Raw genomic sequence first — 72089 nt, 5'->3', positions numbered from 1 at the left:
TCTATACATATTTTACTTGGCATGTGTTACTAGCTCAGAATGAACTTAGAAAACATCTTAAGTGCGTTAACACAAAATATTCAAAACCTAGTCTTAGATTCAACATTATATATGCATAATTAGCTACCCCTAATGATAGGGAATGGAATCCTTTGATGTATATGGGGAATATCCAATTGAGAGCTTTTATGTCTTGTGCTTAGAATGAAATTATAATAGAAAATTAGGCTAAACCATATAGAGAAGAAGAAGTATCAGAACCATTGTACTTTAGGCCTGAGGCAAAAGATCCATAGACATATTATTATGACTTCCTAAAAGTTGCAAATTCTAAGAAAGGGGAGAAAAACATAAAACCTCTAAGGGAAACTACTTATTCATAATTTAGTGAAATGCAAGCTAATGAGTTACATGAAGTAGAAATATCAATCATTCAATGATGGATAAGACTTCCTTGTGACTTACAGGTTAAGGAGATACACTCTCCCCAAAATTTTGTTATGGAAAGCAGGCGTGCACCATGGTATGTTATGTTGGGACAAACTAGAGGTAGTTTATGGATTGCACTTAAGTTTCATCCTCATCTATTAATGTATTGCTTGTTAAGAATCAATGAGGATGTCAATGCACATAACATGGTTGTTGAGGTACAAGCCTGGAAAGGGATTCAAGATTCTAAAGGTTATAACTAGAGTTGGTAGAACGTACGGGGGAACTAGATCCAATATTGCAAAAGATTTTAGGCTAAAGGTCAGGGTTAGGAACTACATTTTTTCTGGAGGACCAACCAACTTCTAAGTTGGGAAGAATAATGGGCTAAAGAAATTTCATGAGTCCATGAGTTTTTGTCATTTAAATATGATATTTTACATTTAAGTTAAAAGACTTTTAACTACAATGTTCTATATAAACCTATAATTGCCTTGCTTTTCCATACGTTTCATGACAGTAAATGATTTCCTAAATATATTGCTATGGTTAGAACTTATATAGAAGAATGAGCTTATATATGTATGATCTATGGATGTGCATACCCTTTTTCCTTTCTTACTTATAGTAGGTAGGTTCCTACAGCTATGCATTGTGAGCAAGGATTGATATGCATATTGAATGTGTATCATGGATTAATGAAGTGAATTTGTATTGCAAATTATTGTATGTGTACTAATCTTTTGCAGGAATAAGTCAAAGAAGGGAGTGCATGCAGAAGCATTAATAGTACATTTATACGATTACCTAATATTTATGAGTTACTGAAGATCAGGTCAGCCTAACTTCCAACTATTGCACAAATCCAAAAGTAATTATTTCATGTTTTTAAGACTCATTCCATTGAAGATGTGTGTACAGTGTTGTAATAATTGCATTGCTAAGTCCTCGGTGCTGAAGCTAGATCTTAGGAAGTTAGCTTTCTATAGTTTCTTTAAATAAGTTATTGAATAAGGCTTTGAAGTTAGTTCAATAAAGTTCATAATTGCAATAGTATTTCAGATATAAACTATCATTTCCAATTGTACTATTCCATGAGTTGATATCAATACAAGTTGTTCCTATTGTGTGTTAATATTTGAATTTTATTACTATAGGTTTTCTCTTATCAAAGGGGACCCACTTGGTAAGTGAACCTAGTTGGTAGAATTAGTTTCTCTTGTGGTATGATTAAGTAAGATCCCTTTTGTTCATGTAGCCATTAGTAACAAAACTAATAGTTGTTCCTATAGAAGAGGAAAATAATGTAGAGTTTTGTTTGTATTTCATTTCTTTTATTTAGCTAAAGTTTCTTACATTCAAATATAGACTAAGTTTTCCTAATCTTAATTCCATAGGATAGAAAATGATAGTTAAAGAGGTTTAACGAATATACTTTTCAGACATCATTTCAAGTTTGCATCCCTAGTCAATTAAGTAAATGGGTCTAATGTCCATAGTTTTGGATGCTATGATGGATATGAAATCCATATGCACAAATCTTAGTTTCCAATGCAATCATTTTACTAAGCAATTGTTTTCTTAACCATATTAAGAGGGGGCACCTCAACACCAATAGGCTCATACTCAACAGTCCACTTGACAATGCATGAATTTACATAAGCTCCTAATAGGACCTCAAGAGTTAGTAGGACCTTGAGAGGTGAAAATCATAGAATTGGGATTGTGACCATGCCACCTCTTTGGTTGAATTTGGAATCATTTGGGTCATCCCTCGACTAAATCTTCTTTTTGTATAGATTGCTTGGGTTCTTGGTCGAACTCTCATTATTTGGAATTTAGTATTGGAAAGAAATATAAGGATCTTTCAAGAATTAGAAATGACAAGTCCTCTTGTGTGGAGGAATATTGTTTGTAGGCATTAGTAAATAATTATGGAAAAATGTGATACCTTGGGACCGACAAGCCCTATTGATCTAGATGTGATAAGAAATATGGATCTACTGAGAAATGGTGTTGAGATAGTCTAAAAAATATATTAACAGACATGGGAGGTGGATCCCTCCTCCAAAAGGGAGTCTTAAAAATTAACATGTTTCATTCTTGTAGGAGGGAATCCTAGACATGCAAAAATTGGAGGAATTGTAATGATGAGTTTCTTTTTTATTCTTTACATATAAAGAGCATTTCTCTAATAACCTTATGGAGGCTTTAGCTACTATTAGTGTTATTGAAAAATGGAACAATCTTGTTGGAGGAGGATTGTATGCCAGTAGGATTTATAAATTGCTGTTGATATGCTTAATGTACCACACGTGGATGATATTAAGCTACAATTGGGAGTTGTACTGAAACATATCTTTAATGTGTTTTCTTTACTAGATTATTTATATTTTGTCATATTCCTCAAGGGTGGAATAAAGTGGTTGATTGCTTAGCTAAATATGCTACAAAAAGCCAATTTGGATGGGATGTGGATGATTTCTAGGGCCTTTTAAGGACAAAGTACATGGAGATTATGGATTGATTAACCATGGAGGATAAAGTTATGTAGTTTCTTCCCCATGGGGAGGTCTTTCTTCTCTTGGTGACTTTTTTCTCACTCTAGCCTTGAGCCTTCTACTCTATATTCTTTGAGCATATTTAAACAAGTTTTTACCCCTATTTTTCAAAAAAATTATTGACTGTTGTGGCGAATCTTTGAGCTCAAATTTTTAATAACATAAATTATTTGATAATTTAAATATTACTAAATAAAAAATTTCTTAACAATTTAGGCTGTGTTAAATGTTCAAATTATTAGTCAAGTTTGGATTCTCAAATTTCAATTATTAGCCAATTGGCAAATATTAACCACAAAAAAATTCATTGTATAAGAGTTCCTTTTAGAATCTTTGAAAAGTAAAAGCAACTAGAATTAAATGCAAATTCATAGTTTTATAAAAGAAAACATATATTCCAAATTTTTTAGTTTCTTTTACTTTCATAGTTTAGATAATAATTGTATTTATTTTTCAAAATGGTTTTATTAGTAAAGCAAAATGAATACTAGATTAAATTAAGTATCTTATCAATTGTTTAGATGTTTTATTTTTTCTTAATATGTATTGCAAATTTAGTCATATTAGTGTTTTTTAGAGGGTGAAGAAGAAAAATAATCAACTCATGTTCTCAAGATGATTCTTTCAATTTTGTGTTTTTGTCATCTTTTTTATTGAGATCTATTTCTCATAGTATCATATTTTCTAAAACATTTCTTTGAGATCTAACATTTGTTTCCTCACTTGCATAAAATCAACTTCAATAAAACTAGTACAAATATTCTAATTAAGAAATGCATCTCTACTTGGAAAACTACATTCATATAAAAGTTACAAGCATTTCACAAAAATGTACCACTAGTTTAAGTACCATTTTATATAGAATATACATATTTGTTAAGTACACTAAAATTACTTTTGAGTTAAGATTTTCTCTTGATCAAATGGAAGTATACTCTCATTAACTTAACATGGAGTTAGAGCACTTTATTGAGAAATGACTATATTTATATAGAAAAAAGATGGCTTTTAGGTACACTAAAATCACTTTCGATTTTCAATTTTTGATTTTTTCTTGGTTAATTGCAAGCATGCTCTCATCAACTTGACATAGAGTTATTGAGAAATTGATGAATCTACATGTGAACACCTCACAATAATAAAACAAGAGATGCAATGCATCATAGTTCCTGCTTAATGCATAATGGTTGTAGAGATGTAGGTGAGTGAGAATAAGGTTAAATAGTTCTAAATTAGTATTGTGAATGCATTAATTTTTCCCTAGAAATGCACTTGTGATCTAATAGGATGGCTCATATTTTTTCATAAAATAAAGTAATTTTTAATTATGAAATAATATCTATATAATTTAATATGTACATTTGTAAATAATAAATACATGTAATACATATAAATTTGATGTTATAATGTGATAAATAAGAAATAGAATATAACTATTTAATTTTAATACATAGTTTATAAAAACTTAATAATAATTTATATATCTTTTAGAATTGAACTTCTTTTTTTGTGGTTATTTCCTTTAGTATGTTTTTTTGATATAAAATATAATTATTAATTTAATATTGAAATGTACATTTAAGCTTTAAATATATTTAAAGTAAATGATAAATTGTTTAAATAAATAATAATAAATGATATAATTTTTATCAATTATACATATTGCAAACATTATTATAAAATATAATTAAAAAATAATATTGTTTAATTTATTTTCATAATTTTTTTTAACAAATTAGAAATTCAAATGCAAAATATAACATTTAACTCTATATTTGATTAAAATATATATATGGTAAGAAAAATAGGTAGCGATAATTAATATTGATTAGACATTCATTTGTGAGGTGGAAGATAAAAATGATTTAAAAAAAAAAGTTAATCCACTTGTCACAAATGTGGAAAAGATAAAGTTGTACTTAATGCATTGATAGAGTTCTTATAAATCAATCAATTTGCAAAGTGTTTGAAAATTCTATATTTATATGTAATGAAAATTAATTTTAATCCTTACTATTTTTACTCTCAACCAATCGCAATAAAGATAATTAGCTATTTTCATATTTTAAAATCATAGATAAATGTGTCAACATTACAAATTTGTTTATAAGCAAAAAAATCTTTGCCTGCTATTGGTCGGATGAAAAAGTTATTTGCATCTGATCAATGCATAAGTATCCTACCATTGGTAGGAACTAATAAAATCAAAGGAGTTTTTAATTTAGGTGTACAATAAATTATGCATTCATGAAAGATTTCATTTTCTTCAAATAAAATCATACTTGTTTGTATGATCTTATTCCTTTTGAAGATCAAAGACATTTACTTCTATTTATTAGAGACAGATGATGTACTACAAATTTCTCATTGTCATAAGTCACTGATATATCTCTTTTGTTTCAATGTTCATCTTTAAATTCCACCTTCAACATCAATTTTAAAGATACAAATTTTTTATTGTGATTTATGTTCTTCGCCTTTGTTATCTTACATGTAATTATATACCAATAGTATTTATCATATAGCTACATGCATATGATTTGGTAAATAATGAACAATAAATTGCAAGCTTAATTTTTATCTACATGGTTATTTATAAGCATCACACCCATTTCATTTCTCAAAAATAATTTTATATTTTTGTTTCTCCTAATGATTCTCCACAATATCTTCCATTTTTTTTATGAATGGTGTACTATTGGATTATTAATGAAAAAACTCTATTCATCAAGAAGTGACTATAATTTGATCATTAAAATGTCTCCTATTTAAACAAGGATTCAAAGCATCTAGTTACTATCGATGTTACATGGGGTGGTAGATCTTATTTTAGTAGAAGCATGGGGTCGTAGAAATTATTTTAGTAGAAATACATATTGGAATGGTTTTATGTTGATAATTTGTCATTTTATTTTACAATGCATTTCATGTAATACATTGTTTAGATAAGTTGCATATTTTCCAATGTATTGTTATGTATAACTATCATACACTTGATTGTTTATACGAAAAATTATGAAGATAAGATCAACAATGCTATAGTAGCTAATGTTGTGGTCTAATAACATTGGCATTATTTTTGTTTCATAGAATAACTACAATTTGATTATAATGTACTGATGTTTGGTTTTATATTTAATTTACATCCTTGGAGTTGAAGCATTTCTACATATTTGGACTAATATATTAGAATGCATATATATTCTAATTGTTTTGCATTATATTATTATAGTGTACATATCATTATACAGTAGAGATTATTGGAGCAAGGAAAGGTGGAGCATAATTATTCTTCTTTTGTCTGCAATAGTAGGGGAAGAATTGTGTTAGATATGTATGTGCATCATATATTAAATAGTATTGAATTATTTTTTCTTTAACTCTATTAAATTATGTGGTGTACCTTTTGTTCTTGTTGATTGATGGGGAAGTGATTACCATTGATTATTGCATTTGCAATTCATTTCTAAATAAAACTTTAATCTATGACAAAATTATTTTACTTAGTTCAAATATTTGATTTTCTTAGTACATAGGCAAAAAAAAAAAAATCCAATGTTATTTATTATTCTACTTGAACATGTATGCATTTTTCACTTTATTTTCATTTCTAAATAAAATATTTTAGTAATTAAAAATTATTTTCCTCATCTCACATTTACATAATCTCGTATTGCACTTCCTTTATTGCAAAATAAATAATAATAACAAACACCCATGAGATAAAACATTTCAATAAACATTTAATTTCTCGAGATAAGATGTGTGAGAATATACAAAAGATATTTACATCTTGTCAAATATATTGTCCCACTTGTCAAATATATTGTCCCACTTATTTATTTTATTTCATAAAATGTCTTATCAACTATAAAGTTTGGAAACAAAAATATAAAAGCTCCCTCATGACTATAGTAGGCTGCAACCAATAGCATGAGACATTAATTTTTTATAATAAAATCTGAAAATACATGAGAACTATATAGAATGGAACATTTTTGAAAAATAAATGGTCATGAATGGACTATTTAATTGAAAATAGCAATGCTATAGTTCCCTCCCTTTTGTAGGAACTAATAAAATAGAACTACCTCCAACTAAAGAATAAAAATTTAAATTTTTACAAAATTAATTGTTCGTGTCTATTGTAAAACTAAATATACCAAAAATAAATTGATTAAAATATATTTAAAATTTAAACAAAATGATTGATTATATTATAAAAAGTATATAAGTTATAATTTTATTCAAATATGACATCATTAATAATCAAGTATGAGAATGTGACCTATCATCCACATAACATAAATCTTTGTAGATCAACAATTCATCATTCCTTCCCTGCCGCCCCACCCTCACCCCCACCCCCACACACCCACCACCAACCACCCCCCCCCAAAAAGAAAAACCAACCAATACAGAGAACCTGAAAAATTAAGATTAAGATAGAATTATTGACTACATTAGAACTTTCCAAAATCAGAATGATAAAATCAGCTGAATCTGTTAGTGTGATACCTGTTTATTTTAATAATAAAAATGAAAAAAAAAACAAAAAACAAGCGGATTTTAAAACATTCAAAATGTAGATACATAATTCCAACACCAATATTCATAGATAATCTTAGATCTCTCCAAAGTAGAGGTTACTCATCTCTCTAATAAACTGATTCCTGAAAGACCAACCTTAAATAAGTTCAACAATTAGCACACCCACAATGCTCTAAATAAGTTCAACAATTAGCATACCCACAATGCTCTAAATAAGTTCAACACTCAGCACACCCACAATGCTCTATCTGAACCTTTATTTAGTACATATCAACAAGCAAGATGCTTCCTCCAAGTGACTCAAGCACTAGTCATAAGGTAGCCTTCAAGGGCCTTGAAAGTCTTGACAGCACTTTCCTTGACCACATCAGGAGGGGGCACCTCAGCAGCAGCAGGCTCCTAGTCAACAGCACACTTGACAAGGCATGAATTGGCATCACCTCCTGGCAGCACCTTGAGGGTTGGCTTGAACACCTTGTAGAACCCAAGGAGCTCACCCTCTATGAGAGACACAGTGACACACATGTTCCCCTCATCCACTGCCACAATCTTCTCCTTTCCAAATGTCACTCCTGTCATGCCATCCCGATACTTGATGCACGGTTACTGCTCTGCAGGCATCAAATAAGAATCTGTTTCCAACATATCTGGGGAGACCGTGGAGACAATAATACTCTCGCACAGTTTATATCAAGTCATATTTAGATGATGTCATTTCCCCACCTGGTTGGGCTGAATGGTCGGGAGATTTTGCTTTGAGTATGCTTTACTTTGGAGAATATCTCAACAGAGGACCCGGCGCAGGAACCTCACAACGAATTAAATGGACCGGTTATCACATTGTGAGTTATGATGATGCAGTGGCTTTTACCGTTTCTAATTTGATCACGGGGGATACCTGGCTTAATAACGTACCTTTCATTCGCGGCATCATTTAGAACTCTTGGGAGTCCCCACACCTATTATTATTGATTTTATCTGCATTGTGTGGTAATGTCTAAAAAATTCTTCTTAAGAATTTAGAAGTGAACATATATTTGATGGAGTCCGTGGGCATGGCCCAGCTGCAAAGACAATCAGGGAATAGACTCTTCCTCTTTCAAATATCATCTTGTAGTTTAGTCTACATGAATATTCAATCCCCATACTTTCATAACAGTTCTAAAATAATCTACAAATAATTAGACCAGTAATATTGCTTGTACAAGTGGCAAATATTCATCCCAAAGTCACAATATTTGAATAAGGATCAATTTAGAGACATTTCCACAAAAGATTGACGCAATCGCTTGCGTAAATATCTTTAAGTTGATCATTATTTCAATATTGTAGCTTTAGGTTGGATATATGTCACTTGTACAATTAACACTCCTCATCTAATCATTTATGTGTTATTTTAGAATATTTCTACAATTTTCTAGTCAAACCTTTAAAAAATTGGTTTATAGCAGAAGAATGCTATACCAACATGAAGATTCTTAATTCCTGAATCATTTACCTGACAAAATTATACTATGCACAAGTTGTCAAAATTGTGACACCAATGCAATAATCTACTACCTTTATTTTGACAACGAGGCCCTACACTCGATGGCATAGTCGTCGTAATTTTAACTATATTCTGTCAAATTACTGACAAACTAAATATATCTTTCAATGAGAATGCCATACCCTCAATGGCAGAGTTGTCGGTCAAGTTAATCTCATGGCCCTTGACTTCCCCGTAGTCTTCTGATGAAGAAAGGTGTCAGGCATCCACCAATGACTAACAATTTCGAACAATTTGACCCCCATACAGTGAGAACTGATTTCATCTAGCATCCGACAAAATGTTGTTGGCTAGAACGACGAACTATCAGTGTAGTGATAATATTTGTAAATCAACAATAAATATAAAATGTCAACAAATTTAATTCTTATTTATTGCTTAAGCTTCCACCACAACTAATAGGTACACATGTTACAAACAATTAGCCATGTATTTATTTAGTAAATACCAAAGATGTAAGGGTGGGGTCTCATAGAGGGGGGCTTCCTAAAAAATAGAGCATCATCGTTGAGATGTTTTAGAAATGTTTAAAGTTGAGTGGTCTCGTGAATCATAAAGTGTATTACAACTTTAGAAATTTGAATTCCTAAACTTAATGGATGATTTTAAATTTTAAATTGAAAAATTGAAAAAAATTCTTTTCTTTCAAAATTTTATTTTATTTGTTGACATTTGTCATGAAAATTTTCTAAGCTAGTGGAGCTATTTCCAGCCCCATCCCATTTTCACCCATTCAAATTAAGAAGGCTAAAAATAAGAGCTCCTATTTTGGAGAAAACAATTCTAAATAATCTTCCACCCTCCCACAAAAACTCTCATTGACCTCTCTTTGCTAAAAATTAGAGTCCAAGTCATTTTCATGGGACCTCTACCTAAGTTTGATACTAGAGAAAATTTATGATTAGGCAAAGCTTAAATCAAATAAGTAAGATATCTCTTTCTTTGAAATATTTTGGAGAGAATTTTTCCTAGAGATATTTTGAAGAGATGTTTTTTCCAACCATACATGTAAGAAAACAAGAAAGTATAAACATAACTTAATTTACAAACTTCTTCTTTTCACACTACTCAAACATTCAAGACAGACTTGAGATAAAAACAAGTTTTTGTTTTTATTTAATAATTAAATTTAAAAACTTGACTACAATTATATTGTATTTTTTACTTTATTATTAAAAATGGAAAACTATATTGTCACAGGTTATTAAAATTAACTTGTGAAAATTAAACCATGTGCTTGACAACCATACCATACTTTCAAACACTAACGAAAAAAATCAGATTGCTTGACGGTCAAAACACGGTGTTCAAAGTCTTCAAAAACATTTGAGAGTCGCTGTATTTTATCTTCAAACTACAACCATGACCACACGCTGACTGATGATATTAAGATGTTTTCTGTTCTAGTATTCTTGTCGAATTAGGTCTCTTCTGCCACACCTTTAGCTGACTTTGATTTATATATTTTCCCTTGGATCTGTAAGAAAAAAAGCTTTCAATTTTCTTTCGAAGGTACCCAAAAAAATGGGTGATCCTGGCTTCATCTCTGGAATGATTGGTTGCGCCATTCAGCTGGCTACAAATCAGCTCATTCAAAGCATCAATATTGCCATCAGATGCCGGCAAGAGTTGGATGCCCTCAAACTTTTGCTTCTTAAAATTCAATCGCTGAACATGGAAATGCAGGAATATCGAAAAGCTTTGAACTCTGGCAGAACGGGTGCATTCCCTCACTGTCCTTTACCCTCCACGGTCAACAGCTGGTTGAACGAATTGAATGCTCATCTGGAGGAAGCATCTCTTTTGGTCCGGCACTGCACTATACACTCATACTGCCATCTTTTTTCCCGTTACAAAATGAGTAGAAAGATCAGGAAACTCATAGCAAATGTGGAGAAGCATGTGGCCTCCACGCCTTCAGTTGCTTTTTTGCACCAACTGCAACAGCATGTGTCCAATCGGCAACTACTTGGGCAGATTGAAGAGATGAAGGATTGTCTTGATCTGCATAATTCAGCACTTGCCGGAACATCTGGAGATCTTCCTGCGACTTCTTCACCTGTTCCAGCCAGAATAAAGTATATCAAGGAGGCACTCGTTGTTGGACAAGATTCTGTATCCATCAGACTTGAGGAGCTAATCGTTTCAGAGCATCACAAAAATGTGTCTCGTTTCGGCATAGTTGGGAAGGGCGGAGCAGGTAAGACTTTACTGCTCAAACAAGCCTTCAACAGTAGCCAGGTACAGAATCTCTTTTGTAATGACTTGATGCTTTGGCTTACTGTTTCACAAAGTCCATCTTTTGATGATCTTAGGAATGAGCTTGTGAAACAAATAGGTCTTAAAGTAAATGAAAGATTGAACAGTAGAGAGGAAGACTGTGTGAAAACATGGTTGAATCAAAGCATGAGAAAACGCAAGTTTGTCCTTTTTTTAGATGATGTTTGGGAAACAAGTGCAACCACCTTATTAGAGGAGCTGTGTGTGCCTCGCTTTGCACACCTTGACAGCAATATCATCATTGCCACTTCGAGAAGTAAGAGTGTGCTCTCACAGATGGGTGTTCCACCTCAATCAATCATTCAAATGCAAGACCTGAACGAGGATGATAGCTGGAGACTGTTTTGTTTCCATGCTTTTCCACACAACGATGGAATTTTGCCAGTGGGCGTCGACCATGAAATAGCCAAGCGTGTCTGCATGAAGTGCGGAGGGCTTCCATTAGCCCTCAAGGTAATCGGGCTGGCAATGGCAGGCATCGGTCAGTCAAATGAATGGGAATTTACACTCCACAAGTTGCGGAATGATTTTACACAATCATTTTCAGGTACCTTGAGATTAAGCTATGATGCGTTGGCCGACATCCCAGGCTATGGCACTTCCTTACAGCTGTGCTTCCTCTGCTTCGCCGCTTTCTCAGAAGACGAAGTCATCTGTACTGCAATTGCTACTAAATACTGGATAGGAGAAGAATTGGTGACCGGGCCTAATCCTGCCCAAATTGGAGAAATATATCTCAATTTGTTAGCGGATCGATGCCTTATCGAACCAATTCAGAAGGATCACAATGGAAAGGTACTCTATTTTAGGGTGCACGATTCATTGTATGATTTAGCACGCTACATTGCCGAGAAGGAAGAAAAATGCTTCTTTCAGTCTCGCAGACGCTTAAAAGAGTTTCCAGTTGAGGAAAGTCGGGGACACGTTAGAATTTCATTAATGGACAATTGTTTCACAAGGGTTCCAAAAACATTCGGTGCTCCCTGTATCCGTTCCTTGCTACTCGCTTCTAATCCTTATTTGTTAGAAATTCCTAAAGAAGTTATTGGGAAAATGACTTCTCTCAGGATCCTGGATTTGTCACGAACTGCCCTCCGATCATTACCAAATAACATGGGATGTTTGAAGAATTTAGTGTGCTTAAGGTTACGCTCTGTTCGAATCAAGAGACTGCCCAATTCTCTCGCCACTCTCATAAAACTTCAAATATTAGATCTTTATGGATCTCATATTACACAACTCCCATCCAACATTTCTAAGCTGACTTCTCTGAAACTGTTGGATATTAGTTATTGTGAAAATCTGCACTGCTTGCCATTTGGGATTTCAAATCTTACATCTCTGGAGTACCTGGATGCAAACAATTCTCCAAATATAGAGTGGAATAAGTGCAGAAGGGATCGGCTTTCAATTAATGATTTGTGCACCTTAAACCGACTCAAAAGGTTGGGGCTTAAAAATAATGGTGAAATATTCGGAGAAGGAATACTGGGAGCCATGAATCAGATGGAGACTCTACATTTATCTCTCACAGAAATGGAAAGCCTACCTCATGACATGACTGCCATGTCAAAATTGAGAAAACTCTGCCTTTCGTGTCCTCAGTTGTTTCAAATAAGAAATTCAGTTTGTGGATTTCAGCATCTGGGCTACATTAGACTGGTCAACTGTGGCATGTCAAAGCTACCTCCGCTGCACATGCTTCCGAGTTTAAAGCACCTAAATATAGTATCTTGCCCCAACATAGAGAAGTTTCCAAAAGAATTTGGCAAGGAGGGAGCATTTCCTAATTTGGAGGTGTTTTCAATAGTGGAGATGAAGAAGTTAGAGCAGCTGCCAAAATTGGAAGGAGCACTACCTTCGCTTAAAACATTGACAATAATGAAGTGTGAGGTATTGCAGACATTGCCACAGTGCTACTGGAATTTGAAGTGTGTACAAAAGATAAAAGTATATGGATGTCCAAAGGTTCTACTTATTATGGCAGAGGAAGAAAACTTTATCAAGACAAAGACTAAGGTGCAAACATTAAGATTATCTACGGCAGAAACTCGGGCATTGGAAGAGCGTTGTTCTGATATCCGTCGTGGGGGCGAACATTTTTATTACGGAGAGTTTTGGTGTAGTGACATGTTTCAGCTTTTGGAAGACATCAATCATGTTCATTTAATTTGAGTTATATCAGTCGAAACAAAAGATGTACTGTGCTATATTTGATTTTTGTTTGTTGATTAGGTTGTGCTTATTGGATAAAAAAATGTTGAAATAGTAAATATTTTCTCGATGATGATTTGGTTGTGTATTTAGTGGAAATATAAGTTGTGAAATAGTAATTTGTCTTTTTAAAGGATAAGAGAGTTGTTAGATTGTGTGAAGTTGTGATCTTAAATAGTTCTAAATTTAAGTCATAATATACGTAAAATGTTTATCTGGGTGGAATTATATTGCAATATTTTTATTATTAAGTTTTTCGGTCATACTCAATGATCCATCATCAAGATGAAAAAATTGCAGATTGTAAATCCTGATGATGGCAGACTAACTGCTCTTAGTACAAAGGTTAAAACCCTTCCAGTAGGAAGGTTACTTCACACTACGTACAGGAGAGTGACAATTTGAGGACAATTGTCCAGGTGATGCTATTCTGAGGATCCATAATGAAAGAAACTTAGAACAACTGTCAGCACATCGGCCAGCCGCCAGAGTGCTAAGAGAATTATTTGATGTTAGCAAAGGCTCAGAGCTGAGTAAGAGCAGAAGCAGAAGGTGAGGAATGGTCCACGTGATCTGAGGGGCTGTCCCAGTAGTAGCATGGGCATCAACAAGAGTTGAAGCAGGAGTATGACCCAGATTAGCAGCGGAAGCATTACCTAAATCAGCAGCAGGGGCATCTCCCAGGTTTACAGGTGGAGTTTCTTCCTCAACATCAGCCTATGAGGAGCCCTCATTTCATATCAATTATTAAGATAGTGTTTTCTCATTATAAAATGAATGAATGGATGAATTTTAATATCTAGGTGGTCTAAGGGATCAAGGGATCCAAAGTTAATCAATTTTCAGGTTTATCTTGATAAAGAAAATTGCAATATTGCGAAGCCTCGTTTTCTTAAAGATCTCATTCAGACTGCCCACTAGCAAAATGTTTTCAAATGGAGGATGAATTTCCTTATATAGCTCCAAACTAGGTGAAATATTGTTGAGTTTGAACTACTCTTTTATAGCAGAAATTTTTAATCTTCCTTAGGAACTGTTTACATGACTATCTCCTATCTAAGATAATGAGACCTTGTCTTCAAACTGAAACTTACATTCTTTTAATTATGACCCTTAAATAAACTTTTTCATCATCTTTCCACAAAATAACAAATTACTCTGCCTCTTTTGGCAGAGCTTTAGTTGCCTTCCATTTATATTTTTCCTTGCTTCTTTAAGGAAAAGGCTTTCTTTGGTATTTCAGTTTTCTTTTTAAGGTACACCAAGATATTGGGTGATCTTGGCTTCATCTCTGGAAAGATTGGTTGTGCCATTCAGTGGCTACAAATCAAATCGTTCAATGCATGAGTGTCGCTATCAGATGCAGGAAAGAGTATATTGATGGGGCACTCTACGCTAGACAAGATTTGTTACTCACCAGACTTGAGAAGCTAATTGATTCAGAGCAGCACAGAAATGTTATATTGTTTCCGAATACTAGCATAGGGTGGAACCTGTAAGATATTGCGACTCAAACTAGTCTTCGAGCAGCAGGAAGAGTCATTGGGGACCATGTGAAAAAATCAAACTATTGCAGTCACTGATTATTAATCTCCTATCACAAATGATTATTAAACTGCTGAAAATAAATTCCCAGCTAATATCGAAGAATAACACAACTGCAACTTCACTTATAAAATACAGAAAGAAATGCGCAACACAATGAACACAATATTTTCGGACAAATTGTCCTTGGAAAAACCCCTAAGGGAAAACCAATTCTACAGATGAGGAATTATATTAAACTTTAGCAAATCAAGAGATACAAAATTCCTTGCCTCTCACTAGCAGAACTCCGACAACCTCCTAATTTCTCCCGCTGATATTCCCCACTGCTATCCCCACACTAACACTGCGCCCTTGCTAACACTGCAAGACTGTTTGCTAACACTGCAAACTGCTTCACAAAAGCTTCTTCGCATCCAAATGACCCAATGACCCCTTTCTATACTACTCCTGTTGGTAAACCAACGACCGAGATTAAATCTTACCAACGGCTGAGATTAAGACAACTCGACAGCCAATAATAGAATTGGTTGTAAAGTGTCCAAAAGGAATCACTAAAATTAGTAAATAATAACCATTTACTAATTTTTGGCAAGTGGACAAACAGCTGTCCAAACCACCCATAAATACAACCGCTATTCATAGATAAAGACGAACAGCTGTCCAAGCTACCCATAAATAGTGTTGCTATTTCTGGGTCAGAAATAAAAGCTGTCCAACTAACAATAATTAACACTCCCTCTTAGCGAGGAAGCTATTCTGCATGACACCCATCTTATCTCTGAAGAAGATAAATTTGGCCTTTCCCAAAGCCTTCGTCAGAATGTCTGCTACCTGCTCATCTATAGGTATGTATTGTAGTCGAACAACTCCCCTTTGTACACAATCTCTGATGAAGTGATATCTGATATCTATATGTTTAGACCTATCATGAAACACTGGATTTTCAGACAACTTGATGCAACTCTGATTGTCACAATGTATCACAGTAGTCTCAACCTTCTGACCAAACAAGGCTACTAACAACTTCCAAAGCCATATAGCTTCACATGTCGCCATGCTAGCTGCTATGTATTCTGCTTCTGCTGAACTTAGAGCCACAGACTTTTGCTTCCTACTGAACCAAGATACAACTCCTGATCCCAAGCTAAAACAACACCCTGAAGTGCTCCTTTTGTCTGTTGTACTTCCTACCCAATCTACGTCAGTATAGCCTATCAACCTGATACCTTCACCTCGAACATATCTGATCCCATACTCGACTGTACCACACAAGTAACGTAGCACATGCTTAGCCGCTATCCAATGCATTCTCTTTGGTTCAACCATGAACTGACTAAGAGAGTTTACTGCAAATGCTATATCTGGTCTAGTGTTGACCAAATACATAAGCGAACCAATCAACTATCTATATAAAGTGGGATCTACATCTTTCTCCTTAGATGTATCTACCTTCCTCCAATTCGTGATCATGGGTGTAGACATGGTTTTGCAATCCTCCATCCCGAATTTCTTCAAGATTTCAATGCAATATTTCCCTTGACCAAGGAAAATCTCCCCATCTGTCTGCCACACTTCCATGCCTAGAAAGTAGTGCATAAGTCCTAAATCCTTCATCTCGAACTCTTCTACAAAGTTCCTCTTGCAATCCACTATGAGCCCTAGTGAACCTGTAAGAAATAGGTCGTCCACATAAAGAACGAGAATGAGAATCTCACCCCTAACCACCAAGTAGTAGAGGTTAGCATCTGCTTCACTCTTCACAAAGCCCATTTTCTGCAAGTATGTATCAATGCGCTCATACCACGCTCTAGGAGCTTGCTTGAGTCCGTACAATGCTTTCTTCAATCTGCACACGTGGGTCTCTTTGTTGTGTGCTACAAAGCCTTCTGGTTGTTCTATGTATACCTCCTCCTTCAACTCACCATTGAGGAATGTTGTCTTGACATCCATTTGATGGATCTGCCATCCCATCTGTGCTGCAAGTGAGATTACAGCTCGTATAGAAGTATACCTGGCAACTGGAGCAAATGTCTCCTCATAGTCTATTCCCTCCTTTTGAGAGAACCCCTTTGCCAAAAACCAAGCCTTGTATTTCTTGATGCTACCATCTGCACCGTGCTTTATCTTATAGATCCAGTGTGATCCAACTACAGCTCTATCTGTTGGTCTAGGTACTACCTCCCACACATCATTATGCATTATTGAAGAATATTCCTCAATCATAGCATCTCGCCATACCTGATGTTCTGCAGCTTCCTGATAGCTAGAAGACTCACTATCTACCAACTGACTAACTAATGCCACATAGTCATTGAACTTGGCTGGTTGTCTTCGCTGTCTAGTACTCTTCCTAGGAGCTCCCACGAACTCCTAAGTATCCCTTTGCGTATCTGGAACCACATGGTTCCTGCTGCCAACTGTAAAGGATGAAATGTCAACCTCTAAGTCTTCCAGATGCATTTCCTGTTGCACCTATTGCTCCATACTCTTTGAATCTTCACTAACTGAGTCTACCCTCGTACTGGTAACTGTACTTGAGCTTTGATGCCCTTGACTTGGTCTTGGAGCTTCTTTTGGTTGCTCACTCTGATCATCTGCTGGCAAATCTCTGGATCTCTTGAATGCCTTGTCCTCCATGAACTTGACATCCCATCTGACAATAACTCTTTTAGTCCCCGAAATGAAAATCCTGTATGCCTTTGAGGTCTCACTGTATCCAACAAAGTACCCCCTCTCTGCAGTCTGATCTAACTTTGTACGTGTATCTCCAGGAATATGACAATATGCCAAACTCCTGAATATCCTGAAGTGACTAACATCTGGCTTCTTCCCTGTGAAAGCCTCCTCTGGTGTCATCTTCCCTAGCACCTTGTGTGGAACTCTATTCTGAATGTAGACTGTTGTATTACACACCTCTGCCCATAAGTAACGGGGCATGTCCTGTTCATGTAGCATAGCTCTTGCTACCTCCGATATAGAACGGTTCTTCCTCTCAGCAACTCCATTCTGCTGTGATTGTAAGGAACAGTCCATTCTCTCTTGATTCCTTCTCTGGTGCAGAACTCTTGGAAGACATTTCCTTTGTACTTGCCTCCATTGTCTGACCAAAGAACCTTTATCTTCTTTCCTGTCGAGTTCTCCACAAGAGCCTTGAACTCTTGGAATCGACTGAAAACCTCATCTTTAGTCTTCAAGAAGTATATCCAGGTCTTTCTAGAGAAGTCATCAATAAAAGTAACATAGTACTCATATCCTCTGAGAGATTTCATTGACATTGGTCCAAAAACATCTGAATGTACTAGATCAAGAACACCCTTAGATCTGGTGTCACTCCTTGGAAAAGATGCTTTGGCAAACTTCCCCAACACACATCCCTTACATACATTGTCATGCTCTGTGCTCACCTCTGGAACACCTGTCACGGTCTCACGAAGCAATCTAAGTGCTCCATGATGAATATGGCCCAACCTCCTATGACATAGCTCTCCAAGATCTCTAGGATTATTGTTGCTCATAAGTGCCTTAGGAGTATCAAACTGCAATCTATAAAGGCGACCACTCCTAACTCCAATAGTTATGGGTGATTTCCAATCCTTGTGCTTAATCAACACATGTGTCCCTCTAAAGAGTACATTATACCCCCTTTCCTGAAGAACAGATACAGAAATCAAATTCATACCTAAGCTCGGCACATATAACACATCATGAAGAGGAATTATCTTTCCATTCTCCCTCTGAAATTGAACAGTCCCTTTCCCAACAGGGTTGAGTTTGGACAAGTTTCCCATAAAAATTTGGATGTTGGTGTCCTCCTCCTTGTAACTGGAGAAGTACTCTCTAACTCTTGTCATATGAAATGACGCCCCACTATCTATATACCAAACACACTGTGAGGTTGAGCTAACCATACAAGCTATGAGTGCAAACTCATCTTCCATTCTGCTGGAGAGTTCTTCTGCACTTGTTGAAGCTGCCACCTACTTCTTACCCTTTTTCCTCTCTGGGCAATCACTGACATAGTGGCCAAACTCGTGACATCCAAAGCACTTGACCTTAGAAAGGTCCTTCTTCTTCTTTTCACTTTGTGAATTTGATCCTTTGCTAGATCCCTTCTTTGCTTTCCCTTTACCCGCTAGGGCAACGTTCTCTTGTTCCACCTTATTTTTTTGACTCTTGTTGGCCCCATTGACAAGACTTAGTCTAAACTCGTCCTGAGTGAAATCAGTCCATAGTCGATCCCAACTCGGTAAAGTATCTCATCCACTGACAACTTGAACAAAGACACTCCATTGTTTAGTAAACCCATTTAGGGCTATTCTCACTAGCTCATCATCACTAGGGCTATCTCCAACAGCTGCTAACTCATCCTTGACAAGTCTGAGCCTAGTGAGGTAACTTGTGACGTCTTCTCCCTGATTCATCCGGGTATTCTTTAGCTTCTCTCTGAGAATCAACTTCCTGTTAGTGGTAGCATTCTGGTACAGATTTAGAATGGCGTCGCACATCTTCTTTTCTGTATCTAGCTCCGAGATATGTGGAATAATATGATCCTTGACACCATCAAGGATAGTCCTCCTCGCTACGGCATCGTCCTTCCTATATGCTGCAAGCTGTGTTGCATCCGTTGGTACAGGTACACCACTGGTAACATAATCCTTGATACCATTCTCTTCCAACAATAAAGAAATTCTGGCCTTCCAAACACCAAAATTTGAGGCACCATCCAATCTATCCTGATCTCTCAAACCAGCTGAAGCCATCTCAAGGGTTTAAAGCAATAATAAATCTAAAGAGATCAAAATTTCTTTCCTAGGGAAAAACTCTTCTACCCTTAACAATGCTCTGATACCATGTGAAAAAATCAAACTATTGCAGTCACTGATTATTAATCTCCTACCACAAATGATTATTAAACTGCAACTTCACTTATAAAATACGGAAAGAAATGCACAACACAATGAACACAATATTTTTGGACAAATTGTCCCTGGAAAAACCCCTAAGGGAAAACCAGTTCTACAGATGAGGAATTATATTAAACTTCAGCAAATCAAGAGATACAAAATTCCTTGCCTCTCACTGGCAGAACTCCGACAACCTCCTAATTTCTCCCGCTGATATTCCCCACTGCTATCCCCACGCTAACACTGCGCCCTTGCTAACACTGCAAGACTGTTTGCTAACACTGCAAACTGCTTCACAAAAGCTTCTTCGCATCCAAATGACCCAATGACCCCTTTCTATACTACTCCTGTTGGTAAACCAACGACCAAGATTAAATCTAACCAACGGCTGAGATTAAGACAACTCGACAGCCAATAATAGAATTGGTTGCAAAGTGTTCAAAAGGAATCACTAAAATTAGTAAATAATAACCATTTACTAATTTTTGGCAAGTGGACAAACAGCTGTCCAAACCACCCATAAATACAACCGCTATTCATAGATAAAGACGAACAGCTGTCCAAGCTACCCATAAATAGTGCTGCTATTTCTGGGTCAGAAATAACAACTGTCCAACTAACAATAATTAACAGACCACTCCGAACTGTATCCCCCAACTCCTTTTTTGTAACTTTATTATATATTTTTTAATATAGAGAAGGGACTATTCATAAAAAAAACTAATCTGGGACAATATCCAGTTTCAGAATATCTTTTTCAGTGACTTGGTGCTCTGCATTACTATTCCATCTTTTGAAGCTCTTAAAAAGGAGCTTGTCAACCAAACAACTCTTTCAGTAAAGATTGAATAGTAGAGACGAGGGCTGTGTAGTTGAGTTAAAGCATGAGAGAACTTAAGTTTGCCCAGTTTTTTGAGAAAAAAGTGCAACCTCCTTATTAGAGTTGTGTGTGCCGCACTTTGCAGTTGACACCCATTCTATCAAAGAATTGTCCATTTGCAGGCATGCCATATATGCAAGTAAAAATGTGTTTGTAAAGCCGAACACATCCTTACAACATCTTCCTATCTTTTCATTTTTCGTAAATCTATTTCAACAAAATTATGACTGTCGGCTAGAAATGTAGCTTGTAGGATGTTTTGAGATTCTAACCTTATGGTAAAATAGTGCACAGCTACTTGTCCGCTAGCATGAGATTCTCAATATAGTCGTTGGCTTCTGCACTCTTTGGTTGCGCGCCATGGTGTAGGGATCAATAATATGAAAGTGTTGGATTGGGATTGAAATGAACTCTATCTTAGTTGATATGTAGGAGATAATTTTCACACCAAGTCAAATTGTGATATTGCTATTAGGATTTAACTGTGTGATTTTGAGTCAAATTCATTGACCCATGTTTCATGAGTAGTGATTCAACATGAATCCATCTCTCATGAGAATAAATGGAACACTTAGCACTCATTGGATCTAGGTGATGCTCACAAGGGTGAAGCATTGAGACTTCTCGAGAGGTCACCCATTCTAGTACTACTCTAGCTTGAGCACACTTAACTATGAAGTTTCTTCTATGGTTAAACCCAAAGCTTGCAACCCCATTTGCAAAACCTATCATGGTTCCCTCAATAACCCATACGATTTCAAGTAGGTTGACTCATGGTTTTGGGAATCAGTTCACTTGGAACATTGTTTTGCGCTCATAGACTTAATTGAGGGAAAACTCTAGCATCCTATCATATTTTCTTATTGAATTCCTAATATATTTGTCTTTTGGAATGGATCTAATGCATTTGGGAGACTTTTTTTTTTTATAGACTTAATATGACTATAATGCTTCATATTAAGTAATCACATTTTCTTTCAAGTTTACTATTCATTAATGTAATTTATCTAGATTAAATAAGTTGTATTCTTAGAATTGTTAGTTTTTTTTTTACAAAACTAAATATATATTTGAAGAGGACATTATCAATTTTTCTATCATATCAATAGTTTAAATCATTTGAATACTTGGCTTTTGTTTATTTGAATTGTAATCAACGTTTATTTAGTCATATTAGATTAGGAAATTTCAATTAAAGTACTAGAACATCCTTTGATGAATGTGCATACAATATTGCTTTTGGTGCTAGTACATGTTGGCAGTGGGCCAACGTCCCTCACTAGATTTCCGATATACTTTAATAGCCTCCCATATCTTCGATAAGTATCAAGCATGGACAGGTCGATCCTTGGTGCAACAACTTAAATGTTAACAAGTGGTATCAAAGCTTGGTCATAGGTTCAAATCCATGTAGGTCATGACAAGTAATGTTGGGAGGGGGATTGTTCCCAATGGGTCAACATCCTTTGTTGGATTCACAACATGGTTTAGCAAGTCGATGTTTTGGTGCAATGACAATCCTATCAATTAACAATATACATCTTTTTTTATTTTGTTGATCAAAGCTTTAAAATAAGAAAAATAATACATTAAGAATAAATAACAATCAGCATATGGTTTTTTCTAGAGAAATACATTACATTATCATTGCTACAACCAAATACAAAACCAACATGAATGGTTATAGTAAACAACTAGAGAGCAACTCATAGAATGGAGAAATGCAAAAATTAACCCTAAGCCTTGAAAAAGCTTTGGAGTTGTCTAGTACATTTCACATCTCTTTGGTGTATTTGTAAAAAATGGTATTTGATCTCATTTAGACACTTGCTATATGGGTCATTTTTTAACTTTAAGCACAAAACAATATATTGAAACATGATGACATTGTAAGATTTTAGGATACAACTTGATGCAATATATTATTAGAAAACATGGTGTATATACTTTTCGTGTATGGAATAAAATACACTACCTCATAGAATCAACAATTAGATTCTTAGTAAGTCTTAAACCAAGAATAGCTTTATATCCTATAACACAATAAAAAATAGAAGGAAGTAGAATATGATATACCATTTCTTTTTAGCTCTCATGCAACCCCAAAAAATACATTCAAAGTCCTCTATGCACTAACAAAAATGACACACTGTCGGTTTTAATTATAATTTATTTAAATTTTTCACCTACATGTAACTTATAATGCAATATCTTCCAAGGCCAAATTTGGTCTTTGCCTCTGCTTTAGACATCCAAATTTAAGCACTTTAATTATGGTTAAACCTTAGGTTTAATTTTATAGAAGCATTTTAGGTAAATGTTTTTTAAAGGAAAACAAGCAAATAGCTACCTGCTAATCTGCATTTAATTCTTGAAATAATTGCATTATAGGGGCACACAAAGTTTCATAAGAAGCTTCATTGGTACCAAGGTTAACAAAAACTAAGAACCCTTCTACTATTTAGATTAAATGCAATTTTTGTACTTTGCGAGTTGATCCAATTAAGAGAAATGAAATTCCCAATATCACCAAGTCATCTTTAATCATTTAAAAAAAATATAGTAAGCATTCTTAGCAAAGGAGACAACTAGTTTCCACCCATGGTATTGAGCATACTTATTCCACCAAATAGAGGAATTAGCAAAACTAAATGCATGATGCAATGAATCCTCCCTCTAAAGTAGAAGATGACAAACTTGTTTCTAAGCTTTCCAAATAGATTACAATGGGAAAGAATCTTTTAATTTGGAAAAAAAAGAAGTAGAATTTATCCATTCATCCCACACCCTAACACTTATTATACATAGCAACAAGAGATAATCAACAACATGCCAATATTTTCCATTGTCATTCCCTAACACAACCCTATTATCCACTATGAAGCCAAAAACATCTTTTGAGTTTGTGGATCCAAGAAACCCAAGCCTCTTTTACTTTTTGGTGGAATGAAATGTAACCAAGAGGCTTCTTTGAAACTAAATTTTCCATCCAAATCATTCCATAGCAATTGGCAAATGAGCTTATGAGATCTTTATAGCCTTTTTTAGAAGGCATCCACCAAAATAAGTAGTAGGCACAAGAAGCTAGGAAGATTTATTTTATTACTTGACTTTTTCCAACCATAGAAAGATATCTATTGCCGTACCACTATTGGGGATGTGGTGACTATAGAATGGGTTATCAGGATGTTGGGATAAAGGACCTCACTTTGGGGATGATGGGTGTTGTATATACTATATAGTATTCATATGGTACTTAAACAGATAGATATGAAAAATATATAAGACTATTAACAAGTAAAACAATAAAATTACAAATACCAAATACAAATACTTGAATTTTGAATTACTAACAACAAATTAGGATAGTAAATACCAAATAAGATTTTAAATTGTCAAATTAGCAAATGGAACATTTTTACTATATCAAAAATATTGTTATTTTTCCTTACATTAATTTAAACACTTTTTGTGCTTTCCTTCGATCTTTGACCATATGGGAGTGGTTCACAACAAACAAAGGTTCGAAAATAGTTGACATGTGTTAACTTGTCAAATTTTTTCATTTCTCTATGAAGAAAGCACTCATCCAAAGTTGTGACTGTCCACTAGGGAATATTCCTTTTTGGGGAAACTCCAATGCATTTAATCAATCTCACCAATAAATTTCTAGGAAATATTTTTCCTTGAATAAACTTCATGATTAACAACTTTTCTAGTCAGTAATTCATCTTTCAATGCTATGATTGGCCTAGGTAACCATATTGACATTGACCAATCCACCATGATTCTTCTATTGAGCCTAGCTGGAAGGCATGTTGTGATAAACCAATCAAGTTTAAGCATTTTCTTGCAACATGGGGATTTGAGCTATCCTACTAGATGTTTTTGCATGTCAATCAATTGTAAGGACTATAAATGGGACTTCAAAATCTAAGCATAATGCCTAAAAATTAGATCCTATCTCAGTCCTAGAATGAGAGAAAAGAGGTAAATCAAGAAGGATGTGTTGGGTCCTAGAGAGGGGGGGAAGGGAGAGAGAGATTGAAGTGCTTCAAACTCAAGAGGATGCTTGTGCATTTTAATTTATTAGGTATATTATTCATTGTGTTGTTGGCCATTATTGACTTAATCAATTGATCATATCACTTTTCCTATATCAATTGTGTTGTCAATTAAATTTCTAAATCTTGGCATTTTCATTATTTTCCTTGGAAAAATTCTTAGATTATTTTATTATTAATAAAATTTTAGCAACTTTGGTCACTCTTATTTATTAAAAAAAACTTCAATAGAACTAATACAAACATTCTCATAAAAATAGAGCTCTACTAAGATCGCTATATTCATAAAGAAGATAGTTCAAAGAAATCTTACAAATGTATTATGAGTTTAAATTTTATATCCATACAAAAAATAGATGTCCACTAAATACACAAAAATTAATGTTGATTTGATATTTTCTCTTAGTCAATTGCAAGTATGCTTGGATCAACTTGGCATAGAGTTGGATCACTTTATTTGAAAAATTGATAAATCTAAATATGAGCACCTTGCAACAATAAAATAAAAAATAAGGAAACTGTAAATTAGGTGTCCAATGCAATATGAAATTCATGAAATATTTTACTTTCTCTTCAAAGAAATCCATGCTTCATTAGATGATCTTTCTTCATTTTGAAGATCAATGTTATATAACTCTATTGATTAGAGAGATGGCTTAATAAAAATTCGTTATCATTATTAGTCTTCACATATACCTCTCTCTCAATTTTCATCTTTAATTGCATCTTCACCATCAATTTTAAAGATACAAATTATCAATTGTAATTTATGTTTTTCTCTTTAATTTTCTTACTTATATTTCTATACTAATAGTATTTATCATATAGGTTTAGTGATCTAATTTGGTTAATAATGAACATCAAATTATGAACTTTAATTCTTGTGTGTGTATTGTTCATAAATATTACCTAATTTAATTCTCAAAAGTAAACTTTGACAACAACAACAAAAAGGAGTAAAACAACAATTCACTCTTTAAATAAAACAAATTTGTCTCCTTAAAAATATTTCAAATAATAATAATAATAAATACTAAAATTTAAACATATGAATTGATTATTTCTACCATAAACATTTATAAGCTATAATTTTAAACCATGCATTACGTAATGCTATCTAGATTTCTATCTTATGAATTAACAATTCATCATTTGACTTTGGAAAATTTAATAAGCTTGTCTACAAGAATACAAGAGAGCCATGAATATATACCAGAAAGTATTAAAGGCCCAAAGATTAAAATATGAATATTAACTTAAGAAACCTCTTTACCTTCTATTTTTTAAGCTTCCCAAAATTAAAATGATCAGATAAACTCAAATGATGATGTGATGCATGCTTATTTTAATTTTGTTTCCTTTAAAAAAAAATGTAAAATAAAATTAAATTCAAAAGCATCAACATTGAAAGTGTAGATACTTTCAAAATATAGATTTATAATCCCAACACGAATACTTCCAAAGTGTAGATTTATAATCCCAACACCAATACTCATAGATAATTTTAGATCTCTCCACAGTAAAGGTCACTCTAATAAACTGATTCTTCAAAGACCAACCTTAAATTTAAGTTCAACAATTAGCACACCCACAACGCTCTATATGAACCTTTATTTAGTACATATCAACAAGCAAAATGCTTTCTCCAACTGACTCAAGCACTAGTCATGAGGTAGGCTTCAAGGGCCTTGAAAGTCTTGACAGCACTTTCCTTGACCATATCAGGAGGGGGCACCTCAGCACTAGCAGGCTCATACTCAACAGTCCACTTGACAAGGCATGAGTTGGCATCACCTCCCGGCAGCACCTTGAGAGTTGGCTTGAACACCTTGTAGAACCCAAGAAGTTCACCCTCTATGAGAGACACAGTGACACACATGTTCCCCTCGTCCACTGCCACAATCTTCTCCTTTCCAAATGTCACTCCTGCCATGCCATCCCCATAATTGATGTACCTCACAGTGCCCACACTGCTCCCATCTCCTTCCACTATTTCAATGCTCTTGAATAGAGAGGGCAAGATCTTGGGGAATAGTGTTACAGATTCCCTGATGCCCTCCCACAGCTTCTTTGCAGGGACTTTCAATTCCAAATCCAAGCTCACAACTTTAGCCATACTTCAAACAGAGAACACAAAACCAAATGAATAATCAAATGAATTGGTGTATTGGAGATGTTTGTCGTTGAGTATATATAGATAGACTGAGGATGTCATGGCGGTGCCAACAAAGACAAGGCGGTGCAATTCAATCCAAAGAATGGAAAACACGAGGGGATGGCGATTTGTTTGATGTTCAGAAATGTGAATAGGAGTTAACTGTGGCTGTTTTAAACGGCTATTAATGCAACTTTGTAGTAGGTATTTAAACAGCCATCAATGCTGAAGCCTTTTTATCTGTAAAGTAGGTCGACACATTTGTGACAACTACCAAACCCAACTGGTAACTACCAATCAATCTGCTCTGAGATATTAATGCATTTACATCGTGTCAGATGTTCGGCATTTAGTGCTGCATGAAAGTTGGGTGGAGTGTCCAACTAGATATTGTGTGCGTCACTTCCCGTTTTTCAAGTTTTTTAATACGAGGGTGAAAACCGTTGACGCACCGGCTACGGTCAAAAAATTAAAAAGTACAGTACTTCAAATGTTTCATTTATACTTGTTTTTTATTAACTCACGGCATCGTTATACTTTTTTTCTTTTGAACTTTTTTTTCCATTCATCGGCAAGCATGGATAATATTTGATTTATGTACTATGTTAAATATTTTTTTTTATAAAAATTAATATATTATGATTATGTTATTTTTTTATGAATTTAAAATTTTTGAAAATTGAAAAGAATTATAGTTTTAATTTGGTTTTAAAAATATATGTAAATAGAATGGTAAAACTTGTTATTTTGAAATCAGTAAATGATTTTTTTAAAGTAATAAATAATAAATAATAATATATAGAATAACTTAACAATTATTATTTAGTGAGTTACTAATGGTAAAAATACTTTAAAAAAAAAAAATAATAAAACTCTAAGAGATAATTAATAAATATAAGAAAAAAAATAATTAAACTAAAATAATGATTTAAGTTCATTAATTGAACAATTAATCTAACCAATAGATTAAATCAATGTGAGCTAACAACAAATATTTGCATCATATTTTATTTTTTAAGGAAAATATATGATCAATTTTTTAATGAACGAGACTATTTAATATTTGACCTATTTGATTTATACTTGCTTTATTAACCAAAGCTCCATTTTATTAACCAAAGCTCCATCATCCTTATACTGAGGTCTTTTTATACTTCCTTTTTTCAATCAAATCATCCACACGAATGAATGACTTTGATTTGTCTACTATGTTTAATATTTTTTTATTGATTTAAAAAATAAAAGATTAAAATTTATAATTATTATACTATTTATTTATTTTGGAAATAATATGTAAATAGAATAGTAAAAATTATTATTTTTAAATTAGTAAAATTTGGAATTAATTAATTCAATTATGATGATTAAAAAAAACAATTTATTTAATTAGTAAAGAAAATCTATTATTTCAATTATAAAGAATTAGGGGAAAATTAAAAATTGATTTAATTTATATAGTATTTTTTCAATTTTTAAAATAATTTATTAAATAAAGGATTATATTAATTATAAAGAAAAATAGATTATATATAATTGAAGTTTTATAACAATGTTATGGTTAAGATTATTTTGGCAACCTTTTCCTCCAAGACACTTTTTACATTTTTAGTATTGATTATTTTAGGTTAGAACTCTTTAGTGTTATCTAATATTACTATCCTCTATTATTATGATTATAGTTTGAACCATTTTGTATTATAATTTTTAATAATAGTTATTAATTTATATTTGTTAATGATTTTTACTTAAATTTAAGAATTTTTTTTAATTTATTAAGTAAATTTTGATGTTAGATAGGTTGGGTTTGAATAAAATAGATCTTATCACATAAAAATAATTAATAAATGTATCATTTATTTATTTTTTATTTTTCTATAATTCAAATATTTAACTCTTCATTTTAAATTCATTAAATAAATAAATTATTAAATATATCGTAAATAAAAGATTAAATAAATATACATAAGAAAGACTTAAAAATAAAAAAATAAAAAATTATTTTTAAATACTTAATTTTTATTCTCATTTACATTCACTAATTAAATAAATTGATTTAAAAAAAAAAATCATTTACTGATTTCAAAATAACAAGTTTTACCATTATATATATATATAATTATAATACTTTTCAATTTTCAAAATTTTCAAATTAATAAAAAATAACATAATCATAATATATTAAATTTTTATTAAATTTTTTTTTTTTAACATAGTACATAAATCAAATATTATCCGTGCTTGCCGATGAATGGAAAAAAGATAAGTATAATGATGCCAAGAGTTAATTAAAAAATAAGTATAAATGAAACATTTCAAGTACTCTACTTTTTTATTATTTGAATGCAATGGAAGTGATTGGACAAAGTGATAGCGCATATTCCACATGAGGCATGGCCATGTATGTTGCAGTGGGCGGTATGGATATGTGATGGCGTGGAAGGCATGGAGTGGAGGGGCTCAGCCGGTGCAAATATGTTGCATCGTAGCCGGTGCCACGGAAGAGGATCGACTATGTCGTAAAGTCATGGGGTAGGTAGTGAGTTATAGGGGAAAGAATTTTGATACTTGGTACTATCTTTGATTAAAAAAAATGTAAAATAGTAGATTAAATCATAATACTATAGTATAAATTTTATTGAATATAAAAATATTTTTGATGAAATTAGGACATTGAGAATGTTAAAAAATTTGATAAGGAAGAGCCTCTAAAAGTTACAGAAAGATCTAAATTTGATAGTCCAATGCCTTAGTCAAATCTTGTTGAAAGTCCAATGCCTTAGCCAAATCTTGAGAGGTCAAGGCATAGGCTTGGTCTCAAACCGAAAATCGAGGGTGGAAAACAAATTTTGCTTCGTGTTGTAAGAAATGGGGCACCCATTATTTGAAATTCAAGAAAACGAGTGCTTTTTAAAAAAAAGTAAAATCACCACTTAAAAATGTATTTTAAATCCCCCCCAAATTTATTTATTTTTTTTGAAAATGGACACCCATTTTTTATTTTTAAAAGACGGGCACCCATTTAAAAAAACAAAAAACAAAGGCCTGTTTTTAAAAAATAAAAAATGGCCACCTATTTTTTGAAAATGCATTGGGCATCCAAGCCTAATATGGGCGCCCAATTCTAATGGAGTAAGATCTCAATCCACAAACTTCTGCGATTTTGAAACCCAACTTTTTGCATCTACCCTAATATAACCTTTCCTCTTTCAATTCTACCTCCTTTTAGATTTTCTTCCAACTACACCTGGAAGCCCTAATCTGTGAATTCAAAATTTAAATTCTCACCCGTACTACTAGCTCAACTTCAGATTGCAGTAGTGTGTCAGTCTTGTCACATGTAGTGTGTTCATATAGTGGTCATGGGTACCATGTTCCCTTGACAACTTCACTTGGAAATAATTTAAAATTTGAATTATTTCGACTATTCCTCTATCAATTCCCCCATTACCATTAAATGTGACATTGAGTGCACTCTTTACCCTCTACATGCACTAGTAGAATTTCAACAAATAAATGACTACGTGACTAAAAGTGATCAAATTCTAGTAATGTTTTTAAATTTATAAGTAAAAGTAACTAAATAAATGAGTAATATAGTCATTGAGTAAAATCACAAAGTTAGACAAAGATAAGTGACTAAAAAAATGATCAAATAAATGACTAAACAATTGGGTACTAATAACTACTCACCCTAACAAATGATTAAATGAACGATCAATGGATTTTTTATAATATAAATACATTTTAATGAATGCTACTTATTTTTTATAATTTACAAGTATAAATGACTGTACTCATATATTCTATTTTTTTTTTTTTTCAAATTTTATCATAATGCATAGAGCTTAAGCCCCCTCATGGGAACCCTACCTAAGAAGGCCATTTCGCCACCTAGATTGCTTGATGGACAAAAAATGCCTATTGCACTCAATAATGAACTCAAAAATACACTACCTAATGATAAACTCAAAAAGACACCAATTGACGATATACTAGAAAAACACCAATTGATGGCGAACTCAAAAAGCCACAAACCAATTGGTAAATAATAATTACTACATGGTAATGAAAAATATACTTTTATAAAGTTTTATGTTTATTAAATAAAATATAATGATTTTGTCAAAGGAATACCCTTTGTGCAAGCAATAATTTCAGTATTTTTATTCTATTCTCCATCCATGTCTTCTGATTTAGTACAACATAGTGTGAGCACTGCATTGAATAAAAAATAGTTTATCCTCCAAGAAGCAACAATATTGGTTCCTATTGGTATGTTATTCAACAACAATTCAGAATCTCAACCTTTGTGTCATCCTTGAGACTAGTAGAAATTGCTATTTTTAAATGTCGTGCATTTTTCACATGTTCAAGTTCCATAGCCCCTAAGACATCTCTCATTTGAGATTCTATCATGGACAAACTGATCACCATTCCATGCAAAAATATAGTTGACACATGGTGCTTTTTGTTGTAAGATCATGATTATAGTATGATATTATGATGAAAATGAAAATGCCACTAGTTGTACATAGATTTTTTTTTTGTTTTGAACATTTTTAGTTTAATTTTAACACTTTTATATAGGGATGTACAAAGAGAAAGCCAAAATATAGAACATCAACTAATTTATTTATTTTTTCCTAAAGGATAAATTTTAAAGATATATTATTCTCTTCAATAAATTTGGTAATTGAAATAGAATTTAAACTATTATATAATAGAATTGGAAAAAATAGAAATAGAAAAAAAATGTAAATTATAATTTAAAATTGTATTAAAAGTAGAAATATTATTGAGTAATGTAAATATATGTTTAGACTTATATTATAATCGTTGATAATTTATTTGTAATATTAATTTAATAATGCCTAAACATCTTCAAAATACTATATCAAACTTACTTAAAATATATATATTGCGTATATTTTTCTAATTGACTTCAATACTAAAAAAAATGTTTTCTTATAATTTTTATTTGTCTCTTCCTATTTACATATTTTTTGTCATTATCTTCATATATATATATATATCCTATCTCTTTATCCAGTTGTCCATCCCTAATTCTCCCACCTCTTCTTTCTCCTTCCCTCCCCATTTGTGCTCCTACCAATTAAACTAAACATTACATAAATGTATGCTATTTTCTATTTTACATTTTCCAAAATAAAGTTAGAATATGAAAGTAATTTTATACATGGTTGATCGAACCACTTTATTTGACATAGAGATGCCCCTGTGCAATTGATTAGATACCAGAGATGGGGGATCGTTGATTGCTCAGATAATAAATCCCTCTAGTGCATAATACTGGTCAAAGATTAATGAGGAAAGCCATGCCAAATGGGCTCCTTGCCTTGCTAGAGAAATCCTACTTGGGTTGACAAGGGCTTGCAAAAATATGTTCAAATCCAAGCAAGATTGGAAATCGCAACGCACCACCAATAATGATTTGCATAAGTAAAAAATATTTTGGGAAAAGTCATTCTTCTTTTATGAATTCTTAGGTATTTTTTCTGCATTTTTCCCTTTTTCTATTCCTTGTGACAAAATCTATTCAAAATTTGTACTTTTTTCATTTTTTCTACTTTAAACCTTAGGTTTTAAACCCACTATTACTTTCTGATTATGATCATTGCAATTGTGAAACAAAATCTTGTTATCAAATATTAATTCTTCTTGCATCCACCATCTTGAGGAGAGATAAGTTAGTTAAAAAGATATGTAAAGGAATTGAGATGCTTTTAGGATGAGCCAAAATGTAGGGCAATATCAAAACTATTAAAATTCAGGTAGAGAAAGGAAATTATAATATTATAAATTCAATATTTCAGATTTTATGTTTCTATTAATCTTAGATTTGTCTTTCTTTGTAGAAATGAAATCATCTTTCACACTCTCTTCTTTATGAATAGAATTTTAAATTTTAATTCAATTAGATTTGAAGAAACCCTATTCATTTCTATTGTGAAGAATAAGAGGAGCGGATCAATCTCACTGTGTTTGATTCAAGGTTTGATTCTAGCTCACCCTTATAATGGACATATAAATTTAAACTTTGACCGCAATGTATTCTCTATAATATCACTAACATTGACCTATGAGCGTTTGGAATATTTAACATATTAATGTAGAGCACATTTGGCCTAAGCACACATCCACTCATTCAAGGATAAAATTTTCAACTTCATGGTGGGATACAACTTCTTACATCATCTCTTGTTTTCAAAGACAATATTTCCACTCAATAATCTTGGATCAACACAAGGATCCTCCCAAACTAATTGCATACACTAAAGACCTTTTAATTGTCAAAGAATCTCATTGGCTAACTCTCCTTCCCATTGTACTCCACACCTAAAAACTGAACTCACTCATCAAATGCTGATTGCATCTTCAAATTTTCCAATTTTATCCACAAATTGTCTTCATGAGACTCCATGACCCTTTGGTCTATTTGTATACATATTTGATTGAACCTACATCTCTTTCACTATAATCCTATGATAGTGATGTAGAGCATCATGGATTGCTTCCAAATATCCATAATGAACATCATTTTACTATCATAACAATGATTAAATAGAGGCAACATTACATATTCTTAGAAATAAGGCCAATAATAAACTGAATAATCTACTAACAATTTATAATCTTTGTAACCAACATCACTCTAGCGGCCCGTTGTTCCTTTGACAAAGTTCATTCGAAGAAATCATCTTCTTGGTGGTTGTGGGTTCTACATGACCACTATATGGTTTAGAAAGTGTCCACAATGGTAGATGCGTCAGATAGCTCTTCTCTTGCTAATTTGGATGAGGTTCCGGATGATGTCTCTGGCGATTTGATTGTTGTCCCTTTGACTGCTCACACTTCTCTTGCTATGGGCTCTTCTCTTGCTATTGACTCTGTTGATTCATTTATTGTTCCTTTGGCAGATTTGAGTCAGAAGGTTGTTGTTGGCCCTTTTTTCTACTGTTGACTCTAGCCAGAACTATGCTGCTGGTGCTTTTCCTGTAGCTGGGGTTTTGGGGGTTAGTGGGGATTGGCAAAAGGCTGTGGGGAAGGTGGAGGATGGTTGGAGATCAATTAAAGGAAAAAAAGGCAAGTCCACCAAACCCTCATTTGATATGGCTTTTTGTTCTCATAAGTCAGGATCAAAATGTAAATCTTGATGGATTTTGGTTTCTTGGGCTGTTTGCCCTACTTGGGTGTGTCCCTCTAGTTTGTTGGGTGGTTTTCCACAGTTGTGTTATGGTACTCATTGTTTTATCTTCTTTTCCCTTTATACAAAGTTTCGGGTCCTTTCAAACCCTGTTTTCACTTAATCAAAACATCACTCAAAAGGGCACTCCATGATCTTGTAACAACAACTATACCATGGCACTATAATAGTTTCAAACTAGTAAAAATTGCATAAGCCAAAGTCTAGTTAGTTTGAATCAATACTATGGAAGAACTTTAAATTCGAATTTAAACCTGATAGTACATCATTGTAAAGAAAGGCATTATTTTACAAGAATCATCCTTTCATGATCGATAGCATTAAAAGAGAAGTTCACTGAATCAATTTTAAAGTCAATCCATACTCGATATATTGAACAGCATAAGACTTATATGGTAATCAATTTCTAAAAGCAACCATAAACTGACACTGATTTATTTTCAGATCTCGATTCATAAACCAATTTTCTGAAGCCCATTACTATACTTTACATGCCAAGACCCCAAACTATCAACATTGAATAGACTTAATGAACCCAAATTGATTTGGTTCAAAAACACAAGAAGAGCCGATGAATATGATATTGAACCAGATTTATAAATAACCCATGTATCAAATAAATTGATACACATGTATCAGGCTCGATGAACTACATTTGAACTGATTTCTAGGTAATGCAATCACTAGGTAATCAGTTTATGATACAAAGAAAACTGATACCTTTACCTTTGAAACACAACATCGTTACCAACTTTAATTTACATGATGCATCTTCCATAACTAACCAAATCGATATTCAATACTAGAACTTGTAATGGGTTAGAATACAGTCCATCAATACCATCTTTATGAATCGATAGCCAACTCATTAACTTATTTAAAGGAAAGAAAAATATCATTTCAACAATAGTGCATTCAATACTATCACATTATGAACTTTACCAACATAAATCTGACTCTTGAAGATAATATGGACAATCACATCATTAAATTAACTCTTTTCAGCAACCGACACTTTGCTCTTTGTGAATCGGCTTCCTATCAAAGCATAAAAAAATTAATTCCATTATGACAGATCATGAATCGTTTTCTAAACAATTTCTTTGCTGGATAAAAGAATCGATATCATATCTTTGACAAACTATAAATCATGAAATAAGTTAGATTTGAAAAGGAACCAATATCAAATAAAAACCCATTTTTCTTTTATGCACTAGCTTGAATTACAACATTAGTTATGATTTCTATATATTTTATGCACTAGCTTGAATTACAACATAATATTTACCCAAAATTGATTTGGGATATCGTAATGATATGTCACAATATATCAAAATATTTTTGCACTGTACGTTTATTAAGCTGTTACTCCTTTAATTGAACAAGATATACCAGACTTGGATGGAGCAAGTCTTTGGCATTCAATCATTTCAGTGTTCATTTGGTTCAAGAGCGGGTCTGAAAATATATTTTTATTTACTAAAGGCTACATACGGTGTTGCTATTGTTATGGTTGATGTTTCTTTGCTGATGTAGAGAGAAGTTATAATGTTATGAATTATGGATTAGGAAGGTTGATGTGTTCTTTTCTTATCTTGGTTCTGAAGAAGCTTATGCCATCTCTAAAATCTTTCATTATAGGTTTCGGTCACTCTATACTAGCTACAATTCTTTGGAATAAAGAGGTATCTCTAGACCTATTGAGAAAAATTGCTATAACCTCTTTATTTATGTTTTTTTGGAAGGTATGCTTTGTTAATGGGATGATGATAAAAAAAAGTGTTAACGTGAAAATTGGTTTTCCATTCTCAATGATATAAATATATCAATAATGGGAGCTACTTAAAGTACTTGCCTATTGGCTATTACTTACATGTTTTAATAGTTCAGCCGTCACACATCTTGTTAGTGAATTTAATAAATTTTATCTTGGACATAATCACATATTTGATGGAGATTTAGAGGTTGTTGGGTTTTCATGTAGCATGCCAAAATAATTAACATTCTTAGAAAGGCCATCAAGCAATTTTTTGTAAGTTCTAGGTATAATATACAATAAGTTGGAAACTTTGTCAAAAACTTAAAGTACAATCAATGGACACAACAACCATAGGTGACCGTTGAACTGGGGTCATCAATAACAACAACTTCTAGATATACAATAAGTTGTTACCCAAAGAACCCAAAGAGGAAGAAGAATGTTTAGGACATTTGTGACCTCTTGTAGATTGCATCTCAGGTAGAAGAGGACTTTGCACGTATTTTCCATTTATATTACCTCATTGGGAGGAAAAAATTTGCATTACAAGACACAAGATTTTATGCTTTTATGAAATTTTGAGTAATAATACTTCAAGTTTATTCATTTCCAATAATCATTACAGTGCAGATTTGTTGAGTGCCAAATTCTATTTGATAAATATGTCTGTCTTCTCCTCTCTTTTATTAATATTGTATGTGGAATGAATTGGATATTTATTCAAATTTACATCATTTAACAAATTAAACAATTTTCCATCAAATCTTTTACTATTCAAGTAGTTGTATTAGCCTTTAGGCATAGGCATACACGATTTTGTAGATGAAGCTATCTAGACTCTTAGGATGAAGCTATCTAGAATTTTAGGATGCAGTTGTGCAATTCTTTAACTTCCATGAAATCTCATTCAAGATCTTTTTACTACAAGCAAACTAAAATATAAGTGCTTGCATTCTTGCTTAAATAAAACCCTCTGCTGCTATTCACATTTATTTTGTTTAACCCGGTTCAGATGAAGAATTTTTTTTTTTACAAACTGTTTTAATGCAACCACTAAAGACACATCTTATGCAAATATTTATAGGGTTTCAGGTAAGCTTAATTGTGTTTAAAAATGGATCTTTACATAAATCATTCTATACCACTGTTTATCTCACTTATATTATCTCCCATGCAAACAAAAATGTTTGAAGTACTCAACCATGTGGTATCAATATTGGAGCCATGGTTTGAAGTGTTTTTAAAAAGAGTATGGTCTTCCATGTTAATAAACAAAACTCTTTCTTTGTTCCTTTTCATTTCATGTTGTCAACTTTGTATATGTTTGGCATATTATGTTAGAAACATTGTGAATTGCCTATAAAAAATGTTTATGAGCTGAAAACCATGGTTTCTATTTTCCTTTGCTAAAACATGTCTCTATGCTAAGTGTTTCATCTCTATTATATGTTGTATATATCCACACATCTATTAGAACTTGGTATTGAAGTTAATTTGTAACATCTTTCTCTATGCTTTTTTGAAATTGTAGGCTTAGTTTTCTTGAGTTATATATGTATGTATGTATATATGTATATATGTATGTATATGTATATATATATATATGTATATGTATGTATGTATATATATGTATATGTGTATATATATATATGTGTGTGTGTGTGTGTGTGTGTGTGTATGTATATGTGTGTATATATATGTATATATGTATGTGTGTGTGTGTGTGTGTGTGTGTGTGTAGAAACTAATTTACCCTATTTTGGAAAAAGCTCATATCGTGGTTGTTTGAGGTTCATTGTCATTTGTCTGCAAAATGCATTGCAATATATTTGTTCTTTTTTTTTAAAACATGCTATAACTTGTTTGATGTTTGAAGTATTTTGGTTGATGCTAACTCTTTTATATAAGGTTCTCCATCAATATATGTTGTTGAAATTATTGGTTACCTTGTAGCTTCAATACACTATGGTGCCATGGCCCTCATTTCTTTTGGGGAAAAAACTGTGCATTTTTCCACTATCAGCTCCTTAATGAAAATACTACATGGGATTTCATTTAGTGAGCACAAGTTGCATATGACTTTATCATGTCTCCTTATTACATGGATCATTAAATATTTGTAGTAGCACCTTATTTCCACATAAAACAAATCTTTGTATTTATATGCTAAAGTGAACTTCATAAAGATTTGTTTTAGTTAATTACCATGATTTCAATTGGTTGACTGAAAACTTTGATAATATGGCTTTGTTACATATCTTGATGCTATGAATTTTCATGCCTTGTTCCTATTTTTTTCTTGCCTTATGATTTATTGAACAAGGTATTACAAAAATTCTTGTATGACCCATTATTTCATATGTTTGACATCATACCTTTGTTGATTACTATTGATCATTAATACACTGTGAACTTAAATTGATAATGCAATTCTCACAAGTATTTTGATATAAAGGCTATAACTTTTGATATGTTACTACTCATTTATTGAAACATCAGTGAACTTTTCATGTTGTTCTGTATTGATCTTTTGTGTCTTTTACACCAAATTGACATGCACTTGTATTTTCTATTTAGCTTTTCTAATAACATTAAACAATGCTGAAAGGCATGTCATTCTCTTACCTTCTATGATGCTAAAGCTCATCATTTCACACTTCATCTTAATGCTTGTGAATTTAATAAATGTATCATGTTGAGAATCAATACTTGATAGTGTAGAGATCTAAAAATCTAGTTGATTGCTACTTTATTTCTATTATGTACCATTCTTTTAATGCTTTGACATCTTGTTTTGCTAACTACATTATTATTACCCAATTTTTGATATTATAGTTTTTTATTAAGGAAGATGATATAGAATCTTTACCTACACAATAAACAAACTCATTAGATAAAACATATTTCCCTAATTGTACTGTTTTGATACTTTCTAGATTTTAGTTCTATATAGTGTGATTGGATGTTCAGTTATGTAGAAGTCAATAGATATTGGTATGATTTAGATTTTTCATTTCTTAGTATCATGTAGACTAACCCTCCTCTTTCAATGTTTTTTAGGTATGTGTTTGTGAGGAGTACCTCAACAACTAGCTAGTTCGAAATGCTAATTTCAGTCTATCATCATGCTCAGGAAATGAAAGATGTTTACATTACCTTTGTTCCTTGACATAATCATTGAGAATTTAATTGCATTGTATATCTCATACATGAGTTGTGTGTAATAGTTTACAAAACTTTTCCATTTTTAAATGTAAAGAAAAACATTGAATTGAGAAAGATTATTATATTTGTATATGTGACTTAAAGCATCTTTGCATAGAATAAAATGATATATCTTTTCATGAATGAACTATAATATATTTATTTTTGTATTTATAATTTAATCACCTTTGCACATGTATATATTAGTCACCAAATATGACACCTATAAATGTCTTGAATAGCACCAATGTGCCTTAGCAATAAAATCTTGTATAAGTATGTTGATTTTAGCATGATGATAAAATTGGTAACAACTATTTGACTAAAAGAAAATATTTGAAGGAATTGCCCCAGAATGGAGGATAAAACAAAGGATATTATTACAGTAAACACTCTTTTAGATCAAATCCTACTCATGTTTGAATTAAGCATGTTAGATTGGGATGGAAAATTTCCAAATGAGTGCATTGTGGAAACTTAGTCTATGGATTGGTGGATTCACTACAATTTTAATGTTAGTAGTGATGATCCTCAGTTCTAGCCCATATTCAATTTTCAAATTCAATTATTTAATGAACTCTATCATCTTATATACAATGATCTTATGCCAAGTTCTAATACCCAATTAATTTGCAATGTCCATAAAGAATAGGGTATTGTTAATTGAGAAGTTGGTAGCCATGGCTATATTTCGCCTATAAAGTGAAATGACAATCTTAACTGCCAGTAAGCTCTTTAATTATGCAAAGTCCATAGTAGTTAAAGTAGTAAAGAAATGTATACTTTCTATGCAAAATAGGGTATCCAAATCTATTAGTGGTCAACATATGCAACTTCTCTTGAGTGATTAGTGTACATATCTAGAATACAGAACATGCTATGAAGATGAAGACAAAGAGTAAAGTAAGGCATATTCTCAATGAAAGGTTGGATACAAGTGGCACAAAGATTAGTAGATATTTTGGTTTATCATTTAAAAATATAGAAAAAATCTCAATTACAAAATATTTTGCATTAGTCTTATATAATTGCACTACACATTTCGTTTTGCATGATTTTGTAAAAAAAGATAATGATAAATATTTTCTAACTTGAAATATTTTCTATGAACTCTTTTCTTTGAGTGGTGTAACATTGACAGTCAAAGAGAACACAAGAATGAACCATCTTGTGGTGCATTTTTTTTTTTGTATGGCATTTTTTATTGTAGGGATGTTTCAAAGACTTACTTGACTACCTTGCTATTGTAGATGGTTTTCAAGTCCTTAGTCTTTTATCTTGTTACAATAGATGATTCCAAAATTTTGAAAGTTTTTTTAGCTTTTTGAGTACATGTTTTGTAGATAAGCTCAATTTTCAAGAATCACAACTAGAGATTATGTTAAATTACAAGGATGGTGTCAATTACAATATGTAGGGACAATGATCTAGGAATTACCACCCTCGTAAACACAAATCAATTTATAAGATACTAAATTTTGGTGGGAAAAGATGAAGGGGTAAAAAACCATCACATTTCTTACCAAAAAAATAAATTATTATTCTTTACAGGGTACTAGCTTATTGGAAGAGCACCTACTTTACATGTAAGAGGATGATGGTTCGATTCCATCGTGCCCTAATATGACTCAACTTATGAAAATGATTAAATAAACAACCAAATAAATAATTAAATAAAAAATTAAATAAATGACTAAATAAGTGATCAAATAAACTACCGAATAAATTACTAAATAAACTACCAAATAAATGATCAATTAAACTACCAAATACAGTACCAAATAAATGATCAAATAATATACCAAACAAAGTGCTAATTACACTATCAAATAAATGATTAAATAAACTACCAAATAAATGATCAAATACATAAGTAGTTAATAACAATCAATGACCAAATCAATGATTGAAATAGTTTAGTCATAAGTTTGGTAGTGAGATAAATGTCTGATAATAAACTACTATTGGTCATGTGATCAAAATTAGTTACATGTCTACAATTTTTAGTAGTTTATTTAGTTATATATTATTGTTTTTGTACTAGTGATGACTAGATAGTCACAGGTGTCTTATTACACGTTGACCTTGCTAGCTTGGCAAATCTAACTCACTAATATGTTTACTTTCCTTTCAACTTTGTGTCCTTCTACTTACTTACACTTAACTTAGCATACTTTGTTTAAGTGAATCACCTCTTTCATAGCTTCTACTAGTCTCACACCTCTTCCTTCCTGTAATCACCCTTGTGAACTAGAGTTGTACATCAGTTTACTTAATTACTTGCTCCTCTCTACTGGTCTTGGTTCCTTTGTATGTGTTGACATCAATGAAAACACCTAAATGATGTCTAATTCTATCAATTTGTCTACCAGATAGTCTTCTTAGATACTTAGGCCAACAATCTCCCCCTTTGACATTGATGGCAACACTTAGTCATTTGTGTGATCTTTGTTTTGTTTCCTTGCTTTCCTTCTTTTAGCATCTTCACTATAGATAGTACTACTTCACACTTTGACCATTTTTTTTCTCTTCTCATCTTTTATGTCTTGTTCCCTTGGCACATTTCTATTCAAATTCACTTATTCATGTGCTCCTCCTTTCTTCTTCTATTTCTACTCCTCCCAATTTCTCCCCCTTTGACAGAAATGCCAAAGACAACAATCTATTCTTGTTAGTTGGTCTCTCAACTACTTCCCCTATGGAGATAGTCCCTTGTTCTCATCAATCCACCTTTAGACTTCTTTATTTCTTGATCATGGATTGATGTCTACCTTTATGTGGTTAGATAGGGGTAAGACCCCTAACCTTTTTCTGAGATACTCAAAAGTATCCTTATACAGATATTAGCTAGTTGTTCCTTGGTTGATACATATTCAACCTAGAATTTTTTTACTTTGCTTTTTTCTCTTAGAAAATGGTGTTTTATGGATATGTGTTTTGCCTTTGAGTGTGTAACTTGATTTTTAGATATATTGATTGCACTAGTGTTATCACAGTTGATAACTATGGGTTCCTCCATTTTCTCCTGAATCCCTTCAAGTGGTTATTTTATCCAAAAAACTTGAGTGCAATTTATTGTTGCAACGTATTTTGCTTCAGTTGTTGACTATAATATTTAGTTATGCATTTATTTGGTCCATGCAACCAGTCTTCCTCAAAGAAAGAATGCACCATTGTTGTGCTCTTTCTATCATCTATGTTCCTCACCCAGTCATCATCACTGAAGACACTAAGCTCAAAGTCACCTTTGTGAGCATACCATAGGCCATATTCTTTAGTACCCTTTAGATACCTAAAGATCCTCTTCACAACTACCATGTGTGACTTCTTTGGGTTGGGAAATATCTAGCTACTAACTCAACCACTTGTGCTTTTTCTGGCATGTTGTGCACAAAATACTACAGCATACCAATCATGGATCAGTAAAGAATCTCATTTACTTTAGGTATTTCATTCTCCTTTGAGAGCTTACACTATTGGAGTGCCTACCAATTTTGCTTCCTCCATCCTAAATGTCCTTAGTATTTCCTTCACATATTTTATCTACCCTATGAAGATCCCTCCTAACTAGGACACTTGAAGTCCAATGAAGAAATTGATTTCACTAATCATTGACATTTCAAACTCCTTCTTCATGGATATAGCAAAATCCACACTTTGCTTATCATATCCTTTGAAGATGATATCATCCAAAAATATTTCTGCAATCAACAATCTTATTTTTATCTCTTGTTTCATATAAAGATTACAGTCATCACTACTTCTTGTGAACCCAATATGTATCAAGTATGAGTGCAGTCTCTCATACCATGCTCTTGGTGCCCATTTTGGTCCATACATGGCTTTCCTCACTCTACATACTTGGTTTATACCTGGTTCATTTTAAAACCCCTTGGGTTGCTCAATGTTCATTTTCTCTTCTAGAACTCCTTTCAAGAATGTAGATTTTACATTCATCTGATATACTTTGAGGTTCTTGGATGAGTTGCAAACACTAGGAGTGTCTTGACTCCTTCCAATATAGCTACTAGTGTAAAGGTTTCCTTATAGTCTATGCCTTCTTCTTGTCCATGGACCTTACAAACAAGTCTAGCCTTGTTTCTAGCCACCTCTCCATATTTGTTCATCTTGTTTCAAAACACCCATTTTGTACCAATGAAATTCTTTCCATCTGGTCATAGGACCAAGGTCCATGTATCATTCTTCACTATTTGATCAATTTCTTCATCCATGGCCTTTCTCCAGTCTTAATATTTTAGAGCCTCTTTTGTAGCTTCAAGATCCATGCATGAAAGTAGAAAAAATGTCTCTCTCACCTTTTTCCTAGTTAATACTCTAGCATCCTTGTCACCAATGATCTAGTCTACTAAGTGGCATCTTTTAACATAATTTTCTAGAATAAGTTCTCCTTTGAGTGCCTCTACTATCTTCTCTTCAAGTTGAGCTTCTTTTGCTTGAGCTAATACAACTTCTTGTATGGATTCCAATTCTACTATTACTCTCTCCACTATATAGTGGGATGTACTCAAATTGCTTGTAATCTTCTAGTTCCTTCTTATTGTCTTCCTCATTCTTCTCTAAGAATTCATCCACCCTTACATTGGTAGATTCCATAATCTTATTTGTCTATAGATTCAAACACTAGTATGCTCTGCTCTTGGTAGAGTATTCTAGAAAGATACCCTCATCACTTTTGGGCTCAAACTTTCCTTAGTATTCATCCCTCTTGACACAAGATTTTATTTTGAATGCATTGAAGTAACTAATGGATGTTGTGTGACCAAACCATAGTTCATAGGGAGCCTTCTTTGTCCCCTTCTTCACTTTTACCATGTTCAAGGCATACATGATTGTTCTTACAACCTCTCTCTAGTATATTTGTGCACCATTATTTTGGATCATCAATGTTCTAGTCTATGATAGTTCTATTTCTCCTCTTTGCAACACCATTCTGTTGAGGTGTCCTGGGAGCTGCCATTTTCTTTCTATTTCCATTCTCCTCATAGTAGATTCCGAATTCTTGTGAGGTGAACTCACCTCTTTGGTGTTATCTCAAGTACTTAAATTCTCTACCATTCTCCCTTTCCACTTTTTCTTTGTATATTTTTAACATGTGGAAGGCTTACAACTTTTTTTTCAAATAAATAGTCCACATCATCTTGGAAAAGTTATCAATAAACAACATAAAGTATATATCACTAGATACATTTTTCATCCTCATGGGACACAAGCCACTATGAAATAGGTCTAGTACATGTTCTAAAGTAAGTGACTTAGTAGAGAAACTTGAACTTGTCAACTTTCTTAGTTGATACTCTTTACACATAATATTGTCAAGTTTAGTAATAGGGGTTAGATCCCTTAGACATTTCTTCCTTCCTACTTTGACAATGCTTTCAAAATTTACATGACATGGCCTCACATTCCATAACCAACTATTATAATATCTAGCTACCATACAAGTATTACCAAAAATATTGAGGTAGAAAATATTACCTTTGCTTTGTTTTCCTATAGCTAGTAACTTTCCTTTCTTGTCAAATATTCTATAAGACCCATTGTTAAACTTGAACTTATAACCCTTTTCTATTAGTTGAGCCGTGATTAATGGGTTATATTTTAATCTTTACACTGGATATATATACATATTCACAAGTACTAGATTTATTTAGGGCTACAATACCCCTACCTATCACTATGTATAGTGAGTTGATTCCAAACTTCACCATTTTTTCATTATAGGCCTTGACCTCATGGAACTCATTCCTGTCACCAGACATGTGATCCAAGAAATCACTACCTATTATCCAATTCTTGTGGATACATGTACTATTTATCAAGGCTCTCTCTATCCTTTATTCTATGATATAAACAAATGATACTTCATCCTCATCCTCATCATCATCATCGGTTGACTCTTCATTAGTGAAATCTTCTTCCCCACATAAATTTTAGGGATATATGTCTATTACTTCTCTTTTCTTCAACCACTAATAGCTGATTATTCATGAACACATATATTCATAAATTCAAAATAGAGCTACCACCTCTTCTAAGAGGACCAATCACTAAATCTTTTGAGCTCTTCCCTCTAGTAGAGTGTGAAAAAAATCTTGTCTATGAAAACTAGAATTTCTGGGTAACTTCATAATGATAATTGTGAGCAACTCCCTAGTAGACTTACCAATCTATTTATTGTTAAAATTGTTAGTTGAATTCTTATGAGCCTTGCATGCTTGATGCTGGAAATATCAATACAATCTTGGTCAATGAAGAAGACTAGATGACAATTATTCAATCTCTATACTTTAGGGTCTACAAAAGCCTAGGTGGTTGTACCTAAATCAATGCTCCTTAAGGAAAGCTTAAAGATTCACAATGAAGAATTTATAGTTTTGATACTATTGAGTTGGCAAGTATCTTCTCAAGGAAAAATCAAATTTGAATGTATGTAAATAATGGGGTGAAATAGAGTACGTATACAAATGGATAAGGCAAAGAATATTTCCTTAGAAGGAACAAAAGAACAATCCTTTGTTTTGGGAGAATAGAGTCAATTACAATATTTAATATAAATTTAAAACTATTTTAAGACAAATGTGCTACCATCAATTGCTAGACAAAGAACTTAGAGCCATGAAAACCTAGTTAATCGTCAATAGATGAAGACCAATTATGTAAAACATTCGCATGCATATGAGATTTTCTTATTTAGGGTTTGTCCAATTTCAACCTATCAAAAAAACTATAAATCCAAAAGGAAAATTTATAGATAGCATTATTTATGATAAATTATCAATCTTTATAGAAAAAAATAGGGTATTTTTATTGATTCCAAAAAATAAGAACAATTGGACTGTAACTGGTTGTAATATCTATCCTATGCTACATATAATATTTATCTACATCTTGTTTTTTAGTTCAATTTTTTGCTACTAAATCCTATTTCTATTCTAAGGTCTTGGTACCCTTTCTTATAGAAAATGAAAGGGTGAAAAAAGCTTCAGACATTTATGAAAGAAACTAACTAATAACTAATTGCAACCACTCACTAAAATTGTCAATTTCTTTTAAAGAAAACTATAATTCTTGCATCATGTTAGGAATTTAATCAAAATTTTAGTTGCCCTAAAGATCTCGAAACTCAACGAGAATGGATCAAAATCCAACCCTCTCTTCCTCAAGCTCCAACTCATGGGTGTCACTGGCATAGCTTTCATAACTTGTTAGTAACTCCTAGACAACCACATAGATGTTATTAAGAATGTTCCACTGATCTTCTTGAGCTAGAGCTAAATTTGGTTGCATGACTGGCTATGGGTCATCCTCTGCATTGAAAGATTGAATTGGCAATCCCATGGTGAAATATCCTAAAAACCCACACACAAAAAACACAAAAATTGCACTACACAAATGTTTTTGGTGAATGATCTCATAATGTCCTTTTAAAAATCATCAGTAGATGCATTAAGTTCAACCAACTATCCACACATGCAAATATAAAGAAGTTGTCACATCTATTTTGGTAAGATTTTAAGACTAATGAAATATACTTAGCTATCTTGCACACATAACTTGTTGTGAGGATGAAGAAATAATTGAGCATTTCCTTTTAACATCAATTTTTGTGTTTACAACTTTGAAGAATTATCCCTCATGTGAATATGTGAAATCAAGATAATACTACTTCACAATTCAAGAAATCGTGAGATTGGTTTGCTAGAAAATTATGAGTCATAAAACTGTGAAATTAGATTAGTGAGATTATGTTTGATGTGAAATTGGAAAGATGACATTTGATACTTAACAAAATCATGAAATCAGACAAGCATGATTACATCGCTTCTAGAATTTTGAAATTGGAACCTCCACTTTACTACTTGTCTAATATTCTAAATTTTTGGATCTTCACTATCCTACAAATTTCTCTTATCCAAAATAATAAAAATTTTCTAAATTGTAACTCTACTTATTCCAAATCTCTAAAAGTGAGAAATGGATCATTTTGAAGATTAATTTTTAAAGCTCCCTTAGGTCATATTGCAAAACTTTTCTAGAGAAAAAGAAAACCCAAGCAACAACATCATGGCAAAGAAGGAAAAAAAGAAAAGATCATTGATATTGAGGAAGATATCAAGGACTTTTCCAAGGTATTAAACAAAAAGAAATCAAAAGGTACTAAAGTAAAACTTGGAGATGGTGCAAGCTCACTAGTGAATGCCGAGACTTCCGAATAAAGTTAATTGAGAAAAAGCTTAAGGGGTGATGCAAGAAAAGTAAGTCTCACGCTAGTCCCCACATTCAAACAGGTAGGTTACTAAGAATTATTCCTTAGAAAAATGAAAAGTGGTCACTAGTTCAAATGCTTTACTTCTAAAGATAGGACAGGTTATCCCCAAAAATTTATTGGATACATAGCCAAAAATGATTTATTGCATGAAGGTAGAGGTAGGTAAGAGATAAGTTCACCATTAGAACCTCAACGTGATTTTTTCTAATGGATCTATAAATAGGCACATCACATAGTGAATATCACTTTCTGGACCTGAGATCTCAAGGGATTTCATATTCATGAAACACTAGCTATCAAAAGTGTGACTTTGCACAAATTTGAGAAAGAAGTGATAAGAAACCCTAGAACCAAATAAAATTAATATATTGATCCAGAAATGGTAGATGAATACTATTCTGAACTGTATGAAGTTAAACTAGTAGATGGAAAGGAGAATGGTCCACCAATCTACAAATTTATTTCAAAGAGCACAAATGATAAAGACATGATGGAAGACCTATCCTCACTCCAAGGAAATGTATTAATTGTTGAATAGGTGAGTGCTTATCTAAAGACCAAGATATTTGAGCTAGGTGACTACACTACAACATTTGGGGTCAAATTGTGATGATAATTTACGATGACAATGTAATTTGTGGTGATTTTCATGTGGTTTTTCGCAATTATCCTCGAAATCATCATAATATTGATGTTGGAATTGTAATTTGTATGCCCACATGAGTACTAAAAAAAATGATATAAATCATTCCCCCTTTTTTATTGTGAAGAGTTGTGCATGAAAGAGTGTTGAGAGCTCCAAATTAGGATGGAGATATCTAAACATTGTCATGTCCTTGTGATCGATGCATTTCATTTTTGTGATCTCTACATTTCATTTTCATGTCCTTTCTCTATGATTTCATTACCATGCCCTTGTTAACTCAACATTTGTTTTTGTGCCCTATCTCTGGGATTTCATTACCATACCCTTACTCTACAATTTTGTTGTCATGTCATGCCCTTATGATCTGCATGTCCTTGCTTTGTAATTTCATTATCATGCCCTAGCTCTATGATTCTCTTCAAAGGCTATGTAAATGTTCATTTCTTTTCATTATAAATAGGTATCTCTTTATATTCCCTTGTAAACATGTAGATTTAGAGATGTTTTTAAAGGTTCTTATTACTTCTTAGTAGAACAAAAAAATTGATCAAACTACATACAATTCTAGAATCCAAATAATAAAATAATAAAACTCACTCAACCTAAGCTAAGTGACTTACCTCAAGATCCTCCACAAAATTAATGCAAACTAGGAAGAATGGGCAGAGTTCACAATTTTTTATACAAAAACATATTATAGCAGACATATTTAGGAAGAAACTAGCCATAATCTAGTTAAATGGGTCTACTTGTTGATTAGCTAGGTTGATTAAAAATCCCTATAGAACTATCAACAGATTAGGTACAATAAAATGAACAATCATTTGTTCCCATCTAGCAGGATCGAATACAGTTTTCCAAGGTGAAAAAATGTTGGTCTCATATTAGTTTTGACAATTGAGTGTCAACACACTTAAGAAAATTCTAAGGTTGATGCCGAGTATAATATAGATGCTAAGCTACAGTATGTGTCGAGCCAAAAGTTCAATAGGTGCCAGGTTATTCAAGTGTCAAAGAAAATTCAAAGTGTTGAGTGACAATTGATGTCAAGCTAGTATATGTGCTGAGTAAAGTATAGGTGTCAAGCGAGATAGAGTTACTATAGGAGCCAAGAAAGATAGAAATCCTATACGTGCCAAGCATCAACAAGTAGTAAGTGTCGAGTAACATAGAATTAACATATGAGTTTGTGCTTTCACAAACTCAGATGCAAACTATTTTTGAGTTGACTCAAGATGAATTTTGAAGGATCTAAAAGATAAGATCAAATCTATTACATTTCCCATGCAATTAGCATGAAACCAATCAAAAAAATGGAGAAAGCATGAAACCAATTAGGAAATATGAAAGAATTGAGTAGGAAAGATGGATGAATCTCAACTGTAGATTCATACCTAACCCTAAGTCTCAAAAACTTTTATAAGGAGGTCAAAACCCCATTATTGAGTGTTGAGTGAATGTTAGCAAAATTTTAAGGGGTGTAAGGACTTAGAAGAAAAGTAGCACTACAAAATCAAGTTGATCAGAATAGAGTATTAGCACTACAAACAAAGATATATCAGATCAAGAAGGATCAAATCAGATTGGATAAAACAAGGATCTAGAATCAAAAATTGAAGATTGTAAGTTATCAGGTCAAGACATTCTACTCTAGTTTCTAACCATTGTATTAGGAGAATGAAAATCCTATGATGATAGGTTGGTTTAGTAGCCATATTGTAAATCCTTAATAGGGTTGTAAATCCTTTAGCAGGGTGACATTCCAAGTGAATGTTTGTAAATCCTTTAACTAGGTCACTTTTAACTGGGTGTAAAGCCTTTAACAAGGCATGCCTTTCACAGGGTGGACCATTGATGGTGGTCAAACTTTTTAACCTTAACTAGTTACATATTGCTACAATGCTCATTTGTGGGTGTCATCCCCACCCTAGTTTTACTTTCTCAGTTTGAAGGGTTTATGGGTGACCAAAATCTTGTGTTATCTATTTTCATGCATGTCTTTACTTTCATGTTGATTAGATATGTTAGATGCATGTAATTGATCTCAGTTAAAAGTTTTAGAGGTTAAATTTTGTTACTTTTGATTCACACCCGCCTCAGAAGTAAATCTTCCCACTTGTAAATTCCCACAATTGGTATCAGAGCCAAGTTCTCACAAGGAGAAACCTTATAGCTTAGAGAAAAAGATATGGAAATGGAAGTATAAAAACTTGGGAAGATCATAGAAAACTAGGAAATTGAGATACATCTCATTCTGCATTCTCTGGAAGAAGTGAGGGAAGAACTGAGGAAATCCTTAAAGAGAAGAGGAGAGATTTTCATAGCCGAGAATGATACACAATACAAGGAGATTGACACCTCAAAAGTATTTGCAAATGGAGATTCCAAGAATTTTGATGCAGCAATAGAAAACCTAATGGAAAAGAATAGAGCCCAAGTAGAAGAGATCAGAACTCTCAAGCTTGAACAATAATCTCAAACCATGATGCTTTGTGAAGTGATTGAACAGAAGAAAAGAGCCATTGAAGATAAGGCTATGATAGAAGAAGCCAAGAGAAACCTTGCCAATAGATTGGAGGAAAAATCAATTGAGCTTGTAAGAATTTCCAATATGCAGCTAGACACCCTAAGCTAGATGGTGAATGCACATCACGAGCTGAATGTTAAGGACATTGAGATCTCCACACTGAAGATGCAAAATAAACAATTGTAAAATGACCTAAAAAGAGAGAAGGAGATTGCAGAAAGATTCAACAAACCCAATGAAGCTATCAAGTACTTTGAACAACTTTTGAAATTACCAAGAGTCAATAATGATATTTTAGGACTAGGATACACCAGCACTGAAAAGGGAAAGTCATCCAAGACTAAAGAAGAAAGAAGTGAAAAAGGTAAGAATATTAAACCTACTTGTCATTTTTGTGGTAAAGAAGGACATACCTCTAATGTGTGTAGGAGAAAGAACACCCATCAACATGAAAAACCTAAGAACATGGGTCGCTATCACAAGTGCAACAAGAAAGGACATCAAGCACATGATTGTAGGACTAGAAATATTAGGACACCAAGATTTGAAGGTCACTTCTACAATTGCAAGAAGTATGGACATAAAGCTTTTGAATGCAAATCAAAGCCTATGTGGACACCTAATCAACCAAAAAAGGCAAACAATCATGGAAATCACTATAATTAGGACTACAAAACCAGACATAGTTGTCACTACTGGACCAAGAATATGGACACATACCTAAAAATTGCATAAGAACACATTTTAGTGGAAACTATAGCAGATGGTTGAGCCAAACTACATGCTTCAATTGTTTGAAGACTGGTCATATTAGCAAAAATTTTCCAACAAGGTCAAAGGCACCCAAATTAGAGTTCAAACAAGAAAAAGAGAAGGTAGATGTTGAACACATTAGAGGATAAATGAATAAAACATGGAAGAAGAAAGATGGAAGTAACGCATCTAATAAAGGGATCACTTCACCCAAAAGGTCAAGTGGTCACACTTCATCCAACTAAGCAAACAAAGGTATGTGGAATTGATATATAATGTTTTATCATACATAAATTCCAAGACAAGTAAGTACTAAAAAGGAAATATCGGCATGAATTGAAATGCAAAGTTAAAACTTCAAGTTTTCACAAGTGTCGTCGAGTTGCCTTTAGATGCCGAGTAAAGATCTAGTACAAGCCAAGTTGTTTGTCAAAATCAGTAGAAGCCAAGTGATTAATTGCATTTAAATTGGTAGTGGATGTTGAGTGAAAGAAAATTATATCCAAGTAAGGGAAATTGTAGTCTATGCTAAGTGGTGAAAAGACAATGGAAGCCGAGTACATCAAAACTGCTTAAAGAGCTGAGTGGACAACTATAAATGCACTAAGCATTAAATGGTATGAAATAAGGATATATGATCCCATTTTGAATCATTTTTCACCATTGTGAACAAAACAACAAAGATGAGAAGTGTGCAGAACAATTTCCAAGCAATGTTCCAAGAATTTGAGTAGATTTCAACAAAGATTTAGCATAGCCTCATCAATTTTAAGGTATTTATACTAGTGTCGAGCTACGTAGTTTCAAAATTTCTTTGTGTTGAAACCATAGATTGCACAAATGGCCTCCAATTCTAGGAAACCTTAGGAGAAAGAGTTTTTTGAAGTTCAACTAGTGTCAAATGAAGTTAAGCAACCTAATTTTCAATGTATCCCTGAAGTTTCCTACAAGAATGACCCAGCCGGAGCCCTATCCATAATTCCTCCTAAGATAGTAATGGTGCGAGATGTTAGCAAATACTATAACTACAAAATAGGTGCTATTAGAGATATGGAAATTAGGGAAGCATATGATAGATTGTGTGAAAATGGAGTTTTAAAGGAAGAATATCAAATTATTGAGAAGAAGGGCTTAACCCATGCCCTAGAGTTTGCTACTATTTTAAAGACTGAATGGATCATAATTGTGTTGAGTAGGACACATTATTGTAGTTTGTGGTTAGAAGATGGCCTATTTAAGATATCAAAAAGGATTTTTCATAGGGTATAGGGTATCCAACCCTAGATCGGGCTAAAACCCTAAGGAGTGACTCCAATGAAGCTATTGAGAAAAATATAGGAGCCAAGTGGAACAAGAGAGGTATGATCATAGATACCATTAAGGATGCTCTTGCTGATTTTGTTGTTAGAGTCATATCCCACAAGCTCTATCAATCTAGAAGACTCAACAGTGTACCATGTAGTGTATTAGATGTTGGCTACAAACTTGTTAAAAAGGATCATACCTATGATTTGGCTGAACTGCAATTACAACAGATCAATGAAAATTTGGGAGATATAAGAAGAACACAAGGATCCCAATGCAAATTTGAATAAATTTTGATATGTATATTCTTCTTTCTACAGAATGAATTTCCTTCTTTTGGAAAGGTTAGCTAGAAAACAAATAGCTCCATAGTAGCTCGGGTGAATGAATACACTGAACAAATGGGGGCAAATTTTGAGACACTCATGACTAGATATTTTGAAGATTTCAAGAATTCAATGAAATAGAGGCTTAGGATTCTAGTCTCACTTGTGAAGAAGCACACAAATGATATTTTTTTTCTTGTTGACATTGATTACACCTACATCCAAGCAGCCATACCAAGGGTAAGATGGCCTAGACCTCTTGGATATGAGATAAATATTGATGAGGGATCTACAGTAAACAACATTATTAGCAGAGGAGGTAGATAAGAGTGCCCCACATTTTTACACATATGATGTGGTGAGATCCAAGGTGGATATGGAGCTAAAAATAACTTCTACACTTAAGAAAAAGGATAAACTAGTGAAGAAGCTCAAAAAAATTTTTGCAGAAGGCATAATAGAAGCAGAAGAAGATGAAGAGGAATAGGGACAAGGACCACTAGCACCAACCCAAGGAATGGGTGAAGATGCTGAAGAAGAAGAAAGTGTTGAGAAAGAAGAAGAAGAACCTAAGGTAGAGCCCAAAAAGAGAAAAGCACGAAAGTAGCCTATTGTATAGCCTAAAGTCAAAAAGAAATCAAAGCCTACCACAAGGACAGATACAAGAGGTACAACAAAGGTGGCCAAAGAATAGGAAAAGAAGAAAGCCACAGAGCTAGGAGGGTTGGTAGAGAAAATAAGGAGAAAATATGTGGCACCTCTAGAATTATATGAGGAGAGGTCTAAATTAGAGGACACCAGTCAATTTAGAGTGGTAAGTCACACCACTAAATCAGATTTGGAAAACATTTGTGACAACATTAGAGATAATGCAGACTTGTCTGGATTGAAAACTATTGACTTCAATAAGTTAAGTAGAGAGGAGAAAACCATAGTGGAATAATCAGTTTACACTATGATGGCCAAATTAAGCATACTCCACTTGAACTGGATAATACTATGCCTAAGGAACTATACTCCATTGTAGAGAATAAATGGCATTATTGCCTAAATATGGAGAAGGAAATAAGAGAGTCAACATTGGCTCATGTGATGCCTTACCTCACAAAAGGTCAAATAATTAAGGAAAGTAAGAAACATGGGAGAAAACTCACACCCAAATACAGAGCCTTCAACATTTTGTAAAATAAAATTGAAGATGTTGTGAAGAAATCTACTCTCATGTGGAAAGTAATTTATGACCTCTAGACAGTTAAGGAAAGAGAAGAAGATCCCTTTGAGAAAAGGAATAATGATGAGAAAGAAGAGAAAAATGAAAAGGAGGAAGAAGAAGATAAAGAAAAGGAAGAAGTTATAGTGGAGAAGGAAACAAAAAGGGGTGATATGGTAACAACTAAAGAGCAACAACAGGAACAGAGTGTGCAAGACACACAATTTCTACCACCTAGTCCTCCACATGCAACACCTACACCTATAGAGACAATAATTGCAAAGGATGTTCCTAACACATCTAGTCATAACATCAACCCATTGACTGCAGAGGATCTTAGAAAGATTCTTCACTAGACCACACTACAAGCACAATTGTGTACCAATCCAGTCTTGGTGAGTGTAGAGGAACTACAAAAAACAATAGCTAAGATAAAAAAAGAGAAGGTGAATCCAAAAGAACCACCTTCACATACTCCAATAGCTAGAAATGGACAACCACAAGAGCAAGTAGTACAAGATGCATCTACTAAGGTTGATTCCATAGTCACAGTAACTTCAACTATCAAGGAGCAAGCAAAGGAGAAAATAAGACACAAGGATACGTTTGATCCTGTAGCACAAAGTCAAGGTGCACCTCCTCAAGTAACTATAATTGACCAAGGCAGAACTAAAGAGGACAAAGAAGAGGAGAAGACCCCTGGAGAAAGAACAAGAGGAAATATAGACATTGGTTAATTTTCCTACTATAGGGACTCCCACTATAACAATGCAACAACTGAGCACTGATACAATACCATTGCAAATATCAGTGCTAGGCTCAAGCTCTATCAAGGTAGCAAGGGTACTTCACTATGGAGACCCTACACTTGATGAGGAGATAGTCATACCAAGCTATGACTATGAAAATGAACATAGAGTAAATCAATGAAGTGCAAGAGGCATTGGAGAAGAAGAATAAGCAATAGATACTCAGGAATGAGTATAAGCATAGTCAAGCATTGATAGAAATTGAGCACATCTTTCTAGATGCTTTCATCTTGCAAGTACCTGATGAGACAAAGCCCATAATGGAGAAATTATCCAACATAGTGGACCGGGTACAGAATGAAGACCTAAACACCAATGTCAAATTTCTTGAATGATTTGAGAAGAAATTCCAAATGAAGGCAAATGAGAAAATATTTGGTGAGCTAGCATTGTCACAAGTAGAACCGGCTAAAAAGGTTGAGAATGTAAAAATAGTGCTTGAGAATTTATTCTCACTATACTCCAAACTGTGTGATTCTTCTTACTTCACACAAGAAACAAGATAGAGAATATTGAGATTGGAAATGAACCTCAAGGTATCTAGCATGAAGCTACCAAAGGATCTAACTCAAAGTGAGAAGCATTTTTCTACAATGCTTCACACACATAAGGAATTAGTTGTACTCATAGTAGATGAGGCTAACACCATGGCCAAGTTGATACAAATACAAATCTACAATAACCCCTCACATGGAAGTTTTGCACAAAGAGATGGCCTATGCAAAAAATGTCTTGAAGAAAGATCCCAATATTTCTACATTGGAAGACCTAGTACACCTTGCAGCAGAGACAACCATCCAACTTAAAGAACTGGAAATTGCATTAGACAATTGGGATGCTGCTTTGAAAATCATTATGGAGGTAAATAAATCCTTTTTGGCTAAATATTCAATTCTTTCATATAACCCTTTGACATAAGTGTCAAAAAGGGGGAGATTTAAAAATTTGGGGGAGATAATAATGAGACCCAATGGGGGAGATACCCAAAGGGCGAGATAATAAAATTTTGATTTTTGAGGAGAAATAAGTAGATAAAGCCAAAAAGATACAAAAAATACAAGGGAAGATTTGTGGAAGGGGGAGTAAAAACAAAGCAGATAGAAATAGAGCAAACAAGGAAAGTAATGATGAGGCAAAGATAAAGAGTATTAGAATATTCAACATGAGATAAATTCAGCATAAGGAATTTTGGATACAAAAATGGCACATCAGCTTAGAGGGAGTTACAAGTTTTGAGGTATATAGTCTTCTACAAAATTTTGAACAAGCTTTTGAAGTTTTGTACATATGCCAAACAAGATGTGTATTATACTCATAAGAGATAATATTCATAATGTTTAGTTAAGTGTTTTTGACACTCATGTCAAAGGGGGAGATTGTTGGTCTCAGATTGGTTTTGACAATTGAGTGTCAACACACTAAAGAAAATTCTAAGGTTGATGCTGAGTATAATATAGATGCTGAGCTACAGTATGTGTTGAGCCAGAAGTTTAATAGGTGCTGAGTTATTCAAGTGCCAAGGCAAGTTTCAAGTGTCAAGTGATAATTGATGTCAAGCTAGTATATGTGCTAAGTAAAATATAGGTGCCAAGTGAGACAGAGTTATTATAGGAGCTGAGCAAGACATAAATCCTATATGTGCCGAGCATTAGCAAATAGTAAATACTGAGCAACACAAAATCAACATATGAGTTTGTGCCTTCACAAACTCAGATGTAAACCATTTTTGAGCCGACTCAAGATGAATCTCGAAGGATCTAAATGATAAGATCAAATCTATTACATTTCCTATGTAATCAACATGCAACCAATTATAAAAATGGAGAAAGCATGCAACCAATTAGGAAATATGAAAGAATTGAGTGGGAAAGATGAATAAATCTTGATTGTAGATTAATACCTAAACCTAAATCTCGAAAACCTTTATAAGGAGGTCAAAACCCCATTATTGAGTATTGAGTGGAAGAGAAAGAGTCGTGTGGAATGCACGAGTGAATGTTAGAAAAGTTTTAAGGGGTGTAAGGACTTAAAGGAAGATCAACACTAAAAAATCAAGTTGATCAAAATAAAGTATCAACACTATAGATAGAGATATATTAGATTAGGAAGGATGAGATCAGATTGGACAGAGCAAGGATCTGGAATCAACAATTAAAGATTGTAAGTTATCAGGTCAAGACATTCTACTATAGTTTCTAACCTTTGTATTAGGAGAATGAAAATCCTATGATGATAGGTTGGTTTAGCAGCCATATTGTAAATCCTTAACAAGGTTGCAAATCCTTTAGCAGGGTGACATTCCAAGTGAATGTTTGTAAATCCTTTAACCAGGTCACTTTTAACAAGGTGTAAAGCCTTTAATAGGGTAGGCCAACCATTGATGGTGGTAAAACTTTGTAACCTTAACCAATTACATATTGTTGCAGTGATAATTTATGGGTGTCATCCCTACCCCAATTTTACCTTCTCATTTTGGAGGGTTTGTGGGTGACCAAAATCTTGTGTTATCTATTTTCATGCATGTCTTTACTTTCATGTTAATTAGATATGTTAGATGCATGTGATTGATCTTAGTTAAAAGTTTTAGAGGTTAAAGTTTGTTACTTCTGATTCACACCCCATACCCTCTCAGAAGTAAATCTTCCCACTTATAAATTCCAACAATAAAATTGTGTATGCAAGGAATTGAAGAATAACTTCAATGAAGAGTTGAGTGTAAGGAGTTGAAGAAACAAGTTCTACTTCTATGTAAATGCCATAATCACAAGGGTCATTCCCTTTCAATGATATTACCTCTAAACCATGCAAAGGATTTTAAAGTGGTTCCCAACCTTGAAAAACTCTTATAAGAATTTGATACTTGGGATCATCACATGAAGACTATGCTAACACTTCGAACACACTTATAAGAATTTGATATTTGGACTGTAAATTCTAAAAGACACTTGCAAGTGATTCCAATGTTATAATACCTAATGCAACACTTTCTTGGATTCTATCTAATGGCTCCCATAATATCCTCTATATTTTCTAGTTGTTGTTTTTGCTATGTAGTATATTTCTAACATCACTCCTTCTCCTTCTCTTTCTAAAGCCACACCTTCTCCTTTGCTCTTGTGCATTAAGTTTTGATTATCAAACTTCTGAATATATCTACCTCTACGTTATCTAAAATAACTTCACATTGTGTTGTAACTCTAGCATAGATTTTTGATCATCCATAGCTTTTATTTCCACATTCAAGTTTTTAAGATTGGTCAACAACCTCACTTACAAACCTCTCATGTCAAGCACTTTTTGTATTGTTTCAACACGATGTTCTTGCTTCTAAGATAATAGTTCTTAAGGTGCATTTTCTTGTAAACCATTAATTTTTTTTAACAATTGTAAACTCTTAGAAAGTACATTGTTGTTTTCATGTATGTATGTATATGTATGTATGTATGTATGTATGTATATATGTATATATGTATGTATGTATATGTATGTATGTATGTATATAAATATGTATATGTATGTATGTATGTATGTATGTGTATACACACACACAAACACACATACATACAGACACATATATGTGTATTGATTTATGTATGTATGCGCGCGCACACACACACACACACACACACACATTTATGTGTATCGATTTATGTATGTATGCATATATATAGAGAGATCTTGTAGATTTTGGATTATAACAAAAATAAAAAATAAAATAAAAATACAACATTAATCATTCCCCATTTGTTTTGATTGATTGTGAAGAGTTGCGCATGAAAGAGGGTGGAGAAATTTGAACAAGGATGGAGAGCTCTGAACGTGGGTGGAGATTAGTGGAGATCTAGAATTTTGTTGTAGTTCCCTTGTGATTGTACAATTCATTGTTGTGTCATGCCCTTGTGATCTTCATGCCCTTTCTCTATGATTTTCTTCAAGTGGTGAAGAGGTACCTATGTAAATGTTATTTTTTTCCTTCTAAAGATGTATCTCTTGTTCACATATAATATAGCTTTGGTCATATTCAAGGATAACTGATTATGATGATTGTATGCATTTGTGCATGTATATTAGTTCACTATGTGAATTGCTTTACATTCATAATACATACTTGCATATTACTTGTGCTAAATTAAATTATTAATTCATATCTTGAGTTCACACAAGAAATTATCCTTTCATTCAATCAAAACTACTCATACCAAACAAAGTATGCAAAAATCTATACTTACAAATTATATTATCTCTTAGTGATCAAGTAAATATCTTGTGCATAATTTCATCCAAGAAATGATTAGATGCATTCACATTAAGTCATAATAGGATTGAGAAGATGGTCCGTTTATGTTACTTCATACTTGTTTTATTGAACATTTTGTTTAACATAATCAGTAATACTAGAATTATAGAGCTACAACTAGTACTCTTGTTTAATTTTTTTAATCATATACATTTAAGAGTATTATTTTTCTTAAAATTAGACTGTATATTTTTTATCGCTAAAACACAAATATAGATCTTTGATAGTTATCTTTTTTAATTTCAAGATCTTCATATTTAATGTGAAGAGTTTCCACTACTAAACATTGGAACAACCACAATGTGGAGCCACACAGCTCATGACTTTTTCCACCAAATTATTATTTTATTATTTTTTTTCCTTCAAAAATATTATTGGTGAATGTTCTTCTGATTTTCCATATAATGGGACTCAAAATTGCATTCTTGTTTTGAGTATCTTTCCAAACTTTTGAGTGACTTTGAGCCCTATAAATGCATTTTCATGCTTATGTACCTAGCTATTATATTAAGAACTAAGAGGTATTCTAGGTTTCTAACACCTTGCATTCAACATGTCCATGCATCCTATAATGATAAATTGACATTCTGAGTTGTTCTGTGAAGTTCTATTTTGAGCAGTATTCAATTCTACTTTTTTTACCTATGTCAAATCGTGACAAGAGACCTAGTTTGACTTTATGTATCTTGCACTTGGTTATTTTTCATGACTCTCCACTTTGGAATTTTTTAGTATGCATATTTGTGAACCTATCTTTTAATTTTTGAGTCATTTTGATATGTTTTGACTAGCTTTTGAATCCCTCAAAGTTGGTTACTTATCTTTTTCATGCTGATGCACATTTCTCAAAAATCTGGGAAGCCAATTTTGACCTATTATAACTTTGAGTCAATTGACCATAATAATAAAATTCCCTTTTCATTACATTCTAGAGGCCACACACTTTCAATGTTTCAGATTTGAGCCTATGACGAATCCTTTTGATTAGTTTTTAAACGAGATTTTGAATGCAATTTATAACATTTTATTGGTGTTATAATATGCAGATTGGTCGGTACCCCTATTTGAAATGTTGTAACTCTGATTCTATAATAGATGAGATCAAATGGTTTGTATCAATGCATTCTACTCCAAAAATACTTCGAGTGCTCCAGTTTTTAAACCTTGACAAATCCATTTGCACACTTTCGCAGGGCCATTCCATTTGCAAAAAACAAATTCCCATTGATGTTTCCTATCCTACAATTCTGAGTACCTAACTTTAACCACTTTCCAAATGCGTCCCATTATTCATCACGATCTCAAATAATAGATGTATATTCCCCTCATGGAAATGAACTATTTCCCCAATTTTTGCACCCTTAAGCATCTGTTTGCCTAGGTTTTGAAGCTAAAACCAAATGCATTTTATGGTTTTTTAACATGTCTATTTGCAGATAGTTTTAAGTGGACAACTTCAACGATCAATATATTTTGACCCCAAATTCATCATGAGACAAGATCTGGTAGGTTGCAAGAATGTGGAACAAAGTATCAACATGCTAGTTCTTAGAGCCAAACTACTTGTTTCAATTAGTTTTTGAAGCCAATTTCAGAGGCTCTTGGGCAAAAAATTCACAGTTTGCTGATAAGTTGAAAACGAGTTCTAAATGATAGTTTAGTTGTCAAATTTGAATTCGATTAGTACCAATTGTTCAATGAATCACTTTGCAATGTCAGTTGTTCGAAAAGAAATTTTTTTTTAGCTGGACCCACTTTGGGACCTAACTAATTTCATCAGATCAACAATTTTTTGTGAAGGACAAAATGTCTCAAAAGTTTAATTTGATTATGATCACCAAGTTTGCTTTCATTTTACACATATTATCAGAATGTGTGGAATGAGGTATGAGAAAGTCCAAAGAAATATTGATTATTAATATGCTATTGTCAAATGTGGAAGTAGGCATCTTCCAAATGAGTTTCATGCTAGAGCAATGTAGCTTACAATTTTATAAGTATCAAGAGTCTGTTGTACAGTATCAGGGCAACATGGGGAAGAGTAGTGCTTTGATATTTCCAAATAAAGTTTGAATGCAAAATGGGCCTATGAGCCTAAATAGATAAAATATTTTTAGAATGACTATTCAGTGAGAAAGGCATGATGCATTATAGTTTCCAATATACTTCTATATGGAGGAAATCACAATTTGGGAAAGGAACATATTGTAAATAGGATCTAACCATATGTTCATTGTGATCAATGCTGACTAAGTACTTATTGCAAATTGGATCGTAGCCCAATGACAAGTTGAGATGGTGCTAATATCTTTAGGTGGCAGTAAGAGGATTCCAATTGGGATCTTTGATGTGGTTCCGTCATAGCATAGTAGTGAACCTCCCATTACAATTGATTGGAATTTATAAGAGGAAAGGCCCCATTTAGATATGATCCTCCTAGCCTTGTTAAACTTCTCACACCATTTCTCATATAAAGAAGTTCATCGTCCATGTAGGAGATGGCACAGTTCAGGGAGCATGGTCACAAGGATGTCATGTGTTACAAAAGGGGAGAGTTATAGATGCTTTTAGTCATCTTCCAACACTTGAGAGAATTGAGTGGAGAAGATAAGAGGAAGAAAGGGCATGGACTATGGAAAGAAATTAGAGACACCCAAAGTGAGCAGTCCATGCAAAAGGAAGAAGATGCAACATCCATATAGAGAATTGCAGAAGTAGGAAACCTCACATCAAGGCACACAAAAGGCACAAAGACCATGTCTTGGTAGGGGAGGACCATTTCAACAAAGGAAATAAAACATTGACTGAAATATATCACTCACAACAAATAAAACATAGCTCTGCCACATTGAATGATACTACATAGCCCCACACAAAAAGGAAAGCTCCAGGACATGGAAGAGTGAGGAGACCAGGGCACAACAAGTGAAGGTAGCCACAACTTGGAACATCTACTTGAAAGCCGATGGCTAAATGTAGCAATCACATGGTAAAATGAAGAAGAAGTGTTGGAGAACATTGGTCAAAGTAGGGAACAAAAGAAGAATTCACAGCATGTGAACTGAGCATGGAAATCCACAAAGGGGAGGAGCTTTGTGGTGTAGCAAAAGGGCTCTCCCTCAACTCTGTAGAGAATGTCCACAACAAAATGTAGAAATCAAAGGCACCAACTTGGTAGATTTCCATTTAAGGGGTGAAATATAGATAGCCATGATAGGGGAAAATATAGAGTTATTCATCACCTTCCCACCCTATTTCCCATATGGTATGGTCTACTCGAAGAGGTGTGGAAGCCATAAGATTAGAGAAGGGAGAGTTGTGGAAGGCTTGGTTGAAGTTTTTTTTATCCTACATTGGCAAGGCATCGGGTTTTAGTTGTATTTAAATTCACAAAGGAGTAAAATGAACAATGACTTCAAGACACACAAGGCTTATGAAATTCGATGCTCATGTGGAGGGGCCCGCCATGGCTAGTTGCCATGCAAAGTTAAACAAAGTTCTTACTTGGATTTCCAAGCACACCATCATGAGATCCTAAGCAAAGACTTGTGGAGATATGATCCTATGGATTTTGGGAGATCAAAAGGCTCATTTTGAAGATATATGATGCTATGAAAAAATCATGAGATCAGGGCATAAAATTTAAAGATTCACAATTTTTTATTGTTGTAGGATTAGGAGAGGAAGGATGAAGTCATAGGATGCTATGAAATGGTGAGTTTGTCATTTGGTTGGGGCATGAAACTTGAGGAAGTAAGATACTATGATTTAAGATGTCATAAGCTTGTAGGCTAATTTCAAATATTTCAAATACATAAAGTGTGTGGGGCTTACCTGGGTAAGTTAGCTAATGGAGAATTGACAAGTGTCAGCCAATGATAGGGAAATCAATATAAAATGAAAACAATTGAGCTCAATGCATCAAAATTCAAATGTTGAAAGATTTAAATAAATTTAAGATTTTATATAGTTTTAACTATATAATTTATTTAAATTTTTCATTTTTAACTTCGTTCATAGCCTGGAGACTAAAATTTCAAATGGACCTTAATGGCATAATTTTTATCCAAAATGTACACTATAATATATCGTTGGAATCGACAAGAGATGAGTTTTCCATTTCTATAGTTGGTTTTTGCACAGGCATTCACCAGAAGTAGCTACATGTAGATTTGTGATTTTGGGGCATCCTTAGTACAAAGGAAAATTTGATGTTTTCAGATGAAGTAATATTAGGATTAGATCACATTTTGATGTGATCAAGTTCCCTCAACAACTATAAAGGTATAATTGAATGTTGTAAAGGCAGTTGGAAACAATGAAGTGTTTGCTAATAGTATAGTTGAGTTTCATAGAAAAAGCAATATGACAAATCAAGATCAGATTTGAAGCTCTGACATATATTATGATGTGTATTTGATATTTCTCTAGAGGATATTTTTTTGATTACTTTAAAGAGATATATATCATATATTTCTACAATAGCATTTATGGTTTTGATTTTTGGAAGATGAAGAAGATTAGTTTCAACAACATCATGATGAAGACAATTTCAATAGGACACATGTCAGTATCAAATGGAAAATCTAGAAACTTCTTCTCCTCTATAAATCTATCTTCTCTAGTTATTGTATATTTTCCAATTTTTATGACTAGTGAGACCACAAGGTTGGCTCTAGTTTTAGAGTTGTGATACCATTTCTTCTTGGTATTTTCCTTTGTTATGAATAGTAGTTGTTAGATTATGGTGACTGATCAAGAAAGTACTATACATACTCCATAATTAGTGGGGTTCGAGGCATCGGCCCAATTTATTATTTTTGGGTACTATTCATAGATTCGCCACTAAAGTTATGGCTAATTTATGACTAACATGTTATAATCCTAAAGTGGTTTAATATTTGTATAAAAGGGCTTAGGGTGAGGGATTGTTTCATAGTGTGATGCGAAATTGGTTCTTGTGGCGGTATTGAGTTGTAACGGATTACAGATTATAATCAAGTTATAGTCACTGGATTGTAATAAGATTGGACTTGCTATTTGGTGGACGTAGCTCAGGGATTGGGTGAACCACATTAAATCTTGGTGTCTTGTGTTCATTTCTATGTGATCTATTTTTGTTTTTTATTGGTTATATTTGCATGTAGTTTTTTTTTCTGTCTGTGGTTCATCCTAACAAGTGGTATCAGAGTGAGGTTCTCTTTCAGTTATCCTCTATAGGAAAGTCTTATGGTTAAGTGGGAGTCTCATAGTTGAGTGGGAGCGATGGTAGATGAGGGTAAGCTGAGGGTTGAAAGGTTTAATGGGTAGAACTTCCAGTTATGGAAGATGCAAATGGAAGATTATCTTTATCAGAAGGATTTATGAAAGCTATTGGAAGGAAAAGGCAAGAATTAGGGATCTATATAAGATGTTGAATGAGATCTTTTGGACAGAAAGGAACTTGGAAGCATTCAGTTATGCCTGGCACTGTCAGTGGCATTTAATATTACAAAAGTGAAGACGACAGAAGAGTTGATGAAAACCCTAGTGACACTGTATGAAAAGCCCTCCACTTCAAACAAGCTATTTCTCATGAAGCATTTATTTAAAATGAAAATGGCAGAAGGTGGATTTGTTGTAGATCATTTAAATGAGTTTAATACTATTACTAGTCAATTATCTTCTATGGGTATCAATTTCGATGAAGAAATTAGGGCTCTCTTGATTTTGTGTTCTTTCCCTGGAAGATGGAATATCTTGGTAATGGCTGTGAGTAATTCTGTTCTTAGATCTAGTACCCTAAAATGTGAAGATGTGATCGGTGTTTTTTTGAGTGAAGAAACTCGTAGGATATCCTCAGGTGGATCTACATCAGGAAGTTCTTTGAATGCACAAAGCAGGGGCATAACGATTGAGAGAGGAAGTAACTCTAGAAATCATGGGAAATCAAGAGGAAAGTCAAAGGGGAAAAGGTCTCAATCGAGAGGACCAAATGACTATTGGTACTATGGGAAACTAGGGCACAAAAAGAAAGATTGTTGGAATCAAAAGAAAAATGAAAGAGATAAATCAGATGGAGACAAGGAGGCAAATGTGGTAAGTAACAAATCTAAAGAGGATGCTTTGCTCCTGTCTTTAGAAAGTGTTGATGATTCATGGGTTTTAGATTCTGGTGCTTCATTTCATGCTACACCTCATAGAGGTTATTTTATTGATTATGTCCAAGGGGATTTTGGGCTTGTTTATTGAGGGGATAATGAACCCTGTCAAATTGTTGGAAAGGGAAAAATTAAGATTAAGTTGTAGAATGGGAATCATTGGCTACTATATGAGGTAAGACATGTTCCAAGGCTGAGTAGGAATTTAATTTCAGCCAAGCAACTTGGTGATGAGGGTTGTGTAGTTACTTTTAATGATAAAAATTTGAAGGTTTCAAAAGGTTCCCTTGTAGTAGAAAAAGGTGTGAAAGTAGGCACCTTATATCTTTTTATAGGTCATATTGTTCCTTCTAATTTAATTTTTTCAGAGAAAAATGAATGTTCAGGAATAATTGTTGCAGTTGAGCATGGAGAACAAATAGCTGCTGTAGATTCTAATACAATGCTATGGCACACCAGACTTGGGCACATGAGCGAGAAAAGTATGAAAGTATTTCATTCAAAGAAAGTTTTACCAAGTCTAAAATGTGTTAATATGGATTTCTGTGAAAGTTATGTGTATGGAAAAAAAGAGAGAGTGAGTTTTGTAAAGACTGTGAAGGAAAACAAAAAGGAGAAATTAGAGCTTGTGCATACAAATGTATGGGGACTAGCTCAGGTATCTTCCCTTGGTGGCTCTCATTATTATGTTACATTTATTGATGACACAACTAGAAAAGTATGGGTTTATTGCCTTAGACACAAATCTGATGTATTTCAAATTTTTAAGAAATGGAAATGCTTGGTTGAAAATGGGACTGGTAAGAAACTAAAATGTCTTAGATTTGATAATGGTGGTGAGTATTGCAGTCGTGAATTTGAAGATTATTGCTCCACTAATGGTATTCATAGATAGAAAATTTTTCCAAGGACTCCATAGGAAAATGGAGTGGCTGAACAGATGAACAGGACTATAATGGAGCAAGCAAGGAGCATCAGGTTACATGTTGGGTTGCCCTTACACATGTTGGCTGAGGCTGTCAATACTACAGTATATTAATAGAGGTCCCTCTACTCCTTTGGGCTGTGGTATTCCAAAGGAGGCATGGACTGGTAAGAAGGTGAGTTATTCTTTTCTCAAGACCTTCGGTTGTGAAGCTTTTGCTCATATAGACTCTGAAAATAGAACCAAGCTAGAAGCTAAATCAAAGAAATGTGTCTTTGTTGGATATGGCATTAATGAATTTGGTTATAGGCTTTTGGATTTTGAAAATCATAAAATTGTAAGAAGCCAGGATGTCATATTCAATGAGAAAGTGTTGTACAAATATTTGTTGCAGCAACATGACAAGAAAGAAGATGATTATGTAGTGCTGGATGATATTCCAAAAGTTGATGTTCCAGCCATTCCTCATGATGTGCAACAACCGCAACAAAAAATACCACACACACTAGTGAATGTTAGATGGTCAACGAGGAAAATTAGACCTCCACAAAGATTTTCTCCCTCCTTGTATTCTATTTTACTTACTAATGCTGGTGAACTTGAAAGTTATTATGAAGCTACGCAGGTGGATACTAAGATTCAGTGGGAGTCTGCAATGAAAGATGAAATGGACTCTTTGCTAAAGAATAAGACATGGGATTTGTGCAAGTTGCCTTCAGGTAAAAAGAATTTACAAAATAAGTGGGTTTATAGGTTGAAAGAAGAGGAAGGAGGTAAGAAAATATTTAAGGCTAGGTTAGTTGTAAAAAGATTTGCACAGAAAAAGAGAATTGATTTTGATGAGATATTTTCTCTTGTTGTTAAAATGACTTCTATCCATACTGTTTTAAGTCTTGTGGCTACTGAAGATTTGCATTTAGAGTAGGTGGATGTTAAAACAACCTTCCTTCATGGTGATTTGGATGAAGAAATATATATGGCTCAGCCATAGGGATTTGAGGTCAAAGGTAAGGAGAACTTAGTGTGCAAATTGAAGAAAAGTTTATATGGCTTAAAGCGAGCACCTCGGAAATGGTATCTGAAATTTGATAGGTTTATGCATGAGCATGGCTATAACAGGTGTCATTTAGATTATTGTTTTTATTTTAAGAGCTTGGATGATGATAGCTACATTATTTTATGTTTATATGTTGATGATATGCTTGTAGTTAGGTCTAACATGGATCATATCAAGGGGCTAAAACACTAGTTAGCACATGCATTTGCTATGAAGGATTTGGGGGCAGTAAAACAAATCCTTGGTATGAAGATTTGTAGGGATAGGAAGAACAGAACATTGATGCTATCTTAGGCTGATTATGTTGAGAAGGTGTTGCAACGTTTCTCTATGGAGCATGCTAAAGCTGTCAGCGCAACTTTACTTGGTCATTTGAAATTGACTAAGAAGATGTGTCCTAAAACACGAGAAAAGGAGGATAAGATGTCCAAGGTACCCTATGCTTCAACTGTAGGAAGCTTGGTGTATGTTATGGTATGCACTAGGCTAGATATTGCCCATGCAGTAGGAGTCGTTAGCAGGTATATGAGTCATCTAGGATTTGAGCATTGGAATGCTATCAAGTGGATTCTCAGATATTTGAGAGGAACATCCAATAAGTGTTTACACTTTGGGGGCTCTACTACTGATTTGCAGGGCTATGTTGACTTAGATTTGGTAGGGGATATTGATACCAGGCGGAGTACTACAGGTTATGTCTTTACTGTTGGTGGGGAAGCCGTGAGCTGGGTTTCTAGGTTACAGAAGATTAATGCTCTATCCACTACAGAGGTAGAGTATGTTGCTGCTACAGAGGCAACCAAGGAGATGATATGGCTTCAGTTCTTCTTGGAAGAATTGGGACATCCTTAGAAGGATAATTATTTGTTCACAGATAGTTAGAGTGCCGTTCATCTTGCAAAGAATTCAGCTCTGCATTCTAAGACCAAACACATATAGTTGTGGTACCATTTCATTCGATCAGTTTTGGAGGATGGATAGTTAAATCTGGAGAAGATACATACAAATGAAAATCCAGTAGATATGTTCACAAAGGTTGTAACAAGGGAGAAGCTGAACTCCTCTTTAGCTTTGGTTGGTCTTCTAGACTGACCATAAATAAAAGAAAAGTAGAGTCTAGGGTGGTTTGATCTAGTGGGAGCCCCATGTGGTAGTGGTATTGCTATGAGATCAATCTCCAAGTGGGATATTGTTGTTTAATGTAGAGCCTGATCAGTCTGCAAGTGGGAGATTGTTAGATTATGGTGACTAATCAAGAAAGTACTGCACATACTTCATAATTAGTGGGGTAAAATTTTTTTTAATACTATTCATAGATTCACCACTAAAGTTATGGCTAATTTATGGCAGACATGTTATAACTCTAAAGTAATTTAATACTTGTATAAAAGGGCTTAGGGTTAGGGATTGTTTCATAGTGTGATGCAAAATTGGTTCTTGCGGCAATATTGAGCCTTAAGGGATTACAGATTGTAATCAGGTTGTAGTCACTAGATTGTAATAAGATTGGACTTGCTGTTTGGTGGACGTAGCCCAAGGATTGGGTGAACCATGTTAAATCTTGGTGTCTTGTGTTCATTTCTGTGTGATCTATTATTTTCTGTTATTGGTTATATTTGCATGTAGTTTTTATTTCTGTCCATGGTTTATCCTAACAACAGTAGTGCAATTTTATTTTGAGCATTATCTTATGCAATCATTCATTTCATATTTTCTGACTTTTGGCATACAGATGATTTATTAGTTTCAAGGAATGAATAGAGAGCTTTTATTGGAAATTTCAATTTGAAGTTTATCTCCTTTCCTATGGGTTTTGTAGTTTTCTATGATATATGCCCAAAGTGCATATAATCCATTTGTGGCTTGTCTTGAAGTCGTATGTCATTGTGTATCTTGTTGTTGGGTCAAGAACCTAAGTAATTTGCTTGATATGCCATTGACAGAACTGCAGGGGTTATAGGAGGATTTGATAAGTACGAACTTCATTTGAAGATTGATGCCTATTTGCAAGACAGATAGATAGATTAGGTGTCTGGATATATGAGTATACTTTAGGTGTCCATGTGTATATTATGATTTTGTTAATACCCAATGGATAAGGGACTGGTTAGCTTAGAGGTTACATGTTCTCTATTGTTGCATACCTTGGTTATGCTAAGATCCAAATCTTTAACAACAAATCAATTTAGCATTTTATGTACAAAGAACTAAAAGTGCTGGTAATTACTTATTTGCATCTACTTTTTGGTTATAGTTAGATACTGTGCTCAGAAAGTTTATTGGAAAATCATAGAATAATATTGACCATTTTTTCCTATAAGGGATAGTCTTGCAAAGAAAATTATCAAGTTAATAAGATCAATCCCTAAGGTTTTCCCACCTTGGCCTTACAGAGCCTAAAGTGAAGCGAGTCTTGATGACTCTATTAATGTAGGTCCAAAACTAAGATCTAGCCCTGCTAAATATAGGATTTAGCTCATCCTTAGGCTTGTCCTTATCTTATGCTTCCTTGAATTAGGTTTAAACCCACTTGATATGTTCCTTACCAGAAAGAACTCCAACACCATACATTTAATAATTTTTTTCTTGTCGTTTGAGTTAATTTTCTATTTTGAGATAGAGACATCTATCATAAGGATGGACATGCCAATTTTGATCATCCCACATTCAAAGTTGATTCCCTTATCAAATTAATGAATCTAATTGCAACTAACACCCTAATTTTTTGCAACTTTCTCGATCATCCATTCACACAACCATCTTTCTCCTACCCCACCATAGCATGCAACCCTTGTTTGAGGTTTATATCTTAGTCCCTCTTGGGTTTTGAACCTCATTGAACCTATTTTAAAATGGTTCCATTGGTTCAAGGAGATTCATATGTTCGATAAGTTCACTTTCATAGGTAGTTTAGTGGTTTTAATGTTCAAAAGGCTCTTCGATTGGATCAAAGTACTGAGATTCAAAGACTATAATTTAGATTGAATGGTTCATATCAATTTTTGTAGATGCTTTTAGATGTATCCAAGAACATTAAGGTTTATTTTGGTTCATAATGGTCCATGCACCAGAAATCAAAACCAAAGTTCACATTTCAAAGGTCAAAGGTTCTAAACATGAAACTAGTGATTCAAAGTGTTGGTTCATCAATCTGAATGTATAGTTCAATGGTTCAAGTTTGATAATTCCAAGTAGCCCATATCATTTTAGAAGACCAAGTCCAGTGATTTATTTCTACTATTTAGATGATATAGAAATTCAATATGAAGGAGGATATATTGGCATTACAAATGAATCATCTAATATCCAACATAAAAAGTTAGCTTCATATGGTTGTCAACCCTTCTAAGATACACATGCATTGATATATATTCAATGTGTAATGTCCCCACTAGCAAGGACAATGATATCTACAAAACCAATTTTAGAATTTATACAATAAGAAAATATATTCCACTATTCTACCTTCTATCTTAACCAAATCTTAAAGACATCTCCACATCAAGGTCAATAACCCTCTTAAGGATCCTTAGATCTCTGACTACTTCTCCATCTTCTATGAAGTGCTCCTTTTAAGGTCCTTCCTAGAAAAGACTTTCTCTATCTAGGGCCCTTGACACATATGCATATGTTAACATCTACAATTTTTTTTGGCCTTATAACTAAATTAAGATCACTCTCTTCCTAATGAGACTCTCTTGATCTTAAGCTATTAAGATCACTCTCTTCCAAAAAAGACTCTTTTGATCTTAAACAATTAACCATATTAAGATCACTCTCTTCCCTCAAAAGGGACTCTCTTGATCTTAAATCTTTAGGTATTAAGTCATGTGTGTTATTTATTTAAAAATCCACCTATATATATATATATATATAATTTACAAGTATGATTAATTAATATAAATAAATTCATAACTATAATTAAGAAATATAATCCACAAACATACTTACCTTCCTCTTTGTGTGGTCCGTTTGGATCCTTATTTGGCCCTTTTTGTTTCTTCTTTATCAAGAGTCACAACCTTTCATAATAGAAATATTTTGAAAAGTCACAACACTTCATAGTTATAATCCTTTCAAAAAATCGCAACACTTCATAATCAAGATCCCTTTAAAAACGTCACTTTCTTATTTTCTTCATACTGTATTCCTCTTTTGTTTTTCCTTTTTGAACTCCTATCTTCTCCTCTTCCCTTTTTTACCTATCTAAAATAAACTCTCTTCCCCTTTATATCTTAATTTTAAGGAGTCATGTCTATTTGTTAAATATCTCTTAACTTTTTATTAGATTTAGTTAATTTATATTATTCTATGTTGTATTATTTATTTACTTACTTATTTTTGTTTATTATTAATAAATTATTTATTTAAATTTAGAAAATTAACATACTTTCTATAGTATTATCTCTTGTATTTAATTTAATTTCTTTATTTATTCATTTTATTTTTATTTTCTTAATTATTTAAAATATCATACTAAA

General features: G+C 33.3%; 2 protein-coding genes across 2 annotated transcripts; one reads left to right on the top strand and one right to left on the bottom strand.

The window, feature by feature from the left end:
• Positions 1-10614: 10614 nt before the first annotated feature.
• Positions 10615-13545, top strand: LOC149558645 (uncharacterized). Its single transcript, XM_089786150.1, has one exon. It carries the CDS (start codon positions 10615-10617, stop codon positions 13543-13545), a length of 2931 nt encoding a protein of 976 aa, XP_089642276.1.
• Positions 13546-26436: 12891 nt separating this feature from the next.
• LOC149558644 (MLP-like protein 423) lies at positions 26437-27157 on the bottom strand. Its single transcript, XM_089786149.1, has one exon. The coding sequence runs from the start codon at positions 27094-27096 to the stop codon at positions 26635-26637; it is 462 nt and encodes a 153-aa protein (XP_089642275.1). The 5' UTR covers positions 27097-27157; the 3' UTR covers positions 26437-26634.
• Positions 27158-72089: the final 44932 nt, after the last annotated feature.

This window comes from Cupressus sempervirens, chromosome 5 (genome assembly GCF_028749045.1).
Source record: "Cupressus sempervirens isolate cs-2001-9-10 chromosome 5, ASM2874904v1, whole genome shotgun sequence".
In the NCBI taxonomy this organism is placed as follows: Eukaryota; Viridiplantae; Streptophyta; class Pinopsida; order Cupressales; family Cupressaceae; genus Cupressus; species Cupressus sempervirens.
Note: the sequence above shows the minus strand (reverse complement) of the source record. Positions and strands in the feature narration are given on the sequence as shown.

What these genes read in the sequence shown, in the direction of transcription:
- LOC149558644 (XM_089786149.1), bottom strand. Translation starts at nt 27,096, where the DNA reads ATGGCTAAAGTTGTGAGCTTGGATTTGGAATTGAAAGTCCCTGCAAAG.
- LOC149558645 (XM_089786150.1), top strand. Translation starts at nt 10,615, where the DNA reads ATGGGTGATCCTGGCTTCATCTCTGGAATGATTGGTTGCGCCATTCAG.